This window comes from Mauremys mutica, chromosome 3 (genome assembly GCF_020497125.1).
Source record: "Mauremys mutica isolate MM-2020 ecotype Southern chromosome 3, ASM2049712v1, whole genome shotgun sequence".
In the NCBI taxonomy this organism is placed as follows: Eukaryota; Metazoa; Chordata; order Testudines; family Geoemydidae; genus Mauremys; species Mauremys mutica.
In genome coordinates, this window is record NC_059074.1 from 10,500,059 (window position 1) to 10,572,147 (window position 72,089).

The following is a 72,089-nucleotide window of genomic DNA, read 5'->3' on the forward strand; positions in this document are numbered from 1 at the left end:
CTGCCCCAAGCACGAGCTTGCTCGGCTGGTGCCTGGAGCCGGCCCTGCACTCACAGAACTGCTTCTAAGTTGGAGAGAGAGAGAGAGAAGTGTTCGGTATAAGTCATTTTCCCGATGGAAAGGGCAGGAGTGAGACTAGAGAATTGGTACTTGTACAGCATACCCCTCTCGGGGAGACTGTGGGCTCCAGATTCCGCACGGTATTTAGGTGCTGAACTCCCATTGATTTCAATGGGCAGCAGCAAACCGAACGTTAGGCACCATTAGGAAAGAGAGAGATGATAAAACAGACAGTTTCATAATGGCACTATATAAATCAATGGTTCGCCCCCCCCCCCACCTTGAATATTGCATGCAGTTCGGGTCACCTCATCTCAAAAAAGCAGTGAAGATGTTTAGAGGTATGGAACAGCTTCTATATGAGGAGAGATTATAAAGATTGGGAATAGAAAAGACACAGCTAGGAGGGGATATGATAGTGGCCTATAAAATCAGGACTGGTGTGTATAAAGTGAATAGGGAAGTGTTATTTACCCCTGCACTTAATACACGAAGCAGGGGTCACGTGATGACCTTAATAGGCGGCAGGTTTAAAACAAACCAAAGGAAGTATTTCTTCACACAACGCACACTCAACCTGTACAACTCGTTGCCAGGTGATGTTGTGAAGGCCAAAAGTATAACGGGGTTCAAAAAAATAATTAGGTAAGTTCATAGAGTATCGGTCCATCAATGGCTATTAGCTAAGATGGTCAGGGATACAACCCCATGCTCTGGGTGTCCCTAAACTTTGATTGCCAAAAGCATCTGGTAGGATACTAGGCTAGAAGGACCATTGATCTGACCCAGTATGGCCATTCTTGTGTCTTATGTTATGCCTAATACCTTTGAGGATCTGGGCAAGATTCCTCCAGGGGCAAACGTGCATCCCTGCTGTCAGGAAGCTGGAGCCAGCCACATGGGCTCTCCCCAGCTCCTTTCCCAAGCGGTGCTACCCACCACTGCTCCTTGCACATGCTGGTGGTTGACCTGTAGTTAGCTGGTAGAGAGCAGTAGGTTGGTGGGCTGGTAGGAAGGGTGAGCAAAAAGAGCATGCAGCACTTGCTGGGTTGGTGGGGATAGAAAATCTGCACCAGGATCAACAGATGAGACGAGAGACAGGAGAAGGAAGAGGGAGACCTGGGGTGGAGAAGACGCAGCCTTGTGGTTTATTGGTACACCACTACCTCGATATAACGCCACCCGATATAACATGAATTTGGATATAACGCGGTAAAGCAGTGCTCCAGGGCGACGGGGCTGCGCACTCCGGTAGATCAAAGCAAGTTCGCTATAACACGGTTTCACCTATAACGCGGTAAGATTTTTTGGCTCCCAAGGACAGCGTTATATCGAGGTAGAGGTGTATTTGCATTATTCATTTCTAGCATCTGCTCTGCCCCCTCCCTACCCCCCGAACAGTACGCCTGATGGCTTGTCCCCAAATGCTGCCAGCTGTGGCTCAAGGATGTTGCCAGAGATCCCCAATCCTCTGTCTCTGCTCAAGAGATGTCACGGGAAGGTGAAGCTAATGAGATTAGAGCAGGAATCTTTCCACGATTGGTTGGCAGTCACAAGAAATGTCCGGTGTAATTAAGTCACTCTGGTTCAGTGTAAGCAACTATTATCTTCCATAGCAAACATCCTATGTCTGCCCGGGCACATCTTTTTCACAAAAGCACAAACTTGTTTGTGGAGGGATCCCTCCCCTGCATTGCCAGCCCATTCTCTTCATGCATGCGTCAGCTATTTGTTGTAGACAGCTCCTGCAGAAACAACGGGGCACGGGGAAGATGTTATGGAACAAGGGGTGTCCCCCTCCAGGGGGTATTTTGGGATGTTCCTGCCATTCAGTACAATCTGATCTGTTCATAAAGCGATGTAAGTTGGTCCTCAGCCATGTGTGGCTGAGCTCGAGGCATAAAAAATAATCTCTGGCAGGGGCAGATTCAGCAATAACCTGGAGTGTGGCACAGGGGGAGCACTGTCATTAGCAGGGAAACCTCAGTCCTGCTCACTTCAGTCTGGGGGTGGGATTTGAACCAGGGTCTCCCAGGAGCTGCTTCTGGCACGTCACTGGATTTGGGGCTCTAGGGACTCCCAGGTTTAGCAAACCAGACCCTCCCCTCCAGTTTACCCCCTTCCCAGAGAACAGGTGGAGCTGTCACATTACTAACCCCTGCCTTTTCAAAACGAAACGAAAGGGTTTTTTTTTAACCTGACAAGCTCTTCGTTCATGTGCACATTTCTCCTGCAATAGTAACAGATCCAGCACTGCCCTCCTGGCCGCGGCAAGCACCCCCTCTCCCCGCACTAAAATCACTAGGGATTTTCAGCTCCAGAAGCGTGTAAGTGATCTAGGAGCATGACTCCCAGTTGCTTCCACTGAGACTTGTGCTCCCCTCTAAGGGCTGCTTTCCATTTCCCTGGTGAAAATCCAGCGTGACTGTGGGAATGACGCCAGTTGTACAGCAGGGCAACTGAGAGCAGGGTTTGGCCCCTGGTATGTAAAATGAAGCAGGGCACTGCAAAGTCAGCGGCTCTGGCAAGAGAAGCAAAGACGCTTGGCCTCCATTTGCGGCAGGTGAACTAAGGGGGAAATTATTGTCAAACGGTTTGGCTTAAGATGGATGTGTTGGTAGGGTTCAAGGCTGTTCTAATTCAAGGCTAGTATTGATAAAGCATTAAGCAAGATCTCACACTGTCTTGGCTAATTTAGGCCCACACCCCTGTGTGTGCTATAAACCCAAACCCAGGTTATTCTCCCATTGCATATTCTCTAAGGCCCAGGTATCCAGGTGCCTAACACTCATTGAAATCTATGGGAATTAGGCACCTAAATACCCTTGATCATATGGGCCTAAGTGACTTGCTTAGAAGCACACCAGCGACTTGAACGCAGGTCTCCAGTAGCCCAGGCAAACACCTTAGCCACCAGCCTGTCTGGCACAGCTAAAGAGGCAACAAAGTGGGATCCTTGCTAACTGTTGTGGCTAGTTACACATGGGTATGGTCTTTGGAGCCACATAGTCAATGAGCCGCCTACAGCAGGCCTGCCCCCCACCCAAAACCTTTTGTGTGCAGGGTGTTGGGGAGACCCTGTGCAGCAGAGCTCCCCTCAGTACTTGGGGCAGAAACCCCAGCTCCGACCCATCTCTCCCTTTTCTGCAGCCGCACTGCACCGCTGCAGCTGGGCCCGAACCTGCAGATGATGGGCAGGAATTGGTCCTTTGCATTTTAAACAGGGATTTACACAAAAACAAAAACAAAAACAAAAACACAACCAAAATCAATCGAGTTCCACTTTAATGTAATGGCTGCTTTAAAAAAAAATCCCTCTCTCAAAGAATAGAGTTGAATTCCTGCTGCCTCCTTTTCCTCAATGAAAGCTTCCTATCATCGGCCTGGCAGTGGCTGTGCAACAATCCACAGCCTGCAATTAGAATGGTGCAGGTTGCGCTTAGGAACTGGTTTCTGAAGGACTGCGGCAGATAATACTTTGCAAGAGCCCTTTATGCAAGAATCAAGCTCCTGGAATTAGAAAGATCAGTCCGAGCACTTCCTGGCTGGGCTACAGCAATCCCTGACATTGCACTAAGGTTCAGTGGGTAGGCGGTTAAAATTAGAGACGGCTGGAGGCTGACAAAAGTCAATCTTGAATCAGTGATTCAAGCAAATGTATAAAGCCAGGACAGCTGCTAGTGTAAATCAATGCAGGGCTATTGAAGTCAGTGGACGGATGCTGATTTCCACTAGTTGAGGGTCTGGCCCATAAGTCACGGAACACTATTTGCTTGTTTAGAGGGCTGGCCTAACAATGGACTGATTGATTCACGCATCATTAATTTGAATAAAACTTCCACATACCCTCTGCTCAATGAAGCACTCAACCAGCGCTAGTTAAACCACTGAACTGGCAGCTTTGTGGCTGATCCCCACCTCTGCCCCTAGACAATGTCTGTTGTAATGAGGCCTATAATAAACCTGACGCTGTTCACTGGGGCTTTGCTGAGAGTGCCATTGGAAAAGCATCTGTGGAACTTCAGATTGAGTCTTTTTGTCTGTCTTTGATTACCTAAACCAGAGCAGATCATATTCCTCACCACCAGCGCCACCTCTGCCAAAGATCACTTTGTCTCAAGATCCATGTTTGATGCAGGTGGCTGGAAGCAGCCGAGGCATTGCCAGATGATGGGTCAGCAGGTGAACTATTTGGAGTAGGGAGGACTTTGGAAGGGGCACCAGGAGTGAAGAACCTCCCCCTGGAGTGCATGACACTGCAGTTGCATCACTCCATCACTAAAATGTTAGGTTGAGCAGCTGTGCTTTGCACTGCATCTTAAAGGTCACCAAATATGGGCCTTTTGAAACCATGAAGACCTGGCACCTGCAGATAAACGTAGAAGCTCCCAGCTGATTGATGTAGTATAGGGGACAGGGAATCTCAGAGACAATCCATTGTTAGATTAACCCAGTTAGAGCTACAGTGGGTTCTTTAACTACAAGAATGAAGCACTGGTTGCACAGCAATGACTTCAGTATCCTTGCCTTGGACTCTTGTCCTCAGCTATAGCCGAGCCTACTTAGCTCAGCTAACCACAATGCCTGATGAATACTTTGACTGCTCCCCTGTGCTAATACTGTGAAAACATGATCCTTGTCTGTGCCAGCGGTACGCCCCCATCTCCTCTCCACCTCCCTCTGAGAATTACTGCTCCTGTCTATGGCATGTATAAGCAGAGCCCTGTGTTTGTTTGCAAATGCAAAATAAAATGAAAAACTCACCCACCGCCATGGATCCTATCGCTCCTGTCCCACAGGGCTGGGCCCAACTCTCTGCCCTGGGCATTGCAATCTGTACGCAGGGGTCACAGCGCTGCTTGGGTTTGGCTGCCCCCCCATTCATCCTGCCCGGGGGCACCGCAGGTCCAATTTTGACTGAATGACATCCACACACTCAAATTCATAGGGGAAGGGGTGCAGCCAGGCCAAACCTGAGCTGTGCTGTGACCCCCATGTGCCAGGTTGCAACACTCGGAGCGGGGAGTTGGACCCAGTCCTGTGGAACAGAAACTATGTCTGCAACCTACCCCAGGGCCTTCCAACCCCCACCCCCACCTCCGGGGCAAGACCCACCCCCTCCAGGGGTCAGGACCCAACTCTCCCAGGGCCTCCCTTCTCCCCCTTGGGGATAGGACCCGATCTCTCTCAGCTGGGCATGCCACCCCTCCCCTCCCCAATCCTGGGGCAGGAAGTGACCTTGCTCTCCCCACACCACCCCGGTCTGGCTAAAATGGATAAAATAAAATAACACAAAATCCCTGAAAAATAGAACAAAACTGTATACAAGATAAAGACAGTCACCAGGCGTGACTTAGACCATCCTTCCTTCCAGCTACCAGGGGTGCCCCTTTGCGGGAGTGATAGGGCCTTGTCAGAGGCACTGAGTGGCAGACACAGTGAGCTCACTGCCATTGGCGTCATTGTTGGGAAAAGCAGCAGTATTGTACTTTTGGGGAGTGACATTGAAGGAAATATCAGCTCCAGGTACCTGGTATATACAGGGTGCCCTGGAGAGCTGGGTAGTGTGGGGATACCCCTGGGTAACAAGGAAGGTGTGTTATCCCATTACCTGCACCTCCCTAGCCTCAGAGAGTTAGAGGGCTTTACAACATCTGCCATCAAGCCGTTTTGTGTACAGCCAGTGCAGTGATACTCAGACCTCAGTGGTGCAGAAGCCAAATTAGTGACCAACAGTACCCAAAAGAGTGGTTAATAATTAAATCACAGGGTTTCAATATCATGTGCTGCAAAGAGCCGCAGGAGACGCATTAAAGAGCCACTTGTGGCTCCCGAGCCTCAGTCTGAGTATCACTGATCCAGTGACTATTTAACTCAAGAACAGTGTAAGAAGTCGTGCAGCATGCAGAACCATCAGAACAGCCATACTGGGTCAGATCAATGGTCCATCTAGCCCAGTATCTTGTCTCTCAATAGTAGCCAATGCCAGGTGCTTCAGAGGGAATGACCAGAGCAGGTAATCATCCAGTGATTCATCCCAACACCCATTCCCAGCTTCTGCAGAGTCCCATTGGCTAACTCTGAGGTCCTGTAATAACAACAGGCCCCTCCCTTCCTGCAAGGCAGCTGGGATTGTAAAGGACCAGAACTGCACAGAGCACTGTGTGAGAAAGGAACCACCAGGCAAGTGAGATCACTGTGCTTTGTGAGACGGGTTTGCGCCGGGCACATATCTGGAGCCGGCTCTGAGAGTTAGAAAGCAGTTTTGTTTTATTTCAGTGGTTTGCAATCTTATTTTCCATCACACGCTTCATCACCTTTCACTTAACCCATCACTACATAGTCTTTAAAAAAAAACACAAAACCCAAACAACACTCAAAGAGAATCTGTCCTGCTTGCAAACAAAACCACCCAACTATTTACAGCCAGACACATTTTATACAAGTGTGGAAATGCCATATTGTTCATAATCCCTCAGCCTCAACTCCCCACTGAAAGAGACCAGCTATAATCCCCACCCTGGGGTGCTGACACCCATTATTTTCCCAGCCAGCAAGAATGTGAGGGCTTTTTATCTGCCATTAGCATGCGTCCCGGTGGCAAAAGGAGAGGGCCGTTGCAAGATTTAACAGGCAAGTGATTCATATCAGCCAAAGGGAAACGTAAACTTTTGGAGCAGAGCAGGGGTGAGAAACATAATCACAATGTATCCTTTTTCAGCGGTACACTCCATTCACAAAAAACCCCGGGCACTTGAGGGAGAGAAGACTGGAGTGGGAATCAGTGAAAAAGATCTAGTTCAACAACGTAAGTCTCTGGGTCCAAGCCGGGAACACTTACTCATGGAAATAGCCCCACTGAAGTTGACAGAGTTGTTTGTGTGATTTGGACATAACATGATTGGGCTCTTACAGGGGTGGATGTGCACGCTTTAGGTGTTACGATGATACACAAAGGGGGTAGAATTCAAATACACCGCTACCTCGATATAACGCAATGTGATATAACACAAATTTGTCTATAACGCGGTAAAGCAGCGCTCCGGGGGGGGCAGGGCTGCGCACCCCAGTGGATCAAAGCAAGTTCGATATAATGCGGTTTCACCTATAACGTGGTAAGTTTTTTGGCTCCCGAGGACAGTGTTATATTGAGGTAGAGGTGTATTCGCACAGGTTTTCTCTTTCATAGGAACGCAGTTGACTTCCGTGTAAATACAAGTTAAAAATCATTTTGTTACCCCATGTCCCCCTGCCAATGTTTATGGATTTACGGTTACATTTTTAAAAATACACCTCTAATAGGATGTTCTCCAGCTGTCTCTAATGTAGGATGTTCTCCCAGTTGTATCTAATGTAGGATGTTCTCCTAGCTGGCTATGTGATGTCTGCTTTTGTCTTCTTAGTTACAAGGGATTAATTTACAATCATAAAGTTGGTGTGTCATAGGACACCAGCGTAGTAAGAAAAATGACCCATGAGATGTGCTGTTTGTCTCTGAACCAGAAAGCAAGTACCATAGTGCTTGCTGGCTCCAGCTGTGCAAGGCACTTAAACACATGCCTAACTTTAAGCATGTGAGTAGTTAATGGGACTAGTCATGTGCTTAAAGTTACGCACATGCTTAAGTGCCTTGCTGGATCAGGATCATTGGCAGCAGACTGAAGGATCTGGAAAGGGGAAGTTGGAGTTCTGGAAGGAATAGCTGGACATTGCTCATGCCTGTCTGTTTGTGCTTCTTTAACCTGCTTGTAGACGTGAGAGTGTACAGGCTAAGCCAGGGGTTCTCAAACTGGGGGTCGGAACCCCCCCTCAGGGGGTCACAAGGTTATTACATGGGGGGGTCGCGAGCTGTCAGCCTCCACCCCAACCCCCGCTTTGCCTCCAGCATTTATAATGGTATTAAATATATTTTAAAGTGTTTTTAATTTATAAAGGGGGGTCGCACTCCGAGGTTTACTATGTGAAAGGAGTCGCCAGTACAAAAGTTTGAGAGCCACTGGGCTACGCCTTCTCTATCTGTCTTAAGTTCTCTTGCTCAGTCTGAGACTTGAAACTGCCACAAAGTTGACTTCAGACTGTGTGGCAGTTAATCAGTATTCATGTAGGGTGCAAGTCACAGCTGTGCAGAGGCCCAGCATGACGTATATGCACCACTTCATTCATACTTGGGCCCTCTAAATAGGGCTTAAGTGGGACTTCTGTCATGCATAGACCCTTGCACAGGAATGTAATTTACCCCTATAGACCAAGGCACATATTCACTTGAGATGTAAGAACTGAGACCATCTGGTGTAATACTGGGTTCTTATAAAATGCAAGTATGTTTTTGGGACAGGGAGGGTCGGGTTATCTGATGTTTCTACATTTTTAAGCCCAGATTCAGCAAAGCATTTATGCACAAGCTCAGCTTTAAGCATGTGCTGAAGTCAATTAATTGTATCTGACTTAGAAAATAATCTTGAAGGTGATGCTTTGAGGCCTTATTTTAATGTGGTTTGCAGATAGCTGCACAAAATTGCCCACACACATTTTAGCCATTTTGTTTAAGGCATTTTCACACTTTACCAATTTTTCTTTTTTCTGTGAACTGGCTTTGTGTATCCCAAATACATGCAAAAATTTATATTTTCACATGCTTCTGAGGCAGTGTTGCCTCCTCTTGGAAATGGTTCTGTTTCTATTCAGAAAAGAAGTGTGAAATTTAGCTATATTTTTCCCCAAACAGGACCTCGGCTCAAGCTTGTTTTGAAAAGTTCCAGCTTCTGTTGTGACTATTTCATACTCCTCTGGTTGGTACTTTTAGTGGCACTGGGCAAATCTCCTACACTTTAGAGCTGAATTTGGCCAGTTATACTGGGGAAATAAATTATAGACAAATACTGAGTGGTACTAAGCAATTGCAACTGCTTTTGATTTCAGAAGCACGGTGCCTCTTAGAATATTGTATGAGGGACCTTAGATCAGGGTAAAGTGCTTAGATACAAGGACGATGAGCGCAGTAGAAATGGATGACTGAGTAGAGCTTGGCTATACTAAACTGATCCTGCAAGGCACTGAGTGATTCATTGAAAGGTCAATGGAAACTAAGATCACTCCACATCTCACAGCATCATGCCCTATACTGGAGAACATCTTAGTAGAGATAAGGAATGGACATTTATGCAGGCTCTCAGCAGACTTTGGCAAATGATCCAGATGGTGTCAGGGTTGCACAGTTTATCAGAACTTGCAAAAGGATTACATGCAATAAATCAGGGCATCTTGACATCAATCACGATGAAGCCCAGTTGAGACACATATTACCCAAGAAGAAAATACCAGGGCAAGCTAAAGAGTTGGAATAAGAGGGATACACACATGACAGCAGCTCCCCCAACCCACGTTTCTCAAACCTCTTCAGTCTACTGAACACGTTGATCAGCCCTCTAGCAATGAGAGTGAGCAACTTGATTTTACACATTTCACTTACAGGATTCCAAATGAAGGTTACATGTTTAACTCAGTTAATAGACATGCTCGTTAGGGTGGTCTGACTCATTGGTAATACTGGAATACGTAATGAAAATATATATTAAAAAAAGCCCAGTCTTTGATTAGCAGCTCTAAAAGTCCAAGTCGTCTTGGTCAATCTCATCGCCATTTTCTGCCTTCTTTTTAGTCTCCTGGCCATTATTGGTGTCTACATTGTTTTGGGAGTCAGCGTCATCAGCACCATTCTTCTCACCATCTACAGGACTGGTGCATGAGGATGGTCTGTCCTCCTCCTCATCGTCGTCCTCACTGTCAGGATACATCTTTGCAGGCTTGCTGCCTCCATCGCTATTAGCCTCCCTGTCAGGGTCCTCATTCAGATTCCCATCACCTCTGCACTCTCCTTCACTTCCATCCTCTGACCCTTTCTGGGATTGCTGCGAACAGTTTCCCATGGAGGAGTTACAGGAGAAGGCGGCTGCTTTGGTCAGAGTCTCTGGCCCTTTGCTGCAGTCTTGGTCTCCTGTCACATCAGAGGCCACCTCAGGAACCTCGCTGTTCCTTGCATCTCTGTCTTCGTCGTTATCTTGCTTAGGTTCTTCACCGGCTGCTTCTGCTGCCTCATCACCATTCTGTGCACACTCAGTATCTCCTTCACTTTCATTTTCCTCCTCAGCTGCTGGTGCTTCCGAACATGCCTCGCATTCCACCTCTGGGCTTGCTTCTTCCACAGCCTCATCCCCAGCATCGGCCTGGGGCTCTTGTTCAGCTTCTTCGTTTCTGCCTGTGGCTGCTTCTTCTGAGTCCTCAACAGCCTCAGAGACTTCAGCATTCTCTTCACATTCAGATGCATTCTCTTCGTTATCATCCCCATCGACCTCGCCCGCGGCCTCCTCCACTCCGCCCTCAGCCTCCTCTTCAGCCTTGGGCTCTTTCTCACTTTCCTGATCTTCATTTTGTGTTTCTTCTTCTTCTTCTTTCTCCTCCTCTTCCACTTCGCCATTCCCCTGTTCCTGTTCCTCTTCCTCATTCTCCTCTTCCTGTTTCACTTCCTCATCCCTCTCTTCCTGTTTCAGTTCCTCTTCCTCATTCTCCTCTTCTTGTTTCACTTCCTCTTCCTCATTCCCCTCTTCCTGTTCCTCTTCCTCATTCCCCTCTTCCTGTTCCTCTTCCTCTTCCTCATTCTCCTCTTCCTCTTTCACTTCACCATCTTCCTCCTTTGTTTCCTCCTCCACTACTACTTCCTCCTCCTTCTCTGTGTCTTCCTCCTCCTCCTCCGTCACCACCTCACAGTTTTGATGATCTGAAATTTCATCTCCCTCAGCAGGAGCGGCTGTTTCATCTTCATTCACTTCCTGTTCTACTTGCTCATCAGTTTCATGTTGTTCTGGCGGCTCTTTCTCGTCATCCGCATCCAGTTTCTGCTCAGGGTGGTCAGGTTCATATTCACCGTCCTCTTCATTTGGGTTGGTCTCCTCTTCTGCCTCTTGCATGTGCTCACTGGGAATCACCTCTCTGTCCTGAACTGCTTCTGAGGCACAGTCCACCATCTTGTTTTCTGTTTCATTTCCCCTCAGGATTTGCTTTAAGTCAAATGCCTTCATGACTGGGGCATTGGCTGCCACCACCGGGTTTCTTATAGGCTTAGAAGCCATTTTCTTCCTTATGCAGGTGTCACAGGGGCAGTATTCTTCTTCACTTGGTTGTTCACTAACATCATCGGCAAGAGCTGTACTGAGACCAAAATCCTCCTCATCAATGTCAAATGATAAGTCTGTTGTCCCCGGCTGCTTACTCTGGGTCATATTCCTGTCATTAAAGAGAGACCTATTACGCATGGTCTGCAGCCGTTGTCTTCTCTGCTCTGTCTGGATTGTTGACTCACGCCTGAGTGTTTCATCTGGAGGCCTTGGAGTCCTCTGCCCTGCTCTGCTTTTGATCTTCCTTAGCTCCTTTTCTATGCTCTTTTGTATTCTTTTACTCACTTCGTTCTTCAGCTCCGATATCATTTTATCTAGCAGTTCATTGTTCTCTAAGTTCCACCTGATCTTGAACTCATTCATGGCACTAACATAGTGAGTCATGAACTCCTTCTCGATTTTCTTTAGCAGCCTCAGCACCCAGACTGGGTTGGGGTCAACTGATTTTTGCGGGGCGATGGAGTATGTTTTCACACTGGTTTCTGGGATGTCCTTGACATTGGCTTCCTGATCACTGGGAGAACCCTTCCCTACCTCCTCTTCCAAATTGGATTCAGCTTCTTTCTCACAATTAGCATCATCAGCATTTGCATCAATTTCAGCAGTGTTGCTTGGTTGCTCAGTTGCCTCATCAGTATTTGCTTCTGGAGGGATTTCATCTCCAGCTTCAGCTTCTGCTTCTCCCTCATTTTCATCTAATTTGCTGTTTTCTTCCACTTCATTTTCGCCCCCTTCGCCATTTTCACAGTTACTACCCTGATCATCTTTATCGGGGTCTGCTTCAGCTCCCCTCTCTGGAGAGTCCACTCCGGTGGACTCTGCTTCGTCTTCCTCTTTGGACTTGGAGCAGGATGTTGAAGGCCGAGAACACTCTTCTCCTTCTTTATCGTGTCCCTCGGTCTCACTCAGTTCCGGTTCATTCTCTAAACTTGCCCCCTGTTCAGCTGATTTGGACTTAACTGTCTTCTGGGGCAATAAGGTGCAATCTCTGGCACTAGCCACACTTCCCTCCCCTGAGTCACCAGAACCACTACTGACATCAACCCCAGAAGATGACATTGGAGTGAAGTCTTTGTATGTTGAGTTCTGGTCTTTAAAGCCTGAGTTCATCTTTGTCTGGTCACTTCCTGGCTGGCCTGAACTTGGACCGCCTTTTTCCACTGTGCATCCAAACCACAGGGCCTGAAAAATGTTCAGCAGTTCTGTATATCGAGGCTTATTCAAGCATTTTGGCTTATCCGATGGACCTAATGGCTCTTCGTCAAGGAGCTGTAGACTGGCAAGACAAGTGATCAGAATATTGGCAGAGTTACTGAGCTTCCTCCCCATGGTGGGGGACACTTCAGGCAAACTGTTTGAGCGGTCAAATTTTGCTTCTTGTTTTGAACTGAGCAGTGCCTTCATTATCTGCACGGAAGTCTGGATAGTGCTTGGCAAGTCCTTTTTGTTATTATTTTGGCTTGAGGTCTCAATGGACTGGCTGCATTCTGCTTGATTGGTTTCAGCTCCTTCTGATGTCACCTGAGAAGTCTTCTCCTCTTTGGGGCATTCTTCTGCCCCCTCGTTAGCAGCATTGGCTTCGGCTGCCTCTTTTTTCATTTCCTCCTCTACACCATTTTCACCTTCCCCTGCATCCTCTTTCTCAGCAGTTTCCTCTTCTGAGATTTCTTGATTATTTGCACAGTTTGATATTTCGGTGGTTGTCTCTGCACATTCCTCTTCCCCATCATCCTCCATTTCATATTTCATAAGCAATGTCTCTTGAGGAATTTTGCTTAGCCACTCCTGGACAACTTCTTCTGGAGATGTATTTGGCAGAGCAGAAGGTGCTAAATCATGATCATCTTCCTCTGGTGCACTGGCCTCTTGTAATTTCTCTTTCATTTTCTCTTTGCAAGAACCACCATCCTTTTTTTGCTCATCATCTGAGTTATTTTCTGCTGCTTTCATTGTATTAGGTTCCGCTGATTTAGACCCCGAAGAAGTTGGTCTGGAAGAGTTGACTACTTCTTTCTGCTCTTTGTCCTCAGTCAGCATTGACTCAGTGCATGCGCTGGTGCTGGAGGAATTCTTAAACACCACAGATCGTATTTTTTTGCTGCTTGGCTTTCCTTTTGGTGGGGCTGGGCAGTGCAAACTGTACATCGAGGCAACCTCTGATCCCAATGCTCTGCTAGAATTTTCCACCTCAGCATGAAGATTCTTCATTTTTTTCCTCCTGGGTTTGGATGATCGTGTCACACTGGATTGTGAACAGCCATCATTGCTTGTTTTGAACACCTCTGTCTCTGCACATTGGCCCTGGATTTCTGAGTAAGAAGAGATTCTTGAACTTGGGGGATATCCATTCCCAGCCTCAGTGGTCTGATCACATTTTGAGCATAAAGACTCTGACATGCTTCCATGTCTTGAGCTTGGGGTCTCGGAACTAACTTTGGCATTTCCCTCTCCATCATTTCTATTAGAATTTGACAAACTTGAGGAAGGGGATGACATCTTCCCACTCTCTTCTGATTGGCTTCCCTGTCTGGTGCCTTTTGAAGACTTACTGTAGCACTTAGAGGTGCTGCTTGTGCTTTGGTCCTCGTTATTAATGGGAGGTGCAGCTGCTTCATTCATAGATGATGTGCTTGAAGGAAGAGAATCTGAATGAGACGTGTGGTTTCCGAGATAATTTTTCTTGATTTCACAAGAACTTTTGGAGTAGTTAGATGCCTTGCTGTTTGATCTTGAAACTTCTGCATGGAGAGAATTTTTCTTCTTTTTCTTAGAAGTTGATCCAATTGATGACATGGACATTTCAGAACGTGCATCCAGATGAATCTTACTGTGCTTGCTTCTCTTTGATGTTCTGGAAGAACAGGAGGCATTGCACACAAGTATTTCGTCACTGTCACTCCTCCTGCTATTCCCATCACAAGCTTTGGAATGGGAAGATCCTTCTGTAGAACATCTTTCACATTTGCTGAAGTCATCTTTGAGCGAGTCACTGGGCACCATTTGTGCTGATACTGAATCGACTTCATTATCTTTGTGGTCTTCTTGTTTTGCTTCCTTCTCGTCAGCATCTTCCTTAGGGCAGGACTCACTGGAAAAGGAAGAGATCACTGGATCATTGTCAGAATGTTTGTCCTGGTCGCTCTTCTCTCTTGGCACGCTGTACTTGCTAGATCTGCTGTAGACACTATGGGCAGAACTTGAGCATGCAGCAATATCTTCTTCTTCTGCCTTTTTCAAACTGCAGGATGACATGGTCCTTGCCACACTATTAGTTTCCTCACACATACTCTTCTTACTTTGTCTGGAGTGCAGAGATGACCTGGACAAGCTACTTCCAACCCTGCTGCCTTCAATTTCATCCATCTCCTCCTTTGAACACTTCACTGAAGAAACTTCCATGCAGTTTTCATCCTCGTTCTGTGAATCGGTCTTACTGACCTCGGCTTCATCAACAGCTTCTTCAGTATCCAGGTTGTTTTCACAACTTGAATGTGAGACTGGCCCTAATGATGATGCTTTTTGGCTACTGCTAGTGTTCATTCGGGTGTATTCCTGTGACTCTTCTCTATTGGAGGCAGCTGTAGACAAAGCGCTTCGGTAGTTACACTTTTTAATGTTACAGTACTCCACCCTGTTTTCTATAGTCTCTGAATAGCATGAAGACTCCTGCACGACGTGCTCAGAATATTCTTCACTGGATGTGGTGTGGATGCTTTCCACGGAGGTCATCTTTTTGTGGACTACCCTCCTACGGGAAGATGTGCTGGAGCATGAAGACCGTGTGTGCCAAGTTTTTCTTATATCAGGCTCCTCTTTCTGGGAAGCATGCATGGGATTCTTCCAAATGTCATAGTCCTGGTGCTGCTTGCCACAGCTGTGGCAATGAGTTTCCTCAGACTCTGACTCATCGAATTTTGAGACGTAGGAATCAGCATCGCAGGGATATAATGACTCTTCGGCCTCTGAGCTGACTTCTAGGTTCATTTTCTGCATGGGGTCCACTCCATTGTCTTCCTCTACCCCTGACTCTTCACAGGGCATCTTACTCATCAAATTGGACTTCTTGATCTGTGTGGACCACTGAAGAGTCTCGTCATTTAGCAAACGAAAGCGGACTTTCATCTCGACGGACAGGCTGCCATCCTTGTTCACGTGCACTCGTTTTTCAATGTCATCGTTGACTAAGGAGTGGACCAGGTCCCCAGCTTTTCCATGTGGACAGTTGTTTGGGAAAGGTGCACCGTTCTCTAGTGATGTGTTGAGACCATTTGCGTAGGACTTTTCTGATGATAAGGAAAATCTCATTGACCTGTTGCTTGAAGCTGATCTTGGGTGGATGACACTTTTTTTGGCTTTCAGTCCAAAGTTCACTGGGATTGGGAAAAAGAAAATGAAACAAAGAGGGAATACTGAGAATTCATGTAAAGGTAACATGAAACATCCAAGGCCAAATCCTCAGCTGGGGTAAATAGACATAGCTCCATTGAAGTCAGTGATGCTATGCCAATTTATACCCAATGAGGATCAGGACATAATTAACAGAAGTGCCACAAACTGTAACTACAGAATGAATAGCTCATACTGAAAGCTTCTATTCTTTAGCTTTTCTTTTTAAATCTAGTTTAAATTACAAATGTTTTGGTAATGCCTTTTATTCTATCCCATGGTGCAGAAAAGAGCATGCCCAACAATAATTCCCACCCCTCTTTTTTTTAATTGCAAATATGCATTTCTCTAAATATGTTTTCTTTCTTATTCAGCCTAAGGGCATTGAGGAACTGCCCAAGCCTTTAGACAAATGTCTGGGTACTGGACAATTATTCTGTATTGTTTGCTGATCCACCTGAATGCTGACAAATGTACGTAGGGCAGAGCACACATTGGCGGGTGCGCCATAGGGGTACATTACTTTGAATAATAATAACGCTTATCAGGATTAATGAGGCCAAAATGAGGATGTGTACATTGGTGCTAATTGCATATCGGCATGAAAGTACAAGTGGGCGTAAGAGGTCTGATCAAGTGCCGAATATGTACAAAAGGCCCAGAAAAGAAGGATGAATCAAGAAACACACCTAAGAACACAGGCATTGGCTTCCTCCTTTCCCCGGGAGTGCTCAACTGTCTCTCAGCCCTAGGCCCTACCCCCACTCCACCCCTACCCCCAAAACCCCACCCCACCTCTTTCCGCCCCATCTCTTCCTTGCCTCTTCCTGCCATGTTCTTTCCCTCTCCCAAACGTACCTCTTTCCCGCTCATCCCCCTCCCCTCAGAGCATCCTGCATGTCACAGAAGAGCTGATTGCGGGAGGCACTGGGAGGGAGGAGGAGGAGTTGATTGGTGGTGCCACCGGCAGGTAGGAGGTGTTGGGGCTGGGGGAGCTGGCTGCCAGTGGGTGTTAAGTACCCACAATTTTTTTTCCATGGGTGCTCCAGGCCTGGAGACCCATGGAGTCACACTTATGCCCAAGAAGTAGCATATATCTCTCACACAATCAATTCCCTGCCATTTCAGGGACCTCAGCATTGGTGCAAATTGGTCCCACCCATTCTCTGTCTGTGACACACAATAGTTTAGTCTCCTGAGAGATGTAATACTTTGGTCTAATTCTGGTTGTTGGGCTCGGTGTGGGGGTTGGCTGGGTGGATCTTAGTGGCCTGTGATACACAGGAGGTCAGACTAGAAGATCTGCTGGTTGCTTCTGGTCTTGAATTCTGTGATTTGGTGACACAAAGTAGTTCCCACCCAACCTTACATAAGCACTTTAATTGACACCTTCTTTCAGTCCCTTGTTTAAGTGTCGTTTCCAAAGTGCTCTGCTGATATTAGCTAACTAAGACTATGTCTACACTGCCCTGCAGGGAGGACTATGGGGTTGTAAACAGTAGTGCGCACTAAAGTGCTGCACTGTAACTCCTCTTGTGGAGGCTGCAGATACCTAGTTCACATTAACATAATCCTGTTTGAAGAGAACTACGTTAACGCGAACTAGGAACCTTTTAGTTTGCACCTGCAGCATCCACACGGGGGAGTTACAGGTAGCACTTAGGTGTAGGCTGCTATTCTCACCCCTGGATTCCGAACTGCACAGCAGTGTAGCCAAGCCCTAATCCTCAAAAAAGTGAAACAAAGCCTGTCAAGCATCATTCCCCCATTTCACAGGTAGGGAAATGGGAGTCAGAGAGGTTGAACCCAAAGCTAGCAGAAGCAAGTGCCTCAAATGAGACACCTAATGAAATGGCCTGATTTTCAGCCACAGCTCCCAGTGAAGTCAAATGGGAAAATATTGACAAGTAACAGAAGGACTTGAGGGCAGGGGATACGCAGGGAAACACGAGGGCTTTGGGGAGACAGAGGCAGGAAAAGAGGAAGTTCAAGAAGGGAAGGGAGGAGGCACAGATGCAGGGGAGGGGAAGTTAGGCAGAGAGGGGGCATGTGGAAAGGAAACAGAGGAAGGGATGCAGGGGCAAATTCAAAAGGAAGAAGCCAGAGAGAACAAGGGGCAAGTGGAAATATTTAAGAGTGGTTAAATTATGCAAAGAAAGTGATGCGCATGCATTGAATGGGCACATTAGCTCATTACAACGTGTGCACATAATCTCCAGAATTCTAGTTGTCCAGAGGTACAGGCATGGAACGGCTGACAGCCCTGAGCGAGCTGTCTGGGACAACGCTGCTCACCGTCTTTCTTACTTCCGTTGTTTTCACTGATGTTGTTGTCACTGGATTGGGAAGCCAGGCCAGGGAGCTTCTCGGCAGAGCGCTTCCTCGAATTCTCAATGACTAGTGGTTTAAACGGTTCCCGGCCTACGCACACCAGCATGCTTGGGCAGTGGAGCAGAGCCTGCAGGCTGTCGATCTGGAGGGAAGAAAATATCTGCTGAGTCACAACTCGCTTGTGGGACAGAACAGTCGTCAAATATGTAACTGGTTATGAAGAGGACGGTGATCAATTGTTCTCCGTGTCCACCAAGGAGAGGACAGGAAGGAATCAGCTCCGTTTACAGCAAGGGAGATTCAAGTTAGATATTAGGAAAAACTTTCTAACTATCATGCTCGTTCAGTGGTGGGACAGGTTACTCAGGAATCTCTGTCACTGGACGTGGAATCTCTGTCACTGGACGTGTTTAAGACCTGCTTAGACAAACACGTCAGGGATGGTTCTGCTTGAGCCTGATCTTTTGAGAACCCATCCAGCCCTACATTTCTATGATTCTGTCAGCTTTGTTTCATCTTCCAGACCCAGAACCAGGTAGGGCATAGTGGAACCCACGCATACTAACATCACTTGTAATGATAGGACTTCTAGCAGAGGTGAGTAAGAGCCTCCAATCATTTCAGGGCACTCCAACGGGTTTTCTTCTGAGCACATACCCAGTGTGATAAATTGGGGTAGGGAAGCTCCCTCTAAAAAGTTTTAGCCTTTCCATTGGCTCTTTTGGTCAGGTGAACATAAGAACATAAGAATGGCCCTACTGGTTCAGACTAAGGGTCCATCTGGCCCAGTATCCTGTCTTCCCTCAGTGGCCAATGCCAGGTGCCCCAGAGGGAATGAACAGAACAGATAATCATCAAGTGATCCATCCCCTGTCGCTCATTCCCAGCTTCTGGCAAACAGAGGCTAGAGACATCATTCCTGCCCATCCTGGGTAATTGCCATTGATGGACCTATCCTCCATGAATTTATCTAGTTCTTTTTGAACCCTGTTATGGCCTTGGCCTTCACAACATCCTCTGGCAAGGAGTTCCACAGGTTGACTGTGCATTGTGTGAATACTTCCTTTTATTTGTTTTTAACCTGCTGCCTATTCATTTCATTTGGTGACCCCTAGTTCTTGTGTTATGAGAAGTAGTAAACAACACTTCCTTATCTACTTTCTCTACATCAGTCATGATTTTATAGACCTCAATCGTATTATAGACCCCCTTAGCAATCTCTTTTCCAAGATGAAAACTTCCAGACTGATTAATCTCTCCTCAGACGGAAGCCATTCCATACCCCTAATCATTTTTGTTGCCCTTTTCTGAACCTTTCCCAATTCCAATATATCTTGTTTGAGATAAGGTGACCACATCTGCACAAAGTATTCAAGATGTGAGTGTACCATGGATTTATATGGAGGCAACATGATATTTTCTGTCCTATTATCTATCCCTTTCTTAATTATTCCCAGCATTCTGTTGCTTTTTTGACTGCCACTGCACATTGAGTGGTTGTTTTCAGAGAACTATCAGCAATGACTCCAAGATCTCTTTCTTGAGTGGGAACAGCTAATTTAGACCCCATCATTTTATATGTATAGTTGGGATTATGCTTTCCACTGTGCATTACTTTGCATTTATCAACATTAAATGTCATCTGCCATTTTCTTGCCCAGTCACCCAGTTTTGAGCGATCATTTTGTAGCTCTTCCCAGACTGCCTGGGTCTTAACTATCTTTAGTAATTTTGTATCATCTGCAATATTTGCCACCTCACTGTTTACCCCTTTTTCAGATCATTTATGGATATGTGGAATAGGACTGGTCCCCGAAGAGATCCCTGGGAGACACCACTATTTACCTCTTTCCATTCTGAAAACTGACCATTTATACCTAGGGAGGTCCTGGAAGCTTCTTCCCTGGAGGTTTTCAAAAGGAGGTTTGATAGCTATCTGCCTTAAATGGTTAGACTCAACAAATCCTGCATCCTGGCAGGGGGTTAGACCAGATGATGCTTGTGGTCCCTTCTAACCTTAGGATTCTATGATCTCTGACAGGTGTTTGAGAACCTGTTCTTAAAAACACCCAATGATAGGGATTCCACAGCCTCCCTCAGAAGCCTAGCCAGTTATTCCCCGTTTTGTAGTTGTACATTCGATTTTTCCTTCTTTAGTGGAAGTACTTTGCACTTGTCTTTATTGAATTTAATCAGAGCAATTCCCCAATTTGTCAAGGTCATTTTGAATTCTAATCCTGTCCCCCAGAGTGCTTGCAACCCCTCCAAGCTTCGGGTCATCTTCAATTTTTATAAGCCCATTGTCTACTCCATAAGCATACTCTCCACTTCACCTCCATTTATAAGCACACACTCCACTCCAAGTCATGAATGAAAATGCTAAATAGTACCAGACCATGGACTAACGCTTATGGGACCCCCACTAGTTACGTCCTCCCCGTTTGACAAAGAACCATTGATAACTACTCGTTGAATATGGCTTTTCAACCACTAGTGCACCCTCTTCATAGGCGGCGAGTTCTATGGGCCGGTGGTGCCTGGGCACCAGCAATATTCCTGGCCCGGGGCCTGGCTCCAGCATTGTTTGAGGCTGGGTCTCTCCCTTGGCCCTGCCTTCCGCCCCCCCGGGCACTCCCCCCGCGCGTCCCCCAGGCGATTTAAAATGGCCCAGGGCCCCCACCACTGGCAGCACAGTGGAGCTGAGCGGCTTCCTGCCTGCTCGCTCCCCGTGGCTGCCGGCCCCTCCCTGCAGCCCCTGGGCAGGGGGTCTGTGTCTGTGTCTACGCATGCTGCTCCCACCCCACGTGCCCCTGCGGCCAATAGGAAGCTGCGGGGGCAGTGCCTGGGGGTAGCAGCGTGTGGAGATCCCCAGGTAAGTGCTGCACACACACCCCCTGAGTCTGCACCGCCACCCCCTCCCCATATACCCCCTCCCGCTCCCAAACTCCCTCCCAGAGCCTGTAGCCCCTCCCTCCGCAAACTCCCTCCCATATCCTGCACCCCAACCCACAGCCCAGAGCCTGCACCCCCTCCTGCACCCACATCCCCTGCCCCAGCCCGGAGCCTGCATCCGGCACCCAAACTCCATCCCAGATCCTGCACCCCAGACTCCCTCCCCAACCCAAACTCCCTCCCATATCCTGCACCCTGCACCCCTCCTGCATCCCAATCCCCTGCCGCAGCCCAGGGCTGCACCCCAGACCTCCCCCACAACCCAAACTCCCTCCCAGATCCTGCCCCCATGCACCCTCCTGCACCCCAATCCCCTGACGCAGACCAGGGCCTGCATCCCAGACCTCCCGCCGACCCAAACTCCCTCCCAGAGCCTTAGGCAGGTGAGGGCGGAGTTTGGGGGAGGGGCGGGCTCTGGGCATTCTGGGCACCACCAAAATTTCTACAAACCTGCCGCCCCTGCTCTCAACCACATTTCCCTAGTTTGCTTATGAGAATGGCTCATGGGACTGTGTCAGAAGACTTATCAAAATCAAGATACATCACATCTACCCCTTCCCTGCTATCCACTAGGCCAGCAACCCTGTCAGAGAAGGAAAGTAGGTTGATCTGACACGATTTGTTCTTGATAAATGCATGCTGGCTATACCTGATGACCCTATTATCCTCTAGGTGCTTACAAATCGATTATTTAATAATTTGTTCCAGGATCTTTCCAGGTATCAAAGTTAGTCTGACTGGTCTATAATTCCCTGGGTCCTCTTGTTCCCTCTTTTAAAGATAGATACTATGTTAGCCCTTCTCCAGCCCTCTGGGACCTCACTCTTCCTCCATGGGCTCTCAAAGATAATCACTAACAGCTCCAAGATTGCTTCAGCTAGTTCCTCAAGGACCCTAGAATGAATTTCATTAGATCCTGCTGACTTGGATACATCTAACTAAAGTAAATATTCATTAACCCGTTTCCCTCTTCCCCCGTCCCCACATTTTGGCTTGATCTAGTCCATGCTTTAGTCTGATCTTCTGTACATTACAGGCCAGAGAATTTCACCCAGTGAATCCTGCATTGTGGTGTATTGAAAACTGCATAACAATTACACACTACCACTTTAAATTTCCCTGGTCCAGCTTCCTGTAGGGAAGTTGTGTGATCTGATGGGTCTTCAGCAGTCAGTCTGCAAAGAGCCAGCTTAGAGAAAAGTGGGGTGAGATGGTAAACAGCCTGCTTTCTCTGTATGTGCGGTTTTGGTTCTTGTGAGTTAAGGTTCTAGATTTTGAGAAATAAAGCTCTCTTACATTGCAACCATCCGGAACGAGTATTTTGTGTTTTTGTCTCGCTTTTTTGTCTATATGCCATGAATATAGCATGCATCAAGCCAATAACTTCTTGTTAAGCTAGAGCAGTGGTCCCAAACCTTTTCGTCTGGCAGATGCCAGACGAAGGACCGTGGCGGCGGTGGAGCACCCGCCGAAATGCCACGGAATTTCTGCAGCGTTTCGGCGGCGACGCATCTCAATGACGTCACTTGCCGCCGACAAGTGACATCATCAAGAGGTGTCGCCGCCGAAATGCCGCAGAAATTTGGCGACATTTTGGCGGATGCTCCACCGCTGGCCAGGACGCGGGTGCATTTAGATGCCCCCGCGGGTGCCATGGTGCCCGCAGGCACCACGTTGGGGACCCCTGAGTTAGAGTATATCTTTCAGAAAGATATTCAATCTTAATTTAAAGATTTCAAGTGACATGGCGCTACAAAATAATCCCAAATCCAGGCTGCATTACATTTTCCATAGATTGAGCTGCACCAACAGCGACTGACAGTTTTCCTAGGACCAGGTTCTGCCACCATTGCTCACTGTTGGGGGCACCCTACTCTGCAAATGGCCCCAGTGAAATCAGTGGGGTGGAAGAATGTGGCCCCTACTGGAGGTGTAGCCTGTGTACAGGGCTTGACGGAACAGAGGCCTGTGTACGAATTCAGTCTGCTGCTGCTCCCTGACAAATCCTGAATCCTTGTTCAGATCTGATTCTGCGCCCTGTACTCTGGCCTATAAAGTTTACAATCTGAGCAGCACTTTGGCTAAGTACTAAACAAGAAAGATCTCGCGTCTGTGCAATTTTTTTTAATTAAGAGAAAATACAATAAGGAACCAACCCAGAAAGCTCAATCTATCTATCTATCTATCTCCCTAGCTGGTTTGTATTTCTGTCTTTCTAGGCTATCAATAATGATAAAGATACTTTTGTGCATAATTTTTAAAAGTCCTAGCCATTTTTAATCCATAATTTTCAAAAAGGAGCAATTTTTAGGAGGGGGCAACTTTTTTATCAAAAAATTTCAGTTTAAAATGGATCTGGTTTTTCATAGCCCACTGCTTTTCTTTCTCTTCCCTCTCCCCACATTTCTCCATTAGCCACTGGGAAGGGAAAAAAGTGAGGAGAAAAAGGGGAAAAGAAACAAAATATAAACCCAAACCCACCCACCCCTACACATTTTTTTCAGATTTCATTAGCAACAACCAAACCAGAAAAGTTGGACAATTATTTTTTGTGGTAATTTTCACTATTTTAAAAAAAGGCCATTTTGGGGGATTAAAAATATATTTATTCAGAATTTTTCTCTCAGCTGTAAGTATATATTTATCTAAGCATTTATACCACATGCATCACTGTGGCATACTGAATGCAAGAAATGTATGGAGCTATCTTCTCTGTTGGTGTAAATATGCATAGCTTTAGAAATCAATGGCGCTAAACCAATTTATATTAGCTGTGGACCTGGCTCATGCTGCATAATCAGAATTCTTTCTTAAAGAATATGCTTATGGCCACTTTGTTATTTAAAATAAACTGTCTATAACATAGCATATGAAGCATCAGCCGCTTTTTAGCTCTGTGTTTATATATAAACACCATCTCTTTTAATTGATTACTAGGTTAGTAATTCACCTAGAATCCTGATGTTCCTTTAACCATTGCGTGTATTTGTAGAGACAGCTGCTGCACATGAAAGGGTTTTCAGAAGTCATTTTGATCACATCATTTGTACTGTCCCAAACTCTCCCATTCCATCTGTAGAACACAGATCTATAGGATTAAAACAACAACTCAGCTCAATGAGCAAAACATTTCACCCACTTCTCTGCAAATAACCCATCCTGTTAATGATGGGGCATACAGAGGAAAACAGAGGACACCATTCCCGAGGACAATCAATATGGCCTCTTTCACCAGTACTAAATTATCTTCAAAATAGAGGTCCTGATCCTGCACTCAGCACTCAGCACCTTCTAATACTCAGCATGTTGCAGAATAAAACCCATACATTGCTTCTTAGGGTTTCCTTTTTGTTTCACGGAGATGAAAAATTAAAATGGCAGGCCCGGCCACTCTGGCAACCATCACTCATGCAAGTGTCCACTGACTGCACTAAACTCCCCGGGTGAAATTCTGGCCCCACTGATGTCAGTGAACTCCCACTGACAACCCCACTGTCTGTAACTAAAACTCCCACATTAAAATGATAGGCCTGGTTCTGTAATTTTGCGGTCCCATTGACGTGATATGAGACATCAGTCACTGGGCAGTCAGGCGATAAACCCTCCATATATGGCTCTTGTGAGATGACATCTACCATATAGTTTTCATAGGCAAACTTTAGGGGGGAAACTTTGGAATTGATTAAGGTGCCTGAGGGACTGGTTTATAGGGAAAGACTTTTATAAAAAACAAAACTAAATTGGCTAAAAGGAGGCAGGGTAACGATAAACATTTCTGAAGGCTGAAAACACCAATGAAAGAAAGGACTGAGTCAGGGTAATACAGCTAGGACTGGTGGAATGAAATTAAGGAAAGGTGGCATTAGGCTGAATATCAGGAGGCAAATAATGAGATGGGGGAAACAGTCTCCCACATGCCTGATCTGCTCATCCCATGTCCATTCCAAAGAGAAGAAAGGGGGTTTCAGAGCCATTATCTTGCTCTCTATCCCACCGACCCTACGTGAAAGCCTCACTTTTTCAGAAGATGCTCTATATGAAATAAAATGATTGGTATTTATTGGTCAGCACAGCATTCCCCCACCCTGAGGTTTTCTTCTTTAACCACCTGTGAGACGCTGTGACCATTCCTGGCTCTGAGCATGAAAGGAAACTGCCTCGACAGCCGAACTTATTGCCTTTCAGCAGCCACCACATACAAGCTTTCCAAAGTGTGGTTCTCCATCCCATGTTACCACAGAAAAAAGTTAAGACCTCCCACTCCCATCCAGCTCTGAAGAGAGAGATTAACTGTGACCTCTTAAAACCAATTTGTGAACCTCCCCCCGTCAAGTGCAGAACCCATGCCCCTTCATGCACACATAAACTGAAAGACTAACTGTGACAGACCTCAGAACCTCCTGCCTCTAGTTCTTTGGTTCAGGAGACCCTGTGGGTAACATACTGCAGGAGTTTCCAAGCAGAATTGCCGGGACTGGCATCTAACCTTGGACCAACAGGAGTCAGGAGTACCATTTAGGTGACCATCTCACCTCCCGTGGAAGCAATTACCTGTCATGCTAGACCACATGCCTAGCAGCTGCAAAAGTGTCTTGCAAGAGAGCCCAGATTGCACTTCCATAGAGCCTTCCATTCCAGGATCTCAGAGAGGTTATACAAATCTGAATAATCTGATCTTAATGAATAAGATCATTAACGATCTGGAGGATGGTGTGGACTGCACCCTTAGCAAGTTTGCAGATGACACTAAACTGGGAGGAGTGGTTGATACGCTGGAGGGTAGGGATAGGATACAGAGGGACCTAGACAAATTAGAGGATTGGGCCAAAAGAAATATGATGAGGTTCAACAAGGACAAGTGCAGAGTCCTGCACTTAGGACGGAAGAATCCCATGCACTGCTACAGACTAGGGACCGAACGGTTAGGCAGCAGTTCTGCAGAAAAGGACCTAGGGGTTACGGTGGACGAAAAGCTGGATATGAGTCAACAGTGTACCCTTGTTGCCAAGAAGGCTAATGGCATTTTGGGTTGTATAAGTAGGGGCATTTCCAGCAAATCAAGGGATGTGATCATTCCCCTCTACTCAGCACTGGTGAGGCCTCATTTGGAGTACTGTGTCCAGTTTTGGGCCCCACACTACAAGAAGGATGTGGATAAATTGGAGACAGTCCAGCGGAGGGCAACAAAAATGATTAGGGGGCTGGAGCACATGACTTATGAGGAGAGGCTGAGGGAACTAGGATTGTTTAGTCTGCAGAAGAGAAGAATGAGGGGGGATTTGATAGCTGCTTTCAACTACCTGAAAGGGGATTCCAAAGAGGATGGATCTAGACTGTTCTCAGTGGTAGAAGATGACAGAACAAGGAGTAATGGTCTCAAGTTGCAGAGGGGGAGGTTTAGGTTGGATATTAGGAAAAACTTTTTCACTAGTAGGGTGGTGAAGAACTGGAATGGGTTACCTAGGGAGGTAGTGGAATCTCCTTCCTTAGAGGTTTTTACGGTCAGGCTTGACAAAGCCCTGGCTGGGATGATTTAGTTGGGTTTGGTCCTGCTTTGAGCAGGGGGTTGGACTAGATGACCTCCTGAGGTCCCTTCCAACCCTGAGATTCTATGATTCTATGAATGAGTCCCCTTATTATTCCCCTCTGATTGGTAACACAATCAAAGCACAGCTTGGTTAAACAACTTGCCGAGAGTCACAATGTCAGTCAGTGGCCCAATCAGGAGTGGAATCCAGACTGGCTGACTCGCCAATCCCAGTCCTAGCTGGTAAGCATTAAACTCTGCTAATCCGAGGTACATGGGCAATTGGGAGTAAAATGAAAGGAGTGGGAGGGAAATGAACAGCTTGGGAGGAAAGTGATGGCGAAAACCTTCAAATTTTTCTTGGCTGAAGCCATAATTCTGAAACCCTAATGAAGTCACTGACAGGAGTGTTTCCAACACGAACATCTTAAATTTCAAAGAGTAAATGCAGGAAGCAGGAAGCTTTACTTACAGGGAGCAGTTCGCAGAGTAACCTATAGGCTGAAATATGTTCACATAAAAATACACATCAAACAACACTGAGCAATGAAGCAAGGTGTGGCAATCTCAATCTAGGATGTGATCTGAATCCTCCTGAAATCCGTGAAAAGATTCCCATTGATTTCAAAAGGCTTTGGATCAGGTTTATAGAGAAGGATGGCCTTGTGGGTAAGGCTCTGGACTGAGACTCAGAGATCTAGTTTCAGTTATTGACTGTGTCAGACTCTCTTTGTGACCGAAGACAATTCACTTGGCGCCTCATCAGCAAAACACTTCCTTTCCCCCACTCTATACCTGCCTTGTCGAATTAAATTGGGGCGTGGACTGTCTCTTACTATGTGTCTGTACAGCGCCTAGCACTATGGGGCCCTGATCTCAGCTAGGGCCTCTACGTGTTACTAGAATAGAATTAATAATATATTTGCCACCAGTTAGTGAGCAGAGGACAAAACCTAACCAATTTGAAAAGTGGAGTCCAATGGGCACAGAGACATTGCTGGGTTCAGAGGGATGAGGCAGAAGGTGTATTCAGAAGCCACCAGAAAACAAAATTATGTCTATTTTGGCCGAGGGGTACAATATAAGTAACATTCATGGCTTTTTGCCTGCTTGGCAAAAGACAGCTAAAGAGTTTTGGAAGAGAGGGCTAAATTTAGAAGTGATGCAAAAATGGGTCCTACTTACATGCAGAAGGATGAAAGGATGGGGTTGTAGCAGGGAATGCAGCCAACAGGGCGGATGAGAAGGTGAAATAAGAAGATAAGGTACATTTCTGGACCTTGCCTTCTCTAACATAAACACATAGCGGTGTGTACATTTTAAGAAACAAAAGCCCTACTAAAAATACCTCACTCCACTGCCTACACGATTTCCCCCCTGCAGTGAGGTTAAGAGGCGGAATAAGCCACACAGGCCAGATGTTAATCGTCTTGCTTAATGTGATGCGGGCATTGTAAGTCTACGCAGAACAGAACAGGGGGCTGCTTTATCCTACACGGCTATAACTCTCATTTAATATTTATATTGTGGTAGCCAACCAGGTTGAGCCCTGTCATTTTCAGTGCTGCGCAGACATATAGAAAATGACAGTCCCTGCCCCAACTAACTCACAAGCTAAAAGACAAGGCACGTGACAAACAAGTGACTGGATGAGAGGGGGTAACGAAAACCAATTAGATATGTGCATTTCCTAGCCAATCAGGAGCAGCGATCTTAACTTCCCACCTATCTGGGCAGTTGGCTGCTTTTACTGCTATAACCCCACCCTCCTGTCCCTTGTGTAAATTACACCTACTCACCCCTCCGAATTTGGCCCCAAAGATTGTTTAGGGTGATGCCCCTTTCAAAGACTCCAGAAGGAACATTGCAGCCCTAGGGTTCTGTGACTGTTGAGAAACAATGCCTGGGACACAGGAGAAGCTGAGCTTCTGAGCAGGACAGAAGGACCTAAAGGAAAGAGCTGGCGAAAGGAATATAGGAAAAGCAGGTCAGTTCTTGAGAAACAGGTGAACAGGATAAAGTGAGGGATGAGGAGGGAAGCAAAGGGTGAAAGTGTGGTTCTCCTCTGAGGAGAGTATTAGAATGTCATCATAAGGCTCCATGTTTCTTGTCTCTCAAGGGGACCATTCATTTCCCACTGAAAACAATGGGAGTTGGATTGGGTCCTTAAGCCTGGTCTACATTAGGGGTGGGGGAATCGACCTAAGATACACAACTTCAGCTACAAGAATAGCATAGCTGAAGTCGACGTATCTTAGTTCAACTTACCTCACGTCCTCACAGCATGGGATCGATTGCCCGTCAACTTCGCTTCCACCTCTCGCCGAGCTGGAGGACAGTAGATGACGGGAGAGCGATCGGGGATCAATTTATTGCGTCTACACTACATGCGATAAATCGATCCCTGATAGAGCAATCGCTACCTGCCGATCTGGCGGGTAGTGTAGACGTGGTCTTAGTGACGCCAGATCAAGTCTGTTTGCCATGAGAACGCGAGGTAAATCGCACTAAGATACGTCGACTTTTGCTACGCTATTCTCATAGCTGAAGTTGAGTATCTTAGGTCAATCCCCCCCCCAGTGTAGATCAGGCCTTTAAAAGTAAAAAGACCTTTCTTTCTACTTGCCAGCCCTACAAGCTCCCCGTGGAATCATGAATCCACAAGAGAAATGGTTGGAAGTTTTATTTAAAAATGTGGAGCTTTTGACAGCAAAAGAAGACTGTTCTTCATTTTCCAACCAACTGTTAATCACCAAGAGTAAAGATTCTGCAGTGAGAATTCAGGGCCCAAATCGGCTCAGCATCTCTTACATTGGGGTAAATCAGAAGTATTTCCAACCCTGAGCATTCAAAAATCATGAATCAGTTCCCCTCACCCCTAAAAAATCATGAGATTAGCTTAAAAAAAATCACATGCATTTTTCAAATACATTTTAGTTCTTTTTATTTGCCTTCTGGTTTCTGAACCTTTAGGTGGCACTTGGTTCATGTTTTCAGGCTTTTCTCTGCTACAAATGCCGTTAAAACAAAGAAAGCTGAGATTCTCACATAATCATCTGACTCTAAGAACTGGGACTTAAAGAAAAACACCAAGGGTGACATCCTGTCTTCACTGAAGTAAACGGGAGTTTTGCCTTTGACTTCAGTGGGGGCAGGATTTCACCCCAACCACTGCAAGATTTGCAATAAAATCCTAAGAGTTGTCAGCAATACAGGAGCTGAAGTCAGCTGAGTTATACTGGTGTAGAAAGGTGTAAGTCAGAGGAGAATCAGACCCTACCTCTAACTAAATGGCAGCAAAATCCCATGGTATCAGATCTGTGTGTGTGTGTGTGTGTGTGTGTGTGTGTGTGTGTGTGTGTGACTAGTGAATGAATATGTGACTCGATGAAAAAGCAATATGTTCTCTTTTCATTTCCAATTTTTTTCATAAAAATGAAAGGCTGTTTTCAACACTTGGAAAGCTCTTATGTCTCTATAAAAAAAAAAAAAAAAGCAGCTTTGTCTGCCAAAACACCCTCAAACAAATCCAGTACAATATCCCTCCAGAAATGGAGAATTTCTTCTTACTGTAAATTCACAGTTTTTCCATCAGGGGGTAGAATTTTGCCATTCTTTGCATCATTAAAAAATATAAACAAACAGCGCCATGTTTCCCAGTCTAAATTTATTTTAAAAATGGATTAAATTAATAGATATTCAGGAAAAATATTGTTTTGTCACATGAATTTTCACACAGCAAAACCTGGTGATTTCCCCCGGTCCAATAGGATTGCTTGCGAACTATTGAGTTGTGAGAATTCGCTGGCCTGAGAATGAGTCCTGCTCACTGTTGGGCAGATTCTCAGCTGGTATAAATTGTCATAGCTGCATTGATTTCAATTTGTGTCAATTAAGAGCAACTGAGGAACTGCATGTTAAATCGGAAAGCAGGAAGGGCCAGCTCCACAAAGGTATTTGGGCTCCTAACGGCCACTGCAATCAATGGAAGTTTGTGGATCTGGGGCTAGCAGTTCAGTTTGTGTCACTTAAACTATAGCTTGAAGAGCCCCTGGGCAAAATGCTCACAGGGAATCCCAAAAAACCCTGTTTGGCTTCATCAGAGATTTGCCATGAAATTGGATACAATTCAATGTGAATGTGCTGATTTGTTCTGAGATTACGACCCAGATGCACAACGGGTGTAAAATGGCATAGCTCACTGCATGTCAATAAGGCAGTGCCAGTTTACACCAGCTGAGAATCTGGCCCAACTGGGAATCATTCAGACCCGGTCAGTGTGAAACAAAGTGGGGTGGGGAGGCTGCAGACCCACTCTGAATGAAACCAAAGAGAATACTGGCACAAGGACTGAAAGCCGATACCTTTGGCATAGCTCCGCTATTTTCATTATTATTTATTAATAATTGTATTTGGGTAGCCTCGAGAAGACCAGTCATGGACCAGTGCCCCATTGGACCAGGCACTGGAAGAACAGACAACAAAATGACAGCCCCTGGCCCAAAGAGTTTATAATCTAGGTAATTCTTTACACTCCTGATGTAAGGGCCACAGGCCGAGTAGTATGTGGCTGAATGATAGCCCCAGTGAAATGAGTAGGATTACTCATTTAGTAAAGCACTACTCAATGTAAGTAACCGTAGCAAAATCTGCTCCTTAGGAATTCATAAGGTGCCTTTCACTTTGGTATCTAAGATCTTCTTCTGTTGAGCCTTTCATCCAATGAGCTCTGCTAGCTTTACAAACATTAGAGAATTAATCCTCACGGCATCTCTGCCAGACAGGTAGGGAGTATTATGGCCATTTTTCAAATAGATAAACTGAGGCACAGTGGCCCCATAAAAAGATGTTCTAGCTGAACAGCGACAGGCGACAAAACCAGGGCATCCCCTTTGTGGGTTTATCACAATCTAGCAGCTAAGAAAGGATTGTGATTCTTAGAGCCTTTTTTAATGAGAAGACTGAAATTTACCCAGCAAGTACGCTAAGCTTGTCTTAAAGATTCGACTAGCAGTGCAAGTGACGGACCAATGATTTGTCTTTTTCTCTGGCTTGCCTTGCAGAAGAGAAGCGGGGAGCAGGGAGGGATGAGAGAAGAACTTGATGTAACCCTTGCAGGAGAACATCTGCCAGAGCAAAGCTGAAAGTTAAATAGAAAGATTCTGAACTTGGCCGCATGAGGTTTAAAAATCTGCATTCAGTTCCAACTCCGATTGATTTTAAGGGGCTGTTACAGTCATCTAGCCGAGTCTCCAGCATAGCGTAGGCCATATGGGACGTCGCCCAGGGATTCCTACATCCAGCGCAATAAGCTGTGGTGGAACTTGAGTGTTTCTTGTAGAAAGACACCCAGTCTTGATTTACAGATGCCAAATGCTGGAGACTTTTCCGTGTCCCTTGGTAAATTGTTCCAGGGTTACTGGTTCTCGGTATCGGTTATTACTCTTGCTTGAGAAGCTAATAAGTAATAGGGGAGCTCGATACCATTGGCCATAAGCTACTTGAATTCTAAACCAGAGCAGGTAACGAGCTCATAGAATCCAATTATACCAGGATATGAGAGTCCCAGGAAGAGGATTTTTGGAAATCCCGGCCCTGTGATTACAACACAAGCTTTAGAATCAGGAGATTCGAGGTCAGCGCCACAGCTGTGCTGCAGCGGCTTTGCACTCCTGCTGTGGCAAAAGCAGCCCGGAAGCCAGCTGAGCTGGACTCTGGGGGATTGCCCCTGCTTAGAGCAATCCTCCGGTGCTGTTCAGCTGCGGTGTGGCTGGGGGGGGTCTTCTGTATTTCAGTGGGCTCTGGCTGCGGGAACAGTGCCTGTGGGCGCACTACCCATATTGTGCATGTATATGCAATGGAAATCGAAGCAGGTAGAGAGTCTTCTGTGGGTAGATTAAAAGTGGGGTGTGGGGGAGAGGAATGATCTGTGCCAATGAGATCTCTTATAATGTAGAATAGCCTCCCACAGAGATGAAAGCCTCTTAGCTCGAGTCATTTAGATCCACTGGCGAGGGAGGGAGATGATGACCTATTCGTTCTTTTCCCACCTCTAATTTCTGTGACTCCGGTAGCAGCATACAGAGCTCTTTAAATCCAGACCTGAAGTCCCCAGTGAGAGCAAGGAGAGATCCGGATTATAACAAAGAATCCCCACATCCTAAATTCAGGCATCTCCAGCCCTAGAGTCAGCATGACATGTTCTAGGGTAGCAAACCTCTAAATGCCTGTAGCACTTTAAAAAACAAACAAATAAACAAACCGATGCCTGGTGTCAATTCATTGCACACACAGGCACAAATAGAAATTTTTTTGGTGATCCATTTATCCAGCGAGTAGCTTTCACACTGGATGCAGGAAAAAGGTGTTGATCCAGATCACCGTCTGGTGCAAAACAGAGCAGTGCCATTGCTGTCAAAAGAGCTATAGACCCCCTGAGAACCTGGCTGCTGTTTTAAAGCTACAAAGAAAGAAATCAACCTCTTTGCCCCAAAAGCCATCTCAGGTTAAATCAGCTCATTGAATTGACTTGTGATTTAGAAACTGAGAAAATAAAACCAAATCACTGTTAGTGTCAGGAGGTGAAATCCAGGCTTCAGTGGGGCTAAGCTTTCACCTGTGGTTTTTCCCCCCACCCATTGTCCAATCTGATTGCTGCACAGATGACATGTCTGCTCCTGACGCCAATGGACAGAGAGATGCAGGGTCTTGTGATCACCTTTGGTCTCATGCTGGTGTAAAATCAGGAGTAACTCTCCTGGAATCATTCTTACCTTGGTTTAAAATCAGGTGTGCTGATTCCATTGGGGTTGCTCCTGAGTAACACCGGTATGAGCGAGATCAGAATCAGGAAAAAGAACAGGCGTACTTGTGGCACCTTAGAGACTCCTGTTCTTTTTGCAGATACAGATTCACACGAGCTACTCTGAAACCTGTCAGAATCAGGATCTCCCAGCTAAAATTTCCATTGACTGCAATGAACTCTGCATCATTATGCTTAATTATTTCTAGTACAGTAGGACCTAAGGACCCACAAAAGCGACTTGGGACTCACTGTACTAGACACTGTACAAACAACACGACGACAGTCCCTGGCCCAGCCAGCTCAGGAAGAAGCATATTTGATGATATGCAACAGGTGAGTAAACAAACAAAGGGCAGCGGGGGTGTGGGAGGGTAGGAATGGAAGACAAGAGAACAGTAAAAGCAAGCGCGGCTGTAAAAGTTAGCAGCCACAGTGGTTTCGGGTTTCAGAGTGGTAGCCGTGTTAGTCTGGATCAGCAAAAAGAACGAGGAGCCCTTGTGGCATCTTAGAGGTTAACAAATTTATTTGGGCATAAGCTTTCATGGGCTAAAACCCACTTCATTGGCTGCATGGAGTGGAAAATACAGTAGGAAGATGTATATACACAGAGAACATGAAAAAACAAGGGTTGCCCTACCAACTCTAATGAGACTAGTCAATTAAGGTGGGCTGTTATCAGCAGGAGAAAAAAACTTCTGTAGTGATAATCAGGATGGCCCATTTCCAACAGTTGGCAAGAAGGTGTGAGTAACAGTAGGGAAAAATTAGCCTGGGGAAATAGTTTTTACTTTGTGTAATGATCCTTCCACTCCCAGTCTTTATTCAAGCCTAATTTAATGGTGTCCAGTTTGCAAATTAATTCCAGTTCTGCAGTTTCTCATTAGAGTCTGTTTTTGAAGTTTTTTTGTTGAAAAAATTGCCACTTTTAGGTCTGTAATTGAGTGACCAGGGAGACTGAAGTGTTCTCCTACTGGTTTTTGAATGTTATAATTCTCGACGTCTGATTTGTGTCCATTTATTCTTTTGCGTAGAGACTGTAGACACAGTAGACAGTTATCACAAATGGATCAGGCCCTTTAGCCAATTCTACCTATCTGCTATCCCTCTCCACAAGGTCTGAGCACCTTCCATGTAAAAGAAATAGCAATGTCTACATCCTTAGTGGACTTCATGGAATCTCTGGCACTTCTCCCTCTTTGGGGTGAAAACTCAGGGCAAAGCTGTGTCAATACAAGTGAAGAGAAAACAAGGGTTATTAAAACAAACCAGCCTAGAGCAAGAGTTTTTCGAGAGGAGAAAAGAGAGAAAAGAGAGAGGTCACTGCTATGCAAAATTCAACCGGGCAGAATTCAGTCCAAAAGGTGAATTCCTCAGACTAGTTATGAATAAATTCAAACAGAAGGTGTAAATGCAAACTTGTGCAACTTTAATACTAGTAATCATTTCCAGCAATGACTATACTAAATAATAATAATTAGGACCAGCTTCTGATCCCACTTACACCAGTGTAAATCCCAAGTAACTGATCACACTGATGTAACTGAGATCAGAAGCTGGCTGTAACTTTAGTAACTTAGCTCTGTCTCCAGACGGATAACACTGCCACTCCTACCTCTGCCCCCATCTCTACGACTGTTCAAGCTCTGAGACTGCATTGGGGCACTTTGCCTCCTGGCTGCCTCCGAAAGAGAACCCCAGTGAGCGTAGGAAAGCCATTGCTGGCTTGCTTATGGTGTCCACTGTTGCACCTTGCCATCAGCATGCGCAGGATTGGTGATGAAATAGCAAGGAAGAAAAAGGCTAATGTCAGAAACAGCCCCGCCAGATGGTGTCACCACGTTGGAAATGGATGCACAATATAAAACCCCATTGCCACTTGGAAACTGGTCCTAGAAAGGAGCCAGATTCTGCCTTCAGACAGGCAGGCACTACTCTTATTGCAACCCGTGAAGGTAACCCACAGCCATCTGCAGAGGAAACACAGTCCGGATTTGTGTGTGCTCTGTTAACTTTCCAGCCTTTCTGGTCTTTGTCATACCAATAAAGCAAACAAAACTGAATCAGAGACAGAAGATTCAGTGAAAACGTCTGGGCCAAATTCTGCTGTAACATATAATCCTGATCCAATTATCAAGTGAGTGACAGTGAAGCCCTAGAAAAGACCTGTATAGTGGGGGTAAGTTTACTTTGTCTTTAGCTTAACCCACTGTGAGCCTGAACCTGTACCATTGAAATCTGTCGGATGTTTGCCATGGGCTTCATTGCAAAATCACTCCCTTTGCAAGCAGGTGCTGCAGCTGGAACCACCTGAAATTCAGCTGCTGTCGCGGCAGGGAGCTGTGCAAACATCTTCACTTTCAGTTCCCACCCCGCCCCATTCAGCTGCACTGTGAGGTGCAGCACAAAACTCCTCCAAGCACAAGTCGATTGAAACCAAGAGCTAGTTGTGACCCTAAAAGACAGACTGGCCCAGACTGATCCACGAACCTCGGTGAATCTTCCATTGGGGCGGCAGCTTAGAGTTTGCAATGAAACGGGTTGAGTTTTGTACGGTTTCTGATTGCACTGTGCACATTCCTACCCACAGCTCGTGCTCAGTGTGTCTGAGATCCCACACTGGCTCATGAGCTGCCCCATGGAAGATGACTCCATTCATAACACCTGAATGATCTCGTTTCTGTGAGACTGTCAGGTTCTTAAAGATATTGGTCATGCAGACACTGGTGGGAGTCTGAAACATGGCTTGGATTTGCCTGGCGGCTGAGTGTCAATCCTCTAGACGGCAGGGGAAGTAGGCTTGGTTTTTAGCCTGCTGTTCTCTTACTCCCTACATGAGCAGGGCTGGGAGGTCTACCGCAGAAGGAAGTTTGCCTCCGGAGGGGATACATTCTTCGTGTGCCACAGCAGCAGCTTGTCCAGCTGACATTCGGGATCTGCCCCCATGAACTCGAAGGGAAGTTCTATTTAGTCCTTCTGTGGGAGAGGAGGGTGACTGGCATGTGGGGGCTTCCAAAGGGGGAGGGGAGTTCAAGCCAAAAATCGGGGAGAAGGGAGAAAATAAGAGGCTCCTCAGGGCAGCTGAGGAATCATTCTGGGGAGGGAAAAAGGAAGGAGTTGAACATGTCTTGTCATGTAAAGAGTCCCAGAGATCACATGTGATAGGCCCTTTTATCACATCCCCAGCACAGATTTCTCTCTCTCCTCCTCCCTCTCTACCTTACAGTTTTCTGTTACTCCCATCACCATATTTTCTAAAGCCCACCTTGTTCAGCTGAAGTCCCAGTCACTCCCTTGGCACAAGCTTAAGGTCAGGGTGCTGGGTGGGCACACAAGGATGGGAAAACACGAGAAGCTTCCCCTCCTGTGCCCCTAATACAGTAACTAGGCACAGTCACAGTCCCTGCACACCCCCATGCCATGGCCCTCCCTTGACTCTGCACTGGCCAGCAGAACTGTCCATATGCACAACAGGAAGCACGCTGCGCTCTCATAGTAGGTGGTGTCGGGAAACTGCTCCCGTTGCACTCTGGGGAGCTTGAGGAACCACGGGACCTCCCTGAAACACAGTGCCTCCTCGTGGTCCTCCAGGGGTGCTGCATCTCCACGCCACCCCTTCTCCAGGACCGTGCCTATCTGGCACAACTGAGCCTTTACTGCCTATAATTTTACACCATGTCAGAAGTGGTCCAAGTCAATAATCTTCCATGGCAGGAAACTCTAAAAGCCAGCCAGCGCCGATCTCTCACCAGCATTCTCTTCTGCGCCAGCCTGCCTGGATGTGCAGAACAATTGACTCAAATAGGAACCATTCCATGGCTCACTCCTGGGAAAGGGAACCTGAAGCTCTCTAACCGCTGAAGGCAGGCCCCCGATTTCAGTGGAGGATTAATTTGGCCCAGGGCACCCGCTGAAGGACCCCTTGTTTTTGTAGTCAGAGATTGCACTAGTGCTGCTGTCCCTGGAACAAATCCTCTCCCCAGCGCAAAGCCCAAAACAGTGGAGTTTACACAGGTGAGCTGCTCCAAGTCTGACTGTCCGGAATCCTTCCCCCATGCCAAGTGCTTCATGGGAAGGGCCACATCTGTCCAGGCGTATCTCAACCTCATCCCCACAAAACCCCTTCTACATGGAGGCTGATTGAGATCTACAGCCAACAGGGGGTGCTGACCATCTCCCAGGCAGCAGAACTGGCTTCGCTGTGTTCTGTGCCTTCTCTCGGGCCAGAGGATTTGCCTGATAGGGCATAAAGGGGACCGAGGGGTTAATACTCATTAGGAATAAATAGCAAGCACCATGTATCACACAGACTCACCTTCTTCCCATCAACAGTGTAGAGCTTCTTCACCGTGAACTGCAAGAGCTCGGAAATCTCATCCAGGAGAGTTTTGAAACTCCGGGCATTCCTGTGATTCAGGATAATCGAGCGCCGGACACCAATGTCCCCGTTCTTAACCAGAGTGATTTTCTTGAGTATTTTGGGGCCTTGCTGGGAGAAAGGCCTGGAATGGTCTTCACGCCTGCCCTCCTGGCCTCCTTTCCTCAGGGCACTCACCGGGCGGCCATTCCACTGAGGGCCTACCCTCCGGCCCGTGCCGATGCTAAAGGGCTTGACGTATTTCTTGTCAGAGCAGAGGTAGCACCCTCCGTCCTCCAGCTGGTCCAGCGCACTGATGCAGTGAATCCCCCGTGGAGTGGTGACGGTCCTCACCCCGAACGGCAGAGGGACCCTATGGGAGAGGTCATCCATGAGGGCATTGAAGCTCTTGAAGCTGCGTGGGTTAATGGCCATCTTGACTCCCCCAAACTGAGGGTCTCCGCTCTTGAAGAACGTTATTTTCTTGGTCAGAGGAACCTGCGTGATGAAATTTGTCCGCGCCACGGCAGGCAGGGGCTGCTCATAGTTGTAGGGGCTGGAGGTGATCAGGTAATCTGAAGGTGCCTGAGTCATTCCCCACGCTTAAAGGTACCTGCAACAAAAGCACAAACACAGCACAGTTTGGACTGTGTCACACAGAACTGACAGCTGACAAGTCACAGGCCCAAATTTTGCTCTCTGGTGCACATGGGCAACCATACTTACTGGGAGAACAGATTTGGCCCCTGGTATCATACCATTGCAAATGAACTGGCTCGAATAAATACGAGGGTTGGCAGCTGCAAATGTAACTACAAGCCTTTAATAACTGGCAGACAAATTCTGTTCACAGTTACAATAGAGCACTGGTTCTCAAACTGGTTCTCGGGAAAAAATTCCCTAATGGCGGACAGGGCTGTCCATAGGGACTCTGGGCAGCACGGGACCAGCAGCCCGGAGCCTTGGAGACTTCCAAGAGTTAACCAGATCAAAGCAAGCATCTCTATCACACTGAGGAGATTTCAACTGCAAGACTCCTTACAGTATAAGAAATGGAAAGGGAGGTGGATATTTTTTGCTGTTTTTAAAATTATTATGAAGAACAAGTTTAAGCTTTGTTGTAATGTTCACTGTTTGCCTGGACTGCTCAAGACCTGAATGCATGTGTAGGAGGAACTCTTTGAGTTGGCTTCTTAGACACCTTCATGCTGTTTCACATCTGATACTCCTTGATGAAACATAGGAGCCTTGTCTTATAACAGGCGTATTCAAAGTGATACAAGCTATGAAAGTGAGATCTTGGAAGAGTGTTGCCGGTTTCATAATGTAATAAAAATACTGTAATGATAAATAATAATTAATAAATAGTGTGTAATAAGCATGTCATAAAAAAACAAATTTTATATTTCCAAGATCACTGCTTTTATAATTTATACTCAGGTAAAGGAGAAAGTCCCTGTAAATATTCATTTTTAGGAGGAGGTTTGTGAGACGTGACATTTTATTGAAAGGGATTCACAGATTGTTAAAGTTTGGGAGCAACTGCACTGAACACACCGAGAGTGGAGTCAGTGGTGCCAAACCCAAGCATTCAAAAAGTATGCATCAGTCACACACACATTCTTGTTTTCAAGCTTTTCTCCAAAACAGAGAGCTAAAAATTTACTTTTCTTTTTTTTTAAAAAAAGGAATCTGAGAGTCTCATGTGATCCCATGACTCCATGAGCTGGGGCTTTAAAAATGCCAAATATAGTGAGACTCTCAATAGAAGCATTATAGCAGGCAACTCTGTACAGTGGTGAAACTAGAATGTGGCTCTTAAAATATAGGTGTCATCAGAAAAGTAATGTCCGACTTGTATAGGAGCTTCTGGGTGCTCAGCTCCCTATTTAGATGCCTAGCTATGGAGTAAGGAGCCTAACTTCAGGTACCCAACTTTGAGAATCTAGGCCCCCATTTTTACTGCTGTCAGTGTTGTAGAAGCATAGACTTAGGGGAGAGCAAGCTGGGTTCTTATTCTTTCTCGTGCTTCTTACATTAAATTGTCAGCTACTTACTGTTTGCAGACTATTACCGAAAAAGTTCAAGTCTCACATGGAGTCACCTCTGCTATTAGAAAACTATCCTTTTTTGACTTGTGAACTGAAAAGATTTATCTCAATGTCATTTATACCTGCTCAAATACTGTGGTGATGAATGTGAGATGAATGCCTAGACAAACACACAGACAGGAAATCCCACAATGTCATTTGAGTAAGAGCTTAAACCACAAAAGCCCCTTCAATTAAACAGGAATCAAGACTCTAAAAATGATACTTTGCCAGCCTAATAATCTCCATATTACTCTTCATACATGTGCAACAAAGCACTAAAACTACATGCAAAGTCTATGACGGCTTTAAGTATGATTGGATGGGTGGAGGCACTGCAAATTACCAGAGATAATGTGAAAGTGATCAGCAAAGATTGTTGGCCTAAAGAAAGAGACCCTGATTGCTGCCAGGTAAGGCATGGTGTCCAGGACTAGCATCCATTTGATCTTCCACATTACATTCTCAGTAGACGGGAACTCTGTCTGAATTACTCTTAAAAAAAGAACTGCTTTTACTTGCCGTAAATTCCCTAGGAAGGTGATAAACAGATCTCTAAGTTCATGTCTACTTCAGTTCAAACACATGAGCATACAGTTATTTGTAGTGTTTCACAGCTACTTCTAATTTCAAGAAAATAATGATTCAACTCAAAATTATTTAGCGGGACCCCCAACTCTGCTACCAGTAAAGTTAATGGGGATTTTGTTATTGCCTTCAATGGGTGTAACATTTGGGCCTCAATACATAATGTGATTTGGTCCATTTTACATCTTTTTGGATCCCAAGTATTTTTTTCTTTTTACTGTTATGCTGTAATTAAATATCGGCACACTGATAGTACAGCAGATCTACCGTTTCTGTACTTGATGGTTTGACCTAGAATGAGTGAAAAAATGAACTTCGGCACCATTTAAAAGATTATTTTGATACATTTTTTAATCAGCTCTTTGATGCTCTTTCACGTGGACTCCAATTGCAAGGAGTTCCAGCTTTTTCACATATGCATCAACTCTCCTTGCTAGAGAAGGACAGGTGATTTTTCTTTTCTTGTTCAATGAAGATCTATCCACCGCTCTATCCCTTGAGAAAGCTGTCCCATTCCTATGTATTTCAGTGGCATTCAAAAGTATGTCCCTCTCCTTCTTCTCATAAATCCCTCTCCTAGCTTTCAGATATTGGCAGGCATACTTTGCAAACAACCTTGTAACCCAGAGCTTCCCAGACTGAGATCTGTGGGCCACCGGTAGACCACAAAGAACTTGTAGGTGGTTCATGGAAAATTGTTTGGTTAGATATGGCTGGCTCGCCTTGTTTCTAGCTGCTAAATCACATTAAATGAGAGCTAAAATTACATGAAATACTTTCCTTATATTACTTTTCCATGTAAGCAATTGTACAGGGATGTTAGGTGATGGCAAATGGAATGAGAAATGGTCCATACAGTGGCAAATGGGACAACAGATGGTCCACACAACTGCAGGTGGTACATGTTGAGAAATGGCCCACACTATGAAAAACCCTTCCACAAAACCCAGGGAAGTCTCAGTTTGGTTTAAATTTTAACTAGGTCCCAAAGGGAGAATGGTGGAAACATTTGTTTCAAGGTCCAGGGTTAGACTGGGGTTGTATCAAACGTTTGGACTAGACAACATAATGGCAATTAATGACCAGTTACAAAACCTTGTAGAAAAATAACACAAAGTCCCCTCAATGCACGTGTCTGTATTTACACCAAATTGCCACATGGTTCTTGACCGAGACGACTTTTCCTTAACAAAACATCCAAGAGATTTTAAAAAACCCCAACACCTGAACCACTGGTCAACGCAGTGAAAAGCAATAGCTGGTATAGGCTGTCAATCAAACTGTCCTCAAAATGACTGACCACAGCTCTGAGGGTTAATCAGGACTGTGTGGCTAAGGATAGAAAGCAAAGCTACCTAATCTCTTACAGAAGGTTCTCAAATCCAACAGGGCTTTAGACACACATTGCCTGATTCTTCTTTCACGCACACCTGGTTACGCTGGAGTGCATCCTATTGATTTCAATGGAGTTACTCTTGATTTACACTAGAGTAAAAGAGAGCAGAATTAGCCTAGAAGAAGCAATGCTTTCCTATTGCATAAAACACGTGGAGCTCAATCTATCTTTCCTGAGTCATATAACAGTAGGCATAGTTAATGATTTAGAGCCCGATTTGTCCCTGCTGTAACCCCTGTGCTATGTGTTATGGACAGGTGAACCTGCCCCCAAATGCTAGACTGGCACAAGTGTCTTTCATATAGTACTGTATATAAACTAGATGTATTTTTCCATTAGACTCTTTTCTTTGAGCCTTTTCCCCCACCCCACAAATCATCTCTCAGCATTTCTCTCCCCCAGCCCCAGTGTTCACTCTCTGCTCTGTATTCCACCTGATTTTGGATGCATTGTTAGTTTCTCATCCGCGTCTCTGCTCTTTCTTCCCCACAGTTTATCCTCAGTGTCATATGGACCCAGTAATGTTAGAATCAAACTTTCAGCCACACAATGTGCAAGCGGGGTCGAAATTGGATCCCTGTTAATAAACATAAAAGCTTCCACAAACCTCTCTCTCTCTCTCTCTGGTTCTTCTCTTCACTGTCCTCCTGTGCCCTCTCTCTGGTGCCTGCACTGTTGTTTGACAATTACGTTTTTCAGTGGAACCACCTTGGTGATAAAACTGGAGTTTGAATGTCTGAATTCAAGTGAGTTTTGCAAAACCCTAGAACAACTAACAATCCCCCCAGAACCTCCACCTCTGCAAGGTGCATCCCCCCATCCCTACACTGTGCCCCAGCTTCCCTCTTCCCATTCTGCCATCTCCCACTCTGTGCCTTTTCCCAATGGGAGGTTGGTGAAGCACTGGAATGGGTTACCTAGGGAGGTAGTGGAATCTCCTTCCTTAGAGGTTTTTAAGGTCAGGCTTGACAAAGCCCTGGCTGGGATGATTTAGTTGGGTTTGGTCCTGCTTTGAGCAGGGGGTTGGACTAGATGACCTCCTTGGGTCCCTTCCAACCCTGAGATTCTATGATTCTATGAACCCCCGGGGCAGGCAGAGCCTCTCAAGGATTGTAGGGTATATTCTCTTCCCTCTCTTCTTATACGCCCTACCAGTGCTGTGAATCATTCCATCTGCAATAGGGAGGCACTGGGGTGCCATGACCACCATGTGTTACGGTAACCATGACCGTCTCACAGGTACCTGTGCTCTCCTGTCTGTTTGTTGTCTCTCATCATGCACACTGGCTCTGATGCTGCATGGGGATGGATGCTACTGCTACATGCGGTCAGTTGTAAAACCAGGGCGTTAGATTGGGGCAGGGACTTTTTTGTAGCATGTGTATACAGCATCTAGCACAACAAGGTCCCAATCTCAGACTGGTGCCTATGGGCACTACTACAATACAAAGAAAATAGTAAGAACCATGCATCACGCACTGACCATACATCACTGCATGTTCTCTAGTAGACCTGCTGATGCCTTTAGCCTAAACTCTCCAGGGCACTGACCTGTTGTATGGCTTGCACAGCTCACCCAGCTTGGAGAGCAGTCTAACTATCTTCAGTACTTATGTGGCCCCCCCAATCACCATAGCATCTGAGCACGCCCCCAGTCTTTCAGGTATTTACCCTGACAACACTGCTGGGAGATAGAGGAGAGCTAGAATCCCTGATTTACAGAGGGGGAACTAAATCACAGAGAGACCAAAGTTCTGGAAGAAGTCTGTGGCAGCTCCAGGACTTGAATTTGGATCTCCCAAGTGTCAGATTAGTATCCTAACCATTAGACTATCCTGCCGTTCTGTATGCCCTACCTGTCCTTAATGCTGTATTTCACTCTTGGGGGACCAGCTGCCCCTTTTCATGTTCCAGTTGCGAAGGTAGAACTTCTCCAGGGGAAGTCTTGTGCTTCTAAGACCTGTCAAGTCTTGTTCCACTCCAGCTGTCTCTAGCCCCTCCTCCTCCTCTGCAGCCTCCTTCTTAACCAAAGATCTCACCAATTTTTTTCAAAATTAAAGTGGACATTCTCTGGGCAGACACTCCCTCTTTTCTGTCTTTTCCTCCACCATGTAAGTTTCACCTTCTGCTCCTTCCCCCCACCTCGACTGAATCCAAGGTTTCCCTGCTTTGGTAGCACCTCCTCTGTTGGTGCTGCACAAGGAGGAATAGAATCCAACTTGATGTCCAGTAGCTGCATTGGCCCTACCAGGCTCCAGGAGTAAAAACCCCTTTTACTGTGACTAAAGTAAGTAGATGTCTCTGAAGACACACAGGGAGCAGATCTGTTGAATTTATTAACAGATTTAGAATCCAGAAGGGACTGTTATGAGCATGTAGTCTGTCCTCCTGCATAACACAGGACATAGAACCTCACTCAGCAATTTCTGCATAAAGCCTGTAACTTCTGTTTGAGCTATAGTATATCCTATCGAAAGGCATCCCTCATGGTTTAAACATTTTAAGCAAGCGAGAATCCATCACATCCCTACATAAGGTGTCCCAAGGATTAATTACCTTCACGGGTAAACGTTGTGCCTTGTTTCCAGTTTGAATTTGTCTAGCTTCAGCTTCCAGCCTTTGGATCTTGTTATGCCTTTTTCTGTTAAAGAGTCATCTCCTATCAGATCTCTCTTTTCCGTGTAGGTACTTGGAGGTGCCATTGTTACATAGAATCACAGTTTTGCGACACCATCAACCTTTCAAACAAAGCTGATTGACTAATCCAATTATATTTCTGCAAAAAAAATTGATCAAAATGATTTCATTTGAAAATTTTCATGGAAGATTTGGGGCGGGGGTGGACAAAAAAGTTGGAAATGAACTTTTTTTTTGTTTTACTTTGATTTTAAATAGTTGTTTTGCTTTAGTTTTTGAAAACCAAACCAAAACGAAATGTAGAATTTGAAATGATACCAAATTAAAATGTCTATTTCATTTTATTTCACATTTTTTTCCATTGAAAAATTGCCAAAATTGAACTGTTTATGCGAAACATTTAGATATTGACAAAACTGGATTTTTGGGTGAAAAAAAAAATGTCGCTTGAAAATTTTTGACCAGCTCTACTTTGTAACTACATTTGATTTATTACAATTTACAGGTGTTGGATTATAATTTTTCATTAATAACAATGACAAATGTGTCAGCTTTTTCTACCTTGGCATATAAACAGGAAGATCACAATATTTTCCAGTTTATTCATTATTTAATATTATTTGACAAACTTTGTTTGAATACGCTCTCAAAATATTCAACATTTCTTGTCTAAGATGGTTTGTAGTGATTTGTCAGATAAGTCACACGGTATAGATTGTGTTCTCTGACTGGGTGAATATACAAGCACATCTGGCTCCAGTGCCAGGCCTGTGAAGTTAAAATTCTCTGGAGACTTGGAATCAAATAGGAATATTATAATGGACACAGACAGACATCCTGGTCATCAGCCGACCACACACATGCACCTCAGGACCTTCAGCTTTGAAAACATTCTACTAGTTGAGCTAAACAAGAGTCTGCTTTAGGTGTAAATTTTTAACAATGAGAGTAATTAACCTTTGGAACAATTTACCAAGGGTTGTGGTGGTTTCTCTATCACTGGCCATTTTAAAATCCAGATTGGATATTTTTCTAATAGCTCTGCTCTAGGAATTATTTGGGGAAATTCTCTGGCCTTGGTTGTACAGGAGGTCAGACTAGATGATCACAATGGTCCCTTCTGGCCTTGGAATCTATGACTATAAATTAGATTGCACAGGAAGCAGGGTTTATCTAATTTCCATGTACCATCTGTAGCAGATCGAGCACTCACCTCTGCAGCACCCCCTGCTGGTTGCCTTGGGAAATAGCTCTTTTCCAGCACTCGGAGCACCCCCTGCTGGCCGGTGTCTCGCCTGCCGCAGACCCCATGTCCCTCCTGGACCCCAGTGCCCTTTCCCTTGGGGTTCTGCCTCCAGCAGCGCCCCCACACTCTGGGTCTCCCCTCCCCAGGGAACCCCAATCCCCTATACCCACCTTGCCTCAGTGGCTACTGCCAGTTGTCGTCTAGCCCCCGCTCACTGGGGCAGACTGCAGTCTGTAATGGCCACTCGTCACTGGCAAGGGGGTCGGACCTGCTGCCTCTGCCTATCCCTGGGCTGCACCTCTGCAGCCCCAGTACCTCCTTAGGCCTTAACAAGGCCTCAGCCTGGGGAGTTGCCCGGCTGGAGCTCCCCAGCTCCTCTTACCTTTCCCCAGCACTGCTCAGCTTCAGGTACCCTGTGCTCCCAGGCAGCCAGGCCCTTCCCACTCCAAGGCAGCAGTGAGACTGACTTCTGCCTTCTGGCCCTGCAGCTCTTTTATAGGGCCCAGCCTGGCCCTGATTGGCTGCCTCCCAGCCTTTTCCTACTGGCTCTCAGCCCCCGCCCTCTCCCAGGGCTGGCCTTTAACCCCCTCAGGGCTGGAGCGGAGTGACCGCCCTGCTACGCACCCATAGAAAGTAACAGGCCACACACACATACAGTCCAATACACCATGGCCTATTAAATTCAAAGATTGACTCTATCTCCCTCTCTGGTAGTGGGACCTAAGAGGAAGGAATTATCTCACCATTAGACCTTCCCCACCCCTACAGCACTGGGACCGAGTGGGGAGGCAACGCATGCCTTGGTTATGCCCCACCCCACATCCTGTCCCTACAGCTGAGGCCAGCTCTGGGTTACATCCTAGACTAGGTCACACGCACAAATAGGCATGGAGTTTGCTCATTCATCGTCCCCTGTGGACATTCCCATCTACCCATCCACCCAGATTCTTATATTGATACCCACCACCATTGTATATGTGTGTTTTCTCATTGTAAAATCACAGCACACCAGGCAATCTCTACCTGGCAGAATTTAAGGGCTTAAGGGGTATGAGCTGTTTTAGCAGTGCTGTGTGAGAGAAGCATACACAATGCCTGCCTATACTATGCCTGGTTCAGACCAGTCTTGTGACTAAGATCTAGTGTGGTATCAGTTTAATATGATATGTCCCTTATAGGGAAACTAAATCCTTCCCTTTTGGGGAGGGGGGACAGATTCTGTGATCAAATTGGACTTGTCCATTGCTAACCACTATCGTCCTGTTAGTTCCTCACGTTATCAATCACTGAATTAATTCCTCCAAAAGTTACAGATTCATTTATAAAAGTCAGATAGGTTCTAGATGATAAGACTTTATTCTTTCTGAAAACCATACTAAGTTTTCTTTATATTTCCTTCTCAGATTTTTTGGATTTTATCCATTCATTTAAAACAAATTAATCGTCAAGCATTTTCATCCAGATTCTCCTCCCAGCTACAAGTTCTCAAAGAATTCTCTTGCCCTTAAACACACAAAAGCTATAAGCCAAATCCTCAGCTCGTGTAAATCAGCAGAGTCCCCTGGCTTTACAGCTGCTGAAGACCTCGCCGTAGGCTGCAAATCTCCTCCCTCCAGTTCTAGATATATTATCTAACTCCTCAGCAATAAATCCAAGGGCAGAATCCCGCGGAACAGAAACCCACCCGCCTGAAATGACAAAAGAGCTAAAATTGTTTATTTTTCAATGCTTACTGTTTTTAAAACACTGGATCTGTTGAAAGTGGCGCTGGGGCAGTTGTATGACCCGTTTATTAACTTAAACCATAACCTAGAACCTTGTTTTAAAATAAACCCAGCACGCCACAGAGGAGTCATGATTTTTGCTAACTCGAGCCCTGATCCTGAAATCGGATCTATGCGGGTAAAGCCCTGTGCCCATGTTGAGTCCTATTGATGTCACTGGTGTTCCGGGATGCAAACATTTGCCCATGCAGGTCTGCTTACAGGACTGGAGCCTCAGAACAGGTCAGCTCATTTTGCCTAAATCTGAACCCATGAAGATATCCTGGGTTCTAGACTTTGATTCAGACTCTGCAGTTGTGGGGTTTACTTTCTGCTTAGCAGACAGTGTGATGAGAGGAAAAGAGGTGGGGGGGAGAGAACTATAATAATAAAAATACATTATATACTGTAAAAAGAGCATCCACTGTGACAGGGAAGCATGTGTGCTGTGGGGAACAGGGGTTCATTTACCCCTAATAAAGACCACGGGCTCCAATTTAAATGGAAAAACACAGTGTTGACCCTTGATAATAAATCATGGGCTTAAATTACAGCGTAGGGTAAAGGCTGTTGTGTACTGTTAACCAGTTACTATGTGCCACCCAAGAGCTGACTGCATTTTGGCACTATATGAAGCGTCCCTTGTCACACTTGATTGTAATGGGCTCAAACAGCAACATTTAAATCTGGCTTTTGAGCTCCCAACGTTCAGGAGTGTTTAGATTCAGTTTTGGTGCAGACCCATCTCTAGTAGTTTGTAAATAAATCAGTTCGTACATTTTATGAAGCCCTTTGGAAGCCTTGAATGGAAAGCACTATTGACTTTAGGCCACAGCTACTGCTCTTTCTTTTAACGACAGCACTGTTACTGCTGGACCTTTGCCAAGTGCTGCAATTATCCATGAACATTCTGCAAGTTCACAGTTCTAGTCAGCCACATTCCCGCCCCTTCTTATTCACGACTCTGAATACTTGTGCAAGCGATGTTGCACTGCTCTTTTCTTCTACGTGCTCATACATATTTGCGTCATGGGTATATTTGGGTATGGGAGATATATAAAATATTGCTATATATTGGCAGGGACACTATATAGCATGGCAGGGGCTGTGTTATTCCCAAAACCCCAGGCCAGAGACCTGGTACTAATCAAATGAGACAAACAAGGGCACGTGAATGTGTCCGCATCACGAGGACAATACAGAAACCCTGGCTCAGGTGAAAAGATTTTAAATATCCTAGCTAGATTCCCTAGGCTTGCTACCTCCTGGTTCTTGCTCTCCTTCTAAGATGTGCTTATTAGCATCTCTTGGAGAGAATCAAAGCTTCACTGAGCTGTTCACTTGAAAAATTCGGAGCAAATGCTGTTTCATCAGAATTTGCCTACTCGGCAAAATCAGAATGTTTCAGAGATGGGGCAATTTCACAAACATACAACCAGAACCCTGCCAGCCAGGCAGGTTTCTATCAGAACCCTGCCTGGTTTCCTGCCAGCTCACCCACTTGGCACCCCAGTAGCACACCTGGCAGACTGCTGGGGGACCCAGACTTCAAAGGTCCTTTGCTCCTGTGCAGCAAGTCCTGGGGAGGGAATGTTCATGGAGAACATTGAACCCGACTATTGAAATCCTCCGGGACATGGAATCACCTTTCTCTGAACAGCTCTGCTGGGCAGAACTCCTCCTGTCTGTAAAGGCCAGGTCACCCAACGAGGGGGTTGAACAATAGTGTGCATCTTAGCTGACCAATCCCATGGCTGGGCAAGGGAGTGCAGAACCTAGACCAATCAAAGTGGACAGTGTGCAAACAACCCTCATCGGGCCAAAGGAATTTGCACAAAGTATTCAGCCAGCAGCTCCTATCCCATTAGCATTAATAGGAGCCTCATGGTTCAATCTGCCCTGGGTAACCACGTCCTCCTCCTCTCTGACCTCCCTGCCTCTCACTTCTTCCATCTAGGCAACACATGGCAGCTACAACAACCTTCCTCTCCCAGCCCTCTGGCCACACGGAGTCTCTGGCTCCCTATTTCTCTCCACACCCAGTTAAAAGTTCTTGGCCTCACTACGAAGGGCCCTAAGCTGTGCTGACCTCTCACTTCTAGTCGCCTCTCACTCATCAGCTCCACCATTCTCCTCCCACATGTCCCTCGGTCCCGTTCCCCTCCCTGTGCCCCATTCGTCCTCCTTCATCTCTCTCCCAAATTCTTCCCTCTGGTTTTCCACAGCTGCCCTCACCCCGTCCGAGAACTTATCAGGTTCACTCGCTGTGTAATACAACTATGTTACTTGTATGCGTTTTAACCCCCATCCCTCCTCCCCAGCCTCTGGACTCCTTCACCTCTTACCATCATGTCCTGGGTTTATCTAACGCAGATTGGGCAGCCTCCCACCGGAGCGCCTGGTGGCCGAGGAACACCAGTAGCTCCTGCTCCCCCTTCCTTGCTGGCTCTCGACAGCCACATTGATCCTCCTTCAACCTGTACGGGTTCTTGATGCCTTTTCCCCCTGACACTTTCCTCATTCCCCCTCTGCCCTAGTCTGATACTTTCACCACTGACCGCCCCCTCTCTGCCCTACCCCAATACCTTCCTCACACACCACCCCTTCGCTGCCTGTCCCCACGTCCATCATCTCTAACCACTCCCTCTCCAGCCGATCCCTATTCTCTCATCACTGTCCACCCCCCTCTCTGCTTGAACCCCAAACTCCCTCCACACATTCTTCACCTTACTCCGATTCCCTCACCGCTGACCACCCCTTCTCTGCCCTACCTCAATGCCCTCACTGCTAACCGCCCCCTCTCTGCCTGAACCCAAACTCCCTCCACACATTCTTCACCTTACTCCGATTCCCTCACCACTGACCACTCCCTCTCTGCCCTACCTCAGTTCCGTCACCGCTAACCGCCCCCTCTCTGCCTGAACCCCAAACTCCCTCCACACGTTTTCCACCTGACTCCGATTCCCTCACTGCTGACCACCCCCTCTCTGCCTGAACCCCAAACTCCCTCCACGTTTTCCACCTGACTCCGATTCCCTGACTGCTGACCACCCCCTCTCTGCCGAATCCCAAGTCCCTCACCCCTTCTCTGCTAGACCCCAATTCCCTCACCTCTAGCCACCCCATCTCCACCTGACCCCGATTCCCTCGCCACTGACCATTCCCTCTCCACCTGACACTGATTCCATTGCTGCTGACCGCCCCCTCTCCACCTTACTCCGATTCCCTCACCGCTGACCACCCCTTCTCTGCCCTACCTCAATGCCCTCACTGCTAACCGCCCCCTCTCTGCCTGAACCCAAACTCCCTCCACACATTCTTCACCTTACTCCGATTCCCTCACCACTGACCACTCCCTCTCTGCCCTACCTCAGTTCCGTCACCGCTAACCGCCCCCTCTCTGCCTGAACCCCAAACTCCCTCCACACGTTTTCCACCTGACTCCGATTCCCTCACTGCTGACCACCCCCTCTCTGCCTGAACCCCAAACTCCCTCCACGTTTTCCACCTGACTCCGATTCCCTGACTGCTGACCACCCCCTCTCTGCCGAATCCCAAGTCCCTCACCCCTTCTCTGCTAGACCCCAATTCCCTCACCTCTAGCCACCCCATCTCCACCTGACCCCGATTCCCTCGCCACTGACCATTCCCTCTCCACCTGACACTGATTCCATTGCTGCTGACCGCCCCCTCTCCACCTTACTCTGATTCCTTCACCGCTGACTGCCCCTCTCTGCCCGACCCCAATTCCCTTGCAGCTAACTGCCCCTTCTCTGCCTGAACCCCACACTCCCCCCACACTGGCTTCCCCTGGATACTCTCCTCACCTACTCTCTTTCTGTGTTCCCTCCCTCCCGCAGTAGCCTCCCATCTCCCTTCCCTTTGGTTCACTGTTGCTTCGGAAGGCAACGCACACTGCAGAATTTAATGTGCAGCCCCAGTACTCAGGCAAAGCCGACTTCCCATCCCCTCCACAAATGACCCCTGAAACTGCACAGTTTGCTGCATGTCCTCTCTGGTGCTCTAGGGCCAGAGCAGGAAAAGAAACTCCTGAAACTCACTACACACAGAGCTCATTCCCTGTTGCTGCAAAGGAGCGTATCTGGCATAGCCATAGCCCTGGGAGGTTACTTGTCACACAGTCACAAATGCTTCTTAGCAATGCTTAGATAAGGGACAGGAGCTGGGGTATTACATGCTTTAGTCTGACCTGGCTGAGCAGTTCACATGTTTAGCTGAGATAAAGTACAGACAGGGGCGCACGGGGAAAACAGAACATTAACAGCAGTGTGGCTGGGCTCATGCTCCCTCAGAACACCCCCTTGTGTCAGTGTGGGGTGTTGCTGCTATCTTCAGCTCCAGCACCACCTGCCAGCCAACAGCCTCTGGCCCCAGGTGTTCTGGCCAAGCTCTCTGGCCAAGTCACCTGAGGTCAGACCCCTTCTGGGGTATCATAAACAAGTCCAAACAAAAGTCCAGCTAAACTGCATAGTTCTTCTGCCCCCTTAGGCTAACTGAAGTCTTTTCTTCTCCACTTGCAAACACTATCTCCAGGCTTCTCTTGCAGAAGCCTACACTGCCTCCGTTGCCACTGGCTGTGTACCCTAATCCTGGACTTCTCTCAGCCAGAGAGACCTGTCTTCTCTGTCATCTCCCCCTCCACTAAGCTCCTTCAATTACTGCTTAGCTCTACCCCCTGTGGCCAGGAACCATTTAACTACTCACCTCCTCAGGTGCAAAGCATGACAAGAACCAGGGGTCACCCAATGAAATTAACGGGCAGCAGGTTTAAAACAAACAGAAGGCAGTACTTCTTCACACAGCGCACAGCCAACCTGTGGAACTCCTTGCCAGAGGATGTTGTGAAGACCAAAACTATAATGGGATTCAAAAAGGAATTAGATAAATTAATGGAGGATAGGTCCATCAATGGCTATTAGCCAAGATGGTCAGGGACATAACCATATCCTCTGGGTGTCTGTAAACCTCTAACTGAGAGAAGTTGGGACTGGACAACAGGGAATGGATTACCTGATAATTGCCCTCTTCTGTTCATTCCCTCTGACGTATCTGGCACTGGCCACTGCTAGAAGACAGGATACTGGGCTAGATGGACCTTTGGTCTGACCCAGTATGGCTGTTCTTATGTTCTTACATCTAATGGGGTTCATCTCCTAGTCTTGTAGGTGATGGGGGTTAAGCCACATGACTATAGGCACCAACTTCCTCTCTACCTGTGGGTGTTCGACCCCCCTCCGCCCTCTGCCCCAGGCCCAGCCCCCACTCCACCCCCTTCTCCCAAACCCCCACCCCCACCCCACCTCTTTCCATCTTCGCTCCACCCCCGGCCCCCGGCCCTACTTCATTCCTATTCCCCAAGGCCACACCCCTGCCCTGTCTCTTCCTGACCTGCCTCTTCACCGCCTCTTTCTGCCCCCTCCCCTGAGCACACTCTGTCCCTACTCCTCCCTCTCAGCAGCTCCTGTATGCCACGGAACAGCTGATCCGTGGCGGGCTGGAGGCACTGGGAGGGAGGGGGAGAAGTTGATCGGTGGGGCTGCTGGCGGACGGGAGGCACTGGGGGCAGAGGGGAAGCTGGCTGCTGGTGGGTGCTAAGCACCTGCTAATTTTTTTCCGTGGGTGCTCAAGCCCTGGAGCACCCACAGAGTCAGCACCTATGCGCATGAGGAAATTGAGGCAATTTTAAAACAGTCTCTATCAGGAGAGATAAGAACATAAGAACGGCCGTACCGGATCAGACCAAAGGTCCATCTAGCCCAGTATCTGTCTACCGACAGTGGCCAATGCCAGGTGCCCCAGAGGGAGTGAACCTAACAGGCAATGATCAAGTGATCTCTCTCCTGCCATCCATCTCCATCCTCTGACAAACAGAGGCTAGGGACACCATTCCTTACCCATTCTGGCTAATAGCCATTTATGGACTTAGCCACCCTGAATTTATCCAGTCCCCTTTTAAACATTGTTATAGTCCTAGCCTTCACAACCTCCTCAGGTAAGGAGTTCCACAAGTTGACTGTGCGCTGCGTGAAGAAGAACTTCCTTTTATTTGTTTTAAACCTGCTGCCTATTAATTTCATTTGGTGACCCCTAGTTCTTGTATTATGGGAATAAGTAAATAACTTTTCCTTATCCACTTTCTCAACATCACTCATGATTTTATATACCTCTATCATATCCCCCCTTAGTCTTCTCTTTTCCAAGCTGAAGAGTCCTAGCCTCTTTAATCTTTCCTCGTATGGGACCCTCTCTAAACCCCTAATCATTTTAGTTGCCCTTTTCTGAACCTTTTCTAGTGCTAGAATATCTTTTTTGAGGTGAGGAGACCACATCTGTACACAGTATTCGAGATGTGGGCGTACCATGGATTTATATAATGGCAATAATATATTCTCAGTCTTATTCTCTATCCCCTTTTTAATGATTCCTAACATCCTGTTTGCTTTTTTGACCGCCTCTGCACACTGCGTGGACATCTTCAGAGAACTATCCACGATGACGCCAAGATCTTTTTCCTGACTCGTTGTAGCTAAATTAGCCCCCATCATGTTGTATGTATAGTTGGGGTTATTTTTTCCAATGTGCATTACTTTACATTTATCCACATTAAATTTCATTTGCCATTTTGTTGCCCAATCACTTAGTTTTGTGAGATCTTTTTGAAGTTCTTCACAATCTGCTTTGGTCTTAACTATCTTGAGTAGTTTAGTATCATCTGCAAACTTTGCCACCTCACTGTTTACCCCTTTCTCCAGATCATTTATGAATAAATTGAATAGGATTGGTCCGAGGACTGACCCTTGGGGAACACCACTAGTTACCCCTCTCCATTCTGAGAATTTACCATTAATTCCTACCCTTTGTTCCCTGTCTTTTAACCAGTTCTCAATCCATGAAAGGACCTTCCCTTTTATCCCATGACAGCTTAATTTACGTAAGAGCCTTTGGTGAGGGACCTTGTCAAAGGCTTTCTGGAAATCTAAGTACACTATGTCCACCGGATCCCCCTTGTCCACATGTTTGTTGACCCCTTCAAAGAACTCTAATAGATTAGTAAGACACGATTTCCCTTTACAGAAACCATGTTGACTATTGCTCAACAGTTTATGTTTTTCTATGTGTCTGACAATTTTATTCTTAACTATTGTTTCAACTAATTTGTGCGGTTCCGACGTTAGACTTACCGGTCTGTAATTGCCGGGATCACCCCTAGAGCCCTTTTTAAATATTGGCGTTACATTAGCTAACTTCCAGATCTGTGTGAAAGGTACAGATTTGACCTCTGGGCTTGAGGCAGTGTTTTAAAGGGAATACTCATGGTCCAGCTGATGGAAGATGAGCCTGGACCAAGCTACTGGACATAAACAACCTGAACTCTGAAGATGTTTGGACCCAAATCTGAATCTAAGCTTTGCAGCTCAGGGCTCTCTCTACTATCTCACAGTTTATTTTTCAAAGCCCTTTCGGGCTCGAGGTCTTTTGGACTGTTTTGAATCCACATGACAGCATTGCGATCCAAGACTTCTGAATTAATTTTTCAATCCAGATTTCATAAAACAGTCAAAATGTTTTAAAATCCAAAAAAATCACATCTTTTGAGCTCCCCTCATTTGCTGATCTTTTAATTCAGTAAACAAAAGAAGTGAGCAGGTTTGTCTGGAAAGATTGATTGCTTATTAAAGCAGTGCTGCTTAATGCTCATAATTCTATCACCCTGTAGCCGTTCAGTGAACTTTTTCTCTTAATATTTGTTCCATTGTTTGACAAAGTATAGTATGTAGACTGAAATGATAGTAATAGCCATGCTCTCCTTTTGTTTTTTGAGAATTGGTGTGGTGTCCACTGATCACTCCGGGACCTGGGTGCTTGTTGGAGATCCTCTGTACCCAGTGATGCAATTCCAACTGCCTCTGCGTAACAGCACATAGGCTTCTGCAGTGATCCTCCCCCCGGACTCAAAGGTACAGTTCCCAATGCCACATCTTCCTCTCCCAGCCATAACAACACTTAAACAACACTGAAATAACACTGATATAATACATCTTCCAAAATCTTGTGGCCAACTTATAGCCAACCTACTAACTAAGCTTATTAGCAGCGTTCAGTTAATCCCTGAGGTGCCCTCTGCTTCACTTGGCCTTGCGGGTTTCCCTTCAAAGATGAATACTACTGTTAGGAGACTGCAAGTCCATTTGTTCTGGCAGTGTTGTGGCTTGGGGCTTGGTTGTCTTGACCTGTTGCAGTTGTTGCCTAACTGAGACCTTCTCAAGCAAAATGGCAGATTCAGTGCCTCTTATCTTCCTCCCTTCTGGAAGTTGGAGGAAGGGGTCCCCTACTCTTCCTCAGCATGCATCTGTCTCGGATGACCACCTAGTAAACTGTGGGGTAAACTCACATGACATCTGCGCTCTTTGCCACTACTGATTTCCATCATAGGTGCATGCTGCATCATGGTCATGAAGTGGTGGCATCTCCTCGGACTCCCAAGTGACATTGCTTTTTTGTTTAGCTATATTTAGCTTTATGCATTTGCACATCCCCAGTTCCTCTGACATCAGCTCCCACCGTTACAGGTATACTAGTTCTCAGTTTTCTGTTAAACAGAATGTCTGCAGGTGACAAACCATATTGCATTGATGCCAAGCTCTAATTCAGCAGTAGTAAATATGGATCAGCGTCAGACTCTGCAACCTTTTTCAGTAGGTGATTTATTATTTTAACATCATTTCCCACCCACCTGCAGGATTGGGGATAATAGGGACTAGTGGTTACATGTCTAAATCAAAGCTTCATTGCAAACTGCTTGAACTCATGTCCACTAAATTGCAGCTTATTGTCAAACACTGCTGTGGCAGATATACCAGGTAAAGGAAAAATTGACTTGCCATGCACAATCCCCTGTTTAGCTGCAGTATCTGCCAGTAAAGCTATCTCAGGGAAGTGAGAATAATTGTCTAGAATTAGGACATTTTTTCCAGTCACTGTAAGCAAATCTATGCCTACTTTTCCTGTGCCAACAGCATGGGCTCTTTTGCTTGACCTGGCCTGTAGGTATGGCACACGCAACAAACCTTGACAGCTGCCACAATGTTGCTGTTCATTTGAGGCCAGCATAAAACATCTCTAGCCCCTCCTCTAGACTTTTCAATCCCTAAATGGCCTTCGCATGTCCTTTTTAACATGGTTTTCTGTAATACTTTTCAGGCTCACCATGCTGGTGTCTTTAACCAAAATCCCATCTAGGGCTCAGAGCTCCTTCCTGAATTAGTGATAGGGGCTGAGAACATGATGTCCTGAAACATATTCACTTTCCACAGACTCTCATCCTGAGCTGTGGCTCTGGCAATCACAGTCCACATTTCGCCTGAGACCAGACAAAGCGTTTCCCTCAAATTGATGTGTATGATGTCTACCTGGGGACTTGGTTCACTCCAATGCTCTAGAGAATGTCACACCAACACCAAATCACTCCCAGGTTTGTATTGCATGTGTAAATTAAACATATGTGACTGAAAAAATAGTTTTTGTATTTTAATAGATTCCAAGACAAGAAGGAACCTGTGATCGTTTAGTCTGACCTCCTATGATTCCGAGAGCAGATCTTTTAGAAAAACATCCAATTTTGATTTTAAAATTGTCAGTGATGGAGGATCCACCATGACTCTTCTTAAATGGTTCCATTGGTTAATGGTTAATTACCCTCACTGTTAAAAATTTACTCCTTATTTCCAGTATGAATTTAACTAGTTTCAACTTCCAGCCATTGGATCATGTTATATCTATCTCTGCTAGGCTGAAGAGCTCATTATTAAATATTTGTTTCCCAGGTAGCTAGTTATAGCCTGCGATCAAGTCAACCCTTAACCTTCTCTTTGTTAAGCTGAATAGATTGAGCTCCTTGAGTCCATCACTATAAAGCAGGTTTTCTAATCCTTTAATCATTCTCCTGGCTCTTCTCTGAACCCTCTCCAATTTATCAACATCCTTCTTGAATTGTGGACACTAGAAGTGGACACAGAATTCCAGCAGTAGTTGCACTAGTGCCAAGTACAGTGATCAAATAACCTCTCTACTCCTACTTGAGATTCCCCTGTTTATGCATCCAAGGACCTCATTAGCCCTTTTGACCACAGCATTGCACTGGGAGCTCATGCTCAGCTGATTATTCACCACACCCCTTTTCCTTTTAGGCATCATAATTGATAATTTTACCATTTTCATCTGGTAATGGACCAATATAATTGTTAGGATTCTTTTTGTCCCTAATATACTTTAAAAACTGCTATTAGCCTTATCTCAGCTGCTCATAGATGTCTCCTCATGGTCCTTTGCTTCCCTGATCAGTTTTCTACAATTCCTTGCTTCTGATTTATATTAATTACTATCAACATCCCCTTTCTTCCATTTGTTACATTCTATATATATATAAGACACAGAGAGAGAGAGAGAGAGAGAGATATTTATATATCTATAATGTTTTATAGCTGCCTTCATTTCCTCCACTCTAAACCAGGTCTATTTTTTAACTAGTGTGACCTTCTTGCTCAATTGTGGCTTTCTGGGCACCTAATAAAGTGTTCTTAAATAATCCCCAATTATCATTCATATATTTCTGATGAACTTCTTCCTCACCACTGATTTGGCTCATACTTGTTTTCTGGTTTGTGAAATCTGCCCTCTTAAAGTACCAAGTATATACCATATGTATTACCGGTTTGAATACTGTTCTGTTTGCACATTATAAATGTGGTCAAGTCATGAGCACTTGTACCTAATCTACCATTGATCTGTTCCTCTCTATCTGTCAAGATAAGGTCTAATATAGAATTCCCCCGTGTTGTTAGTTAGGGAATTGTCATCTATAATATTTAGAAATTCCAAGGATGATTTAATTCTAGCAGCATGAGACACCCAGAGTATGTCACTCAAACTGAAGTCCCCCATGATCACGCAACTTTTTTTCCTATACACTATAAATACATGAGAATGGAAGTGGTCATCCTGTTCCCTAGTGTGATTTTGTGCTCTGTGGCAGACACCAACTAATACCTCATCTTATGCTTTATCTATTAGGTCATTGATCCATACACATTCCAGATCATTTTCTTCCAGTTATTGGTGACTCTGAAACAGGTCATGCCATTTTTGACAGAGTGCTACTCCTCTTCCCGTTTGGCCAGTCGATCCTTCCAAAACAGCTTATAACCATTGATGTTAACATTCCAATTGCGTGAACCATCCCACCAGGTTTCAGTAATTCCACCTAGATCAAATTTATGCTCATGAAGGAGCAATTCCGATTCCTCTTGTTTGTTACCCAGACTCCTAGCACTGGTGTATAGGCAATTCAAGAATTTCTTCTCTTCATATCCTTTGGTTCCTTGATTAATTTTGTTCTGAACACCTTGATTCTGTGCTGAATGCTCACATCTTCCCTCTTTTTACCTTCCCTTTTAGTTATTGCCCTCCAGCCTGTCCCCAAGGAGATTGGTTCCCCTTCTACAGAGGCCATTTAACCTATACAGCCCCCTCTCTCAATAGAGAGTGGACCTTTGTTCCACAAGGCCCAAACCCTCTACTCTACATCACTTACCTAGCCAGTGGTTCACTTCCAGAATCTTCTGCCTTCTGTCTTCCTTCATTCACAGGACAGGAAGGATCTCAGAGAAGATTGCTTGGACATCTCCCCCCACAAACTCTACTGTAAATAATCAGCCCACCCTCCTTGTATTCAGGGCCGGCTCCAGACCCCAGCACGCCAAGCGCGCACTTGGGGCGGCGTGCCACGGGAGGGCGGCAGGCGGCTCCGGTGGACCTCCCGCAGACATGCCTGCGGACGGTCCGCTGGTCCCGCGGCTTCGGTGGAGCATCTGCAGGCGTGCCTGCGGGAAGTCCACCGGAGCCGCGGGACCAGCGGACCCTCTGCAGGCACATCTGCAGGAGGTCCACTGGAGCCGCGGGACCGGCGAGCGCCCCCCGCGGCGTGCCGCCCTGCTTGGGGCGGCGCAATTCCTAGAGCCGCCCCTGCTTGTATTCAACCCAAGTTCATTATCTTGGTGTCATATTCATCTCCTCTCTGTCCTTCTCCCCCAAACGACCCGCATGTGGGTCGTTGCTCCTCCTGGTTCCTCCACTCTAATCTTTCCAAGATCTATTCCTTCCTCTCTCCACCTGTTATTGATAAAATCCTGATCAGTGCCGGGATATCTTGCCTCAGCTACTGCAAACTCTTCTCTGGTCACCCTCCCCCCAGTTTCCACAATACTCCCCTCACTCCTATTGAAAATGTCGCCACTAAAATCATATCCCCTGCCTGCCACCAGATCAGCGGCACTGCTCTTCCTTGAGTCTGATCTCTTTCCATGTCATGTTCACATCCAGCGCCGTGCACAGCTCTGTCCAGGCTTCATGTGTTCTGTGCTTGGCCAGCTCTCTTTAATGTACACCAGCTGATTGCACACCTCCTCTCATGTGCCTGAATCGTTAATGGAAGGTGCTCAGATACCATGGTGATGGGTAACCTTGTAAAAACTTGAGTAGATAGATCAGGGATAGCCAACCTGAGCCTGAGAAGGAGCCAGAATTTACCAATGTACCTTGCCAAAGAGCCACAGTCATACGTCAGCAGCTCCCCATCAGCTCCCCTGCTCCCAGAGCCTCCCCCTCCCTCCACGCACCTCCTGATCAGCTGTTTCGTGGGGTGCAGGAGGCTCGGGGAGGGGGAGGAGCGAGGGCATGGCTGGCTCAAGGGAGGGGGCGGGAAGGGGTGGAGTGGGGGCAGAGCCTGTGGCAGAGCCAGGGGTTGAGCAGTGAGCACCCCCCCGGCACACTGGAAAGTTGGTGCCTGTAGCTTCAGCCTCAGAATTGGTGCCTATACAAGGAGCCGCATATTAACTTCTGAAGAGCCGCATGTGGCTCCGGAGCCCCAGGCTGGCCACTCCTGAGATAGATAGTCCTCCATAACCCAGTGCACCACGCATCCTCTCTCTGCCATAAACCTGCCCTCAAAGCCCACTTCTGTCCTCAAAGCCCACTTCTTCCAAAAACACATACACAGAAGCCAGCACAAAGCTTGCATAACACTGAGCTCATCTCAGGGATCTTCCTCAGCCCCAATCCCCAGCCTATACCTGATCCTGACCTGAATTCAGATTTGACCACAGCCCGCTTTTTCCTATATCCAATTCAAAGGCAGATGGGCAAAAAAACCCCAAGATTAGTTATTAAGAGGCTTTGGGTGCATTTGAGAAGGCTTAAAATAATATACTGTCCATGAGTCTAGGAAGTAAACACACAAGCTTGCAGTGACTAATGCAGCTGGAAGAATACAGCAAATATTGAGGAACATTTGTTCAAATTTTTAAATTGGCTTCAAGACACATTTGCACACGGTTTGTGTTCACTTTGCATGAACGCTCATTTTTACTAGCATGAATCGTTGCAGAATGTGAATGTCAAGATTGCTCAGGTACTCGTACAAAGCAAAGCAGAATTCACTTTCCACAGGATTTCACACCAAAATCCTCACGATACGAGTTATGCTTGTGCTATCAGAAAGCAGGAACTCTATCACGGGACACTTGTGACCTATCACAACTAACCAGCACAGCATGATTTTTAGATTTTAAATCTGGCCATGGAGTAAATGATATTTGCAAACGTTTTCAATCACGTAATTTCAAATAACAAATTCAAGACAATTGTGAAGGGTCCATGAGGGGAGGAAAAAAGGCAAATTCACCAACTCAGTTATTTGTTACAAAGTATTGATTCAGTTCTACCAGCTGCTATCTGTTCAAGTCATGGTATTTTGCAATTTTGAAGTGCAACTGTAGTCCAAAAGGTTACTGTAAAATTAGGTATTAATTTTTTTCAAAGGCTCTAGATCAATTTTTTCTCAATTTATACACCAGGAGATTCTTTTTCTTGCTGCCCAAGTCCTATTGCTCAGCGTGGGATCTGACAAGCCATGATCTTTCTGCCACTTACATTATCACCCAGGTGGAGATTCTGCTGTTGGAAGTTAGCTGGCAATTTGTTTGCTGATACATAAGTTATGTAGCTGTTGAGCAAGAAGATGCACTTTTATATAGTTAACATTATTATTTACTTATTTGTATGACAGTGCTGCTTAGGGGTTCCCACTGAGATTGGGGGCCCATCGGGCTGCAGTTGCCATAGTGAGTGACACTCCCGACCCCAAAGAGTTTGCAGTCTAAATAGACAGGACTGACAAAAGTAGGAGGGTGGAGTGATTTGTCCAAGGCAACACAGTATGCCAGTGGCAGAACTGGTAAGAGCGCTCCTGTCTCCCAGGTCTCAACCCAGTGTCCTCTGCACTTGGCAATATGGCCTCAGAAAAAATGGTCAATTTTCTACATACACACATGGTTTCCAATGTGTTTTTTTTTCTGAACCCCCCTCCCTCGACTATTTTGCACAGAGTTATTTGCTGTGCTCCCTCTGTACACTTAGGCCACCTCTCCTGCAAAGCACTGAAGTATGCATGTAGCTTTGCTCATGGGCAGCAATGGAAATGTTCATGTGAGTAAACTGATGCATGTGCTTAGGTGCTTTGCAAGACCAAGGCCGTAGCATATTGCATACAGTGGAGGATATCTGCAAGCCAGAAAGACTTTGAGAGACATATTGGAGATTAAGATGGTGTACGTATGAGAAAGATTAAAAGAACTAAATATACGTTACTTGGCCAACCAGCGTGTAAGAGAAACTAAAATAGTCTGCAAGTATTAAAAAGTGTCAGTGGTGCCTTGAGGGAAAAAGACGGAAGACGCATCACTTGGCACATTTAAAATTAGATTGGATAGAAAACTGCTAAATATAAAATACGGAACAATCATGTATTGGTGAGTGAAGGGAAATTGAGGCCATTTAGTCTGGAATAATCCACCAAAATGAAGTGGAGGAAACCCCTTCCTTTGGGTCATATAAAATTAAACTGGATGCAAGAGTGGAGAATAGACCGGATGCAAGAGCAGAGGGAACACTTTTGCATTAACAGGAGAATGGAGGCAATGAGTCAGTGGACCACCTTTTCAAATATAAACACCTAAATTGCACCTGCATAAATTAACATTTGTGCACTCAGAACGGACCCGCACAGAAATGCTAATTTACACATGCAGTTTTCCCCATTTTCCACATGGGTGTGGGCAATAGGTGTGTGAACACATTTTGTAGGCACAAATACCACTAAATTATGATGTTTAGAAAGTGCACCCACTTGGCCAAGCATCTCAGGGCTCTTCACAACAGAACAATAACATACTTAAAAAACAATAAAGGGATATTCACATTAGAATTCCCACAGATACAATGGATCAAAGGGCGGCCCAGTACAACAAGGAGAAACAGGAGGTGGAGAAAAGACCATATCATGACTTTTTCTTTGCCCTGAGAAGTGCCTAATGTCCCACTGAGACCCCTTCCAAGCAGAAGGCCCGGTTCAGCCTCTGTTGGCAATGGAAGGGGTGCTGGTGAAAAAGGCACATGCCCCATGGGCCATCAGAGACCGATTTCACAGCAGGGATCCCAAGATCTAATCAAGGTGGGGAATGCTATTAAAAACAGATAGGACCAGTTGGGAGCACTGGGAACCCCCTTCAGTGCATGGGAGCCCATATCAGCTTATCTGGTTGATCTGCTCTTAATCTGCCTCTGTCCCTGAATATCACGTGTGATTTCAGCCAGCCATGACAGGTTAGATCAGGAAAGTTCAATCCAGTGGCAGGTGAACAGGAAAACTCTGCCTCTGAAATGCCTCGCTAGGGGCCTGGCCCAAAGCACATGGATTTCAATGGAAAGACGCCCGCTGATTTCAATGGGCTTTGGATCAAATCTTTTTAAATCTGCCAACTAGGACAGTGGTTCTCAAACTTTTGTACTGGAGACCCCTTTCACACAGCAAGCCTCTGAGTGCGACCCCCCTTATACATTAAAAACACCTTTTTATATATTTAACGCCATTATAAATGCTGGATGCAAAGCGGGGTTTGGGGTGGAGGCTGACAGCTCGCGACCCTCCCATGTAATAACCTTGTGATGCCCTGAGGGGTCCCGACTCCCAGTCTGAGAACCCCTGAACTAGAAGACCCTAAACAGCTCAAAAGACACTCATCAGTAATACCTGTGGCCCACTCTATCATCCGTCTCGAGGGTCCTCCCCTCAGAGACATGGCCCTCATCTTAAGAGCCAGTTCATGTTTGCCCCATGCATCATCTTGCTTTTATTACTGTAAATGATGAGCGTCCACAGGGAGGACGATCAAGCTACTGAAAAACACGATTGAGACGGACATTGATCTTGCAGCCGTTCCAGCTTCCTGCATTGTTACCTTTCGCATATGTCTCCCCTTTTGGCTTCATGTCCCACACTCAGCCTTACACTTGGGCCTCCACCGTGGGAGAGGCATAGCCCTTAAGAGTAAAAATACATATATTCCTCGACTTACCTCGCTGAGAGCAAACCAGGAACATCGCTTTGCTCAGGCCAATAATCCAGAGCCGAGCCTGTCCCTCCCGAGCCCTGGCATAGAAAATCCAAGGTCACGATAAAGATCCTTCCCTCTTCTTGTGGCTGTTTTTGTGAGCTAACGGTGAAGCCACTTTCCGTCAACTGTTGGCTGTCCAGAGAGCTGGGAAAGGGCCCTGGCATTGGCTCCTAAATCTTTACATCGCTTCCCTTGTGCAGCCTTCTCCTCTCGCCCCGGGAACCGCTTCTCTGCAGGCGCAGCCTAAGTGGGCTACTGTCACCCGAGTGGCCACGGTGAATTGGATTAGGATGAGCACAAAGAGGCTTAGGGCTGGGCACCATCTGCAGCAAAGATAATGAGGTTGTGAAGACTGTTTGTCTGGCTGCTCACACGGATACGTTTTACTGGGGCTGCAGAAACGTTGCACTGAAGGCCTGGAAAGAATGCATTTGCCTGGCCTCCACCGCCATGGTACCCTGCAAAGAGATGCAGACTGTGAGCCGTATTCTCCCTGGGTCGTGGATGCACAGATCTCATTCACCTCAGCCAGTGCCATGAGCCTGAATCCAGACGCAGAGTTGGCTCCTTCCTATTAAATGCCTGGTGGCACAGGCTTCCTTTGGCTAGATGAAAATAAGCCATATGTTTAATGCTGTGCTAGGCAGGTCAGACTAGGTCAGGAGTTCTCAAACTTCATTGCACCACAACCCCCTTCTGACAACAAAAATTACTGCATGACCCCAGGAAGAGGGGATGAAGCCTGAGCCCACCTGAGCCCTGCTGCTCCGAGTGAGGGGGCCGGGGCCAGAGCAAAAGCCTGAGCCCCACTGCCCCTGGCAGGGGGCCCGTAACCTGAGCCCAGCCATCTAGGGCTGAAGCCCTCAAGCTTCAGCTTTGGGTGCGGCTCAGACGTCAGCTTCATCCCTGGGCCCCAGCAAGTCTTAAGCCAGCTCTGGTGACCCCATTAAAATGGGGTCCTGACCCACTTTGGGTCCCAACCCAAAATTTGAGAATCCCTGGACTAGGTGATCATAATGGTCCCCTTTTGGCCTGAAAAGTCTATGGATATATATAAACTATGATTCAAGAACAATCCTTTAACCGTGTCTAGTCCATCCCACCTGAGGATCTCAAAGCATTTTATAACCCTTGATGAATTAACCCTCAGAACTCCCGGGGAGGCAAGTGGGTCTCGTTATTCCTAATTTACCAATTACAAAAGCAGGGGCATAGAAAGGCTAAATGACTTGCTCATTGGCAAATCAACAGCAGGGCCAGAAATACAACCCAGGTCTGCTGAGTCCTAGTTTTCTGCTTTTACCACTAGACAGTGCTTGCTCTCTGAAGACCCCAATGTATTTTCTTGAATAAAGATGGTTTTCTTCATTCCTGATCCCAACATGTTGTTCAATATTGCTGTTAAATAGCTGCTGCATTCTACCCCAGAGGTGGCTACATTTCAGTAGAGGGTGAAGTGTATCCCTTCCTGTGTAACCCCACAGTCAACCTGTGGAACTCCTTGCCAGAGGATGTTGTGAAGGCCAAGACCATAACAGGGTTCAAAAAAGAACTAGATACATTCCTGGAGGATAGGTCCATCAATGGCTATTAGCCAGGATGGGCAGGAATGGTGTCCCTAGCCTCTGTTTGCCTGAAGCTGGGAATGAACGACACGGGATGGATCACTTGATCATTTCCTCTGGGGCACCTGGCACTGGCCACTGTGGGAAGACAGGATACTGGGCTAGATGGACCCATTCTTATGTTTTTATATTATAATTAATGAATAAATAATAAAACAGTGAAACCTGCGTTGAAGGCCATGTCTAACAGGCAGTTCTCTGTTTTAGATTACCACTTGAAAGGATATCCAAAGCTTTTAGTGCAATTTCGTTTGATCTTTGTTTGATGCAGTTAACTCACGCGATTAACTCAAAAAAATTAATCACGCTTAATCACAGTTTTAATTGTACTGTTAAACAATAGAATGCAAACTGAAATTTATTAAATATTTTGGATGTTTTCTACATTTTCATATATATTGTATTATGTGTTGTAATTGAAATCAAAGTTTATATTATTTTTATTACAAATATTTGCAAATGATAAACAAAAGAAATGTTATTTTTCATTTCACTCATACAAGTATTGTAGTGCAATCTCTTTGTCATGAAAGTACAACTTACAAATGTAGATTTTTTTATGTTACATAACTGCACTCAAAAACAAAACAAAGTAAAACTTCAGCACCTACAAGTCCACTCAGTCCTACTTCTTATTCAGCTAATCGCTCAGAGAAACAAGTTTGTTTACATTTACAGGACATAGTGCTGCCCGCTTCTTGTTTACAATGTCACCAGAAAGTGAGAACAGGCATTTGCATGGCACTTTTGTAGCCGGCACTGCAAGGTCTTTACGTGCCGGATATGCTAAACATTCGTATTCCCCTTCATGCTTCGGCCACCATTCCAGAGGACAGGCTTCCATGCAGATGACACTTGTTAAAAAAAAATTCATTAATTTAATTGTGACTGAACTCCTTGGGGGAGAATTGTATGTCCCCTGCTCTGTTTTACCCGCATTCTGCCATATATTTCATGATATAGCAGTCTCGGATGATGACCCAGGACATGTTTGTTTTAAGAACACTTTCATTGCAGATTTCACAAAACACAAAGAAGGTACCAATGTGAGATTGCTAAAGATAGCTACAGCACTCAACCCAAGGTTTAAGAATCTGAAGTACCATCCAAAATCTGAGAGGGATGAGGTATGGAGCATGCTTTCAGAAGTCTTAAAAGAGCAACACTCCGATGTGGAAACTACAGAACTTGAACCACCAAAAAAGAAAATTTACCTTCTGCTGGTAGCATCTGAGTCAGGTAATGAAATGAACATGTGTCGGTGTGCTCTGCTTTGGATCGTCGTTGAGCAGAACCCATCATCAGCATGGACGCATGTCCTCTGGAATGATGGTTGAAGGGACATATGAATCTTTAGCGCATCTGGCACATAAATATCTTGCAATGCCGAATACAACAGTGTCATGAGAATACCTGTTCCCACTTTCGGGTGATTTAAACAAGAAGCAGGCAGCATTATCTCCTGCAAATGTAAAAAAGAAACTCGTTTGTCTGAGCGATTGGCTGACCAAGAAGTAGGACTGAGTGGATGTGCATGCTCTAAAATTTTACATTGTTTTATTGCTGATTTGCTGTTTCTTTTGTACATTAGTCTACATTTGTAAGTTCAACTTCCATGATAAAGAGATTGCACTATAGTACTTGTATGAGGTGAATTGAAATATACTATTTCCTTTGGTTTTTACCATTCAAATACTTGTAATCAAAAATAAATATAAAGTGAGCACTGTACACTTTGCATTCAGTGTTGTAATTGAAATCAATGTATTTGAAAATATAGGAAACATCCAAAAATATTTAAATAAATGGTATTTTATTATTAAGAGTGCAATTAATCACGATTATTTTTTTAATCGCTTGACAGCCCTAATCTTTAGTTAAAGACCATCTTCCTTTGACTATATAATGGATATGTGTAGATTTTAAAGGTGCATTTATTTATGCAACATCTTATTTCAGAGGGATGTAGAAATATACCCTGCATACAGGAGACACTAGTGCTGTATTACATGTGGATTAAGAATTCTCCTACTAGATTATCGGTCCATCTAGTCCTGAATCCTGCTCAGTGCTTCAGAGGAAGGTATTAAATGCACACACTGCATTTAATTATGCAATCAGACATTTCCAGGCTAGGAGCACTGTCTAGTGGTTACAGCAGGGGGGTGGAGTTTGGAGATTAGGTTTCTATTTCTAGTTCTGGTATTGACTCAGCATGTGGCATCACACTAGTGACTAGATTCCCCATCCATAAAATGGGAGACATACTATGTAACAACTTTTTAAAGCACTTTGATATGCTCGAGTGAAAGCTGCTGGGCACGTACAATCATTATTATTTGTAATGCCCCAGAGTCTAGGTTCACCGTTGTGGACCAGGATCCCATTGTGCTGGGTGCTGTACAAACACAGAACAAAAAGACAGTCCTTGCTGCAAGGAGCTTACAATCCAATTGCAATGTGTAATACCATAATACAGGCAAATGCCTTCTTGCCCTACAGCCCTGCTGCTGATCAGTTTATGCCCTGAAGCACGAGTTGATAATTCTTAAAGACCAAGTCCATTCTAAGCTACAGTAGTGACTACCGGGACTGCATGGACTTCAGTGGAGTTACCCTAGATTTACAGTGGTGTAACAGAGAGCAGTATTAGTTCCTTAATTATTTTCCTAGCTAGATTAACTGCGGATGCTACTATTTTCAGATGTGTCCTATTAAAAAGTGCTCGCTAAAGGCCCAGTTCTCTCACCCTCACTCACAATGAGCAATCCTTTGCTCCTGGTGAAATTGTAACCTATGCAAGGAGTCCCATTGTTTTTATTGGGGCTACTCATGGAGTAAAGTTCTACTCAATGTGCATAACTGTATCAGTCCAAAGTGATTTGTCTAAATAATAGACTTAGAGATTGAGAGAGTAGATATTAGGAAAAACTTTCTAACTCTAAGGGCAGTTAAGCTCTGGAATACGCTCCCAAGGGAGGTTGTGGAATCCCTGTCATTGGAGGTTTATAAGAATAGGTTGGACAAATTCCTGCCAGGGATGATCTAGGTTTACTTGGTCCTGCCTGAGTGCCGGGGGCTGGACTTGACGACCTCTCGAGGTCCCTTCCAGCCCTGCATTTCTGTGATACCCCGAAGCACAGGCCCATGAGGCTAATTGTGTGAAAAGAGGTTTTCCTTTTATGTGTTGCCTTTTAATTGCTCTTGTTTGATGGTCTGGGATACACAGGAACATCTCAATGGCCCTTTTCATCCCTAATTCTTATATCTACCTCTGTTTTATTTCCTCTTGCTCTTCTCCAGGCCAAACTGAATTGCCCTATATTATATGGAAACTCTCTCTCCCCAGCCGCCCTCACCCCTCTGCACTCTGTGGAATCTGAAGCAGGTGTACAGTGATATTCAGGATAATGGCATGTGTAATTGTAGGCAGGTGTTGCTTTAATTCTCTTGAGGGATTGCTTGCTGATCAGCATGAGAAAGGAAGGGAATCCCTCAAGTTTTAGCCTGTATGTAGCGAGAGCTGTGTAAGTTAAAGCTGTACAAAATCAGCTTTACCTGAGGCAGCAGATGGATCTTTTTTTGATTGGCATTTTTTCCAAAAGGAGATTACACGCCAAGTTGCATGGAGTGGGGCTTTCCAGTCCTTTTCTCTAGCCTTCTTCTGAGTCCTTTAAATAGTTCAAGGATTACTATTATTAACGGCACTTTGCTGTTCTCTGCAGCCCATCTACCTGGAGATCTCAAAGCACTTCAAGGTATTAACGGAAGTTGACACACGACACCTCGGTGCAATAAGGAGGTGTCATTGTCCCCATTTTACATATGTGGAAAGAGAGGTTCAACATTCCACCATTTGCAAAGCCGGTACAGAACCCACAAATCCAGACTCACAGTCCCCGTCTCTAACTTCTAGACAACACACCGTTCCTTAGTCTAAAGTAATCATTCTATTGACTATACGTGCTCTGTGAGAGCTAAGGGTCAGATTTTCCAAGGCACAAAGGGCAGTTACAGATCTATAGGGTGACCAGATGTCCCGATTTTATAGGGACAGTCCCGATTTTTGGGTCTTTTTCTTATATAGGCTCCTCTTAGCCCCCACCCCCCCATCCTGATTTTTCACATTTGCTGTCTGATCAGCCTAGAGATCTAGCTCCCATAATCTCCCTCTAAGGATTATTGATTGTCAACTTTTTCTAACTCATTTTTATTTTAAAACTGAAACTCAGCTTGACAGATCTAACAAGGATGAGGCGATCAGAGTGCAAGGCTCATGTGAGTTTGGGCAAGTCCCTCACGCCTCAGTTCAGCGAAGCCCATAAGCACATGCTTAACTTTTGACACCGGCTTCAATCCCATTCAGGTCATGCTTTGCTGAAGTGGGAGCTTCGCCTCGCTGTACCTCAGTTCCCCCTCCGTGAAATGGGGATAATAGCACTGTCCTGTCTCACAGAATAAATCCGTGAATAGTTGGGAAGGCCTGAGATACTACAGCGCTGGGGCTGGGTATTGCAGATAGAGGTGGATGAATCTATCTTGACTTCGTTAAGGTGACCTACAAGCCTGTAAATTGTAAAATAAATAATTGATTATAATAAAAAAGGAACACTTGAAAACTGTGCCATGAATGGGAAAATAAAACATGGAAACCATAGAAATGTAGGGCTGGAAGAGGTCATCTAATCTATTCCTCCACACTGCGGCAGGACCAAGTAAACCCAGACCATCCCTGACAGGTGTTCTTAAACCTTCAGTGATGGAGATTCCACAGCATCCCTAGGTAACCTGATCTAGCGCTTAACTAGCCTTCAGTTAAAAATATTTTCCTAATATCTAACTTCAATCTTCCCTGCTGCAGACTAAGATGATTCTTGCTCTCAGTGGACATGGAAAACAATTGATTGCTGTCTTCTTTACAACAATCTTTTACATATTTGAAACCTGCTTTCATGTTTCCCCTCAGCCTTCTCTTCTCTTGATTACACAGGCCCGGTTCTTTCAAGCTTTCCCCATCGGTCATATTTTCTAAATCTCTTCTCATTTTCATATTTCATTACTTACGCAGGGCTCCATTGGCTGTCCCAGTGCTTCCGTGGAGTTTGCCAGCATCCCTGATGATACAGAATGATGATTTTGGGATCACTTCAGCAAATGTGGAACTGGGTCAAAGACTTCAGGGAATCTGGAAAGAATTCATTTAGGCTAATGTGCTGCTTGCTCCTCACAGCCCAGATAGAAAGTTGTTCACCACGGATCTTTGTGGCTAGCTCAGTTTTCATTTGCCAAAACAGTGTCCAGAACTGAGCCAATTGCTTTTTTGGACTCCACATGTCTAAGGTAACATTATGAGAATTTGTGACGGGGTATACCGGACTGCTGAGGCCCCCTGCTGGAGACCTCATGGCCCCACCATACGCAGCCTCCATGGTAGTGGAGAGGGTCCTCCAAGCTGCCTAGAGTGGCAGTGTGGGACACAGCCAATCACGGCCCAGCAGCCTAGTATAAGAAGAGCTGCAGGGCCAGAGGGAGTTCAGTTCCTTGCTGTAGTTGTAGGAGTGTGGCTGGCTGATGGAGCTACAGCACCCTGGACAGGGCAGTGCTGCCAGAAGCCGGGGGAAGTGAGAAGGAGCCTGAGCTGGTTGTGGGGACTCCATCAGGACAAGGGTGAAGATGGCACAGGGCTGTGGGGAAGTGGCCCAGGGAATTAGAGGAGCAGTGCGACATAGTTAATGGGACACAGCAGACGGCTGTGATCTACAGGGTCCCTGGGCTGGGACCTGGAGTAGTGGGTGGGCTTAGGTTTCTCCCACCCCCACCTACCATTAGCCACTGCGGGGAAAGTAGCCTGGACATTGAGGCACCCCAAAGAGAGAACTGAACTATAGTGGCCCAGCTGGAGAGCTGTAGCCAGGAAGCCCCAAGAGGGCTAAGACGTTGTCTCCAGGGAGGGAGCCCTGGGGCGCTGCTCTATCCCGGACTAGGGAAAAACTGAGAAGGAGTGTGCAGGTGCTCGCACTCAGCCAAGGGGGCGCTCACGAGAGGCGAGTGCACCCCGTGACAGAAATGTAAAATTCTGATCTCACATGACATTTTAGGTAGGCTGTATCTCAAGAACCTCTTGCTCAAATGACTCCAAACCTGGACCATGAATCTGACCCTGGACCTCCATGAGACATAGCAATTTTCAAGACAATTGGAGTAAATCTTCAGATTCTAGAGCAATTAGAAAAAGCCCTTGTTAAACAGTAAGCTAGTCTCAAGCTTAATTATAGTAGGGTTCCCATTCTGCTACAGTATCAGTTTGAAATTGATATTTGATTCATCGCCCAAATCTTTTCCCTTCATTGCATGTACACACAGCCTGGTTTGTTATTATACGGTTACCCAGAAGAGCTTTTCGCTTTGTTTTGTTTTTATGAACATTGAAGCACCTGAGAGCGTGACCAGGGAGTGGAATTCTGCCCTGAGTTGCAGTCGTATCACTGAAATAAACAGGCCAAATTATTCTCTCCGACACACCAGTGTAATCTGGGGTGACTTCAGAGAGTTGCTCTGGATTTACATGGGTGTAAGTGAGAGAAGAGTTTGGTCCTCTGACTTCAAGGCAGTTGTCAGGGTGTAACTCC

General features: G+C 45.9%; 1 protein-coding gene across 1 annotated transcript; it reads right to left on the reverse strand.

Moving 5' to 3' along the window:
• Positions 1 to 9,662: 9,662 nt before the first annotated feature.
• Positions 9,663 to 38,180, reverse strand: RP1L1 (RP1 like 1). The gene is made up of 5 exons (XM_045009197.1): positions 37,545 to 38,180; positions 17,913 to 18,090; positions 14,060 to 15,601; positions 10,739 to 13,540; positions 9,663 to 10,627 (listed from the first exon to the last, which is right to left on the reverse strand). The coding sequence occupies exons 1-5, from the start codon at positions 38,178 to 38,180 to the stop codon at positions 9,663 to 9,665; spliced, it is 6,123 nt and encodes a 2,040-aa protein (XP_044865132.1).
• Positions 38,181 to 72,089: the final 33,909 nt, after the last annotated feature.

Bases quoted from the DNA above. Each gene is read 5' to 3' on its own strand.
- RP1L1 (XM_045009197.1), bottom strand. From the start codon at position 38,180: ATGACTCAGGCACCTTCAGATTACCTGATCACCTCCAGCCCCTACAAC. The intron at 15,602-17,912 runs GTGAGCAGCGTT...TCCCAATCCCAG, and splicing joins CAACGGAAGTAAGAAAGACG to TGAACTTTGGACTGAAAGCC. The intron at 10,628-10,738 runs GTGAAGTGAAAG...TGAAACAAGAAG, and splicing joins GGAAACAAAGGAGGAAGATG to AGGAGAATGAGGAAGAGGAA.